This window comes from Gastrolobium bilobum, unplaced genomic scaffold (genome assembly GCF_033153095.1).
Source record: "Gastrolobium bilobum isolate Gb01-03AN ecotype WA unplaced genomic scaffold, APGP_CSIRO_Gbil_v1 utg3870, whole genome shotgun sequence".
Taxonomy (NCBI): domain Eukaryota; kingdom Viridiplantae; phylum Streptophyta; class Magnoliopsida; order Fabales; family Fabaceae; genus Gastrolobium; species Gastrolobium bilobum.
Genome location: NW_026895180.1, coordinates 1,339,457 through 1,411,545, shown reverse-complemented (window position 1 = coordinate 1,411,545; position 72,089 = coordinate 1,339,457). Strand labels below are relative to the sequence as shown.

The 72,089-nt window shown below is 34.0% G+C and overlaps 4 protein-coding genes and 1 long non-coding RNA gene across 6 annotated transcripts in view; 4 read left to right on the top strand and 1 right to left on the bottom strand.

Moving 5' to 3' along the window:
* The first annotated feature begins 17,137 nt into the window (after positions 1-17,137).
* Positions 17,138-21,099, top strand: LOC133298281 (leucine-rich repeat receptor-like protein kinase TDR). Of its 2 annotated transcripts, XM_061497556.1 has the most exons (3): positions 17,138-19,577; positions 19,857-20,004; positions 20,572-21,099. In XM_061497556.1, exons 1-3 carry the CDS (start codon positions 17,358-17,360, stop codon positions 20,997-20,999), a joined length of 2,796 nt encoding a protein of 931 aa, XP_061353540.1. In that variant the 5' UTR covers positions 17,138-17,357; the 3' UTR covers positions 21,000-21,099. The 2 variants fall into 2 exon arrangements, with proteins under 2 accessions (XP_061353540.1, XP_061353536.1); XM_061497552.1 differs by having other exon boundaries at positions 17,138-20,004.
* A 4,626-nt stretch (positions 21,100-25,725) lies between these two features.
* On the top strand, positions 25,726-27,206 carry LOC133298539 (uncharacterized). Its single transcript, XR_009749818.1, has 3 exons — positions 25,726-25,904; positions 26,001-26,074; positions 27,091-27,206. It is a non-coding gene; the product is annotated as an uncharacterized LOC133298539 (long non-coding RNA).
* Positions 27,207-28,532: 1,326 nt separating this feature from the next.
* Positions 28,533-29,465, bottom strand: LOC133297836 (zinc finger protein ZAT9-like). Its single transcript, XM_061497046.1, has one exon. It carries the CDS (start codon positions 29,463-29,465, stop codon positions 28,533-28,535), a length of 933 nt encoding a protein of 310 aa, XP_061353030.1.
* Positions 29,466-38,549: 9,084 nt separating this feature from the next.
* On the top strand, positions 38,550-67,840 carry LOC133297829 (structural maintenance of chromosomes protein 6A). The gene is made up of 28 exons (XM_061497039.1): positions 38,550-38,703; positions 39,077-39,182; positions 40,246-40,379; positions 41,060-41,115; positions 41,536-41,622; positions 41,696-42,016; positions 44,640-44,759; positions 45,063-45,197; positions 46,669-46,745; positions 46,834-46,909; positions 47,056-47,130; positions 47,278-47,382; positions 48,119-48,288; positions 48,408-48,510; positions 48,851-48,963; positions 50,430-50,634; positions 52,134-52,265; positions 61,140-61,254; positions 61,367-61,452; positions 61,542-61,637; positions 64,481-64,617; positions 64,726-64,828; positions 65,115-65,194; positions 65,294-65,372; positions 65,600-65,657; positions 65,946-66,043; positions 66,237-66,331; positions 67,614-67,840. Exons 1-28 carry the CDS (start codon positions 38,550-38,552, stop codon positions 67,669-67,671), a joined length of 3,174 nt encoding a protein of 1,057 aa, XP_061353023.1. The 3' UTR covers positions 67,672-67,840.
* Positions 67,841-71,101: 3,261 nt separating this feature from the next.
* The window catches only part of LOC133298319 (F-box protein At5g07670), a 2,332-nt gene continuing 1,344 nt past the window's right edge, over positions 71,102-72,089 (top strand). Inside the window, exon 1 of the mRNA XM_061497584.1 lies at positions 71,102-72,089. This exon is cut by the window's right edge and continues 275 nt beyond it. Coding sequence (XP_061353568.1) covers positions 71,175-72,089 — 915 coding nt within the window. The 5' untranslated portion in view covers positions 71,102-71,174.

Here is a 72,089-nt window from a genome sequence, read left to right as displayed (position 1 = left end):
AGGACACTTTTAGCAATCAAAACTTTCATATATATTTTTCATAATTCATGCCGTTCCGTTTTGGATGACTTCTCTAGTCTATCTCCATAGAAGTCGCTGTTTAAAGAAAGCTGATTTGGGAGAATTCGACTTCCGTATGGTGTTAAAAAAAATGTATTGGGAAGCCGGTTTGTTTCTCATTTCTCAATACTAAGAAAAAGCATTTTCAGAAATAATCTCACTATTAATATTTTGAGAATTGAAAAATAATAAATATTTCCGTAAAAATGCTGTGTTTTGGATTGTTCATTTAATTCTTACGCAGGAAATGTTAGTATATAACATTTTATTTTATTTTAAATCCGCACTTATTTTTATGCTTCGTGCTTTTTTGATCATACTGTTTAAAGGTGAAAAAATGGTTGTAAAACTTTTAGGTTGTAAGAATAACACTACTCTATTCTTTATAATTTAATTTTTTTAATCTATAATTTTTAATTTCTATTTATATTAATTATTAATATATCTCTTATAATTTAAAATAATTTTTTAATTTATATATTTAAAATTTAAAATTACCGTGCTGTGTGATTGTGATTAGTTGTTAGTCAAATTTAAAGAGAAGGGATATTCTTACTACCAAAATTTTCTACTACCAACTCACTACCTATCTAATCACTATTGGATCAACATTTTCTTTTTTAAAATTTTTTTTTAACATTCTCTCTCCTTGATTCAATGGTGATTAGATAGGTAATACGTTAGTAGTAGAAAATTTTGGTAGTAAGAATATTCTCTCTCAAATTTAGAAAGTAATGCCTTAAATCACAATTCTAAAGATAAAACATGTAAAAGATGGTAGCAAAGGTGGCTTTATATTCCCTAAAATGAAATTTCTGGACAAAATACTTTAAAAATTAAAAATTTACTGATTCTTCATATCATAATCGAAAAAATTGAAAGAAAAAAAAAATCATTGTAGACAACGTTTTAAGATTTATGAGGAGCATACATATCAGCATTGTGTCTGTCATATGGGGGAGGCACAAATGTCAAAAGTCAATTCCACAAAAAGCAAATCTGTGAGGAAGGAAATGGCAAGAAAGAAACAAAGGTGATGATTCATAGGACGCCCACTGCCACAGGGTATGTTGGTTGGCCTCCAATGTCACTAGAAATGACCAACAATTGTAATTATAAGCTTTGAAAGCTTAAAAAAAAAGCTGAGAGGGAGAAAAATATGAAGCTTATGATTAAAATGTAGACTAGGATTTTAGATGAGTGTTCAACTAAGAAAATGAGTATAAAGTGAGTTCCATCTTCTAAAACAAAATGATGTCATTTTTTGAGTTTTGCTTAAGAGGTTGGATTCTTTGATGGACTTCACTACATTTTGGTCTTTTGCTTTATATTGCAGCATGCATGGCTGCCTCACACATGTTCAGGTAAGAGACAAACATAAAGATTGCAATCAAACAGAGAAAAAGATAAATAAACTTTTGGTGCCAATTGTTCAATTTTATTATCATATATGTTTTAGAAAATGTGCTTAAACATATATTTTTTTGCCATTGATTAAGCAAGTGTGACAAGAGTTGTGAACATTTTAGCGGCAGAAGGGTATAATGGTAAATGGCATCCTTGTTTTAGTAATTATTGAATAAGGAAAAACAAAAGGAGGAAAGAAGAATGGCACTCCTTTGGTCAATGATGTCAAGCCTTCTCAATTCCGAAAGATAAGATAACCAACCAACAAGTATATGCATCAACTTGTAAGACCTTGTTCCAGCATAACTAGTGGTCTCAAATTTTGAATATTTGGAATGTAATTATGTTAAAAATTTGATAGATAAAGATTTGTCGCTCATGTAATTTTATTTGGTTCAAATTGAACAAATCAAATAATCCATATACCAATAGATAATATCTAAAAATAAAATAAAATAACCAGACGAACCCAATTATAAAAATTTGGTGTCACTTGAACTTCGGCTTAGTGCCAATATGAATGTCCATGAGGAGGAGATCCATTTTCCCTTCTCCCTCACAACAATTTTGCTTTTTAGTATCTATTATTATCTATCCAAATTTTGTGCACAGATGCATTACTATATTTATTAAAAAAAAAAAGGAGTCAAAAAGGAAATGAAAGTGAAATTGTTCATATCTGAAATGCTTGTATTACATAATTAGAAGGAAAGAATCATTCTGTGTTATATATATAAAAAAAGGAAAAGCATATATAACCAATGGCCTGAAAACACTGCCCTGGCTTAGACATTATTGACCAAATATACCAACATGAAAAGGAAAGTTGAACAGATGGCATTTTTTTTTTTACTTCATTGAGCGATTGAGGGCAAATTCCCAAAACTACATCTCCAAATTCCGATTCCATTACCATTATATCCTTTGTCCTATTACTTTAGAAGGTCTAAATCATTTGCTTGTCTATTCATCTCTTCACATACTCGCAAATAACTAGTGGTGCTTTCCCATTATCTCGTGTTAAAGCATCTTTTTTTTGCAACAAACACCGTATGAATATGATAAAATTAACATGACATGTAATGATTATTATATGGGTCCCTATAATCTTGAGTTCTCTTGTTATCTTGCTTTAGTTAAATTCACCTAAGGCCTCATAAAGATTCACCAACAACCTAAGCAAAGTTTTCAAATTACTCATCACCATCACCATGAGTTCTTGATCACATGCATATCTATCTTCTATCTCTCCTAATTATCCTCTCTAACTTTTTTCCAATGTGCCAATAAAAGGAATAAATCTTTGGTGCTACTGCCGCACCAAGATTCAGTGCATCCCATCATGAAAGTATCACACATCATAGGAGAGAAAAAAAATTTGACAAAGAAAAAAAACTTTAGCTGACATGTAATAATTTTATTGGTGGGATGTACTGAATCTTTGGTGCAACAGTAGCACCAAAGATTTATTCCAATAAAAGGTTGGTTTTCTATTATTAGTTAAGTAGGATGTTGTTAACTTCCGTCCTTTTCAATGTGACCCTTCTTTTTGTTTCTGTTTGTTTTATTTTTTATCCTATTTTGAGTTGATTTCGGGGTGGGTCGGTGGTGGCTAAGGAAAGTTCATAGGCAAGGCTGTATTAAGTCTTTCATTCATTTTTTTAGACTAATCTAAATTTATTTCTCATTAAATAATAATAATTTCACGAATGTTTTATTTAAATTATCTTCTATAAGTCACTAAATAGTAATAACATCTGCCAAAAAAAAAACATTCTGAATTCAATTTAAGCTTGTTTGAATAATATGTATTCAATTCACCGCTAGTACTGTTGAAGCTATTAGTGGTTCTTCATTTTTATTTTTATTTTATTTATTAGGCCATCTATATAGGTTCTGAATTACCTTTCAAAACAGATTAAATCAAACACTGATCACTCTGAGGTGAAAAGACTAGAACTCTTCAAGAGTGCATCCTAATAGTTGAGCTACTGATATTCAAAAATCAAATTCATGTTTAAAAGGGTTGCAGCTTAGGAGGAAACAGTGTGAGCAGGGCTCCAATTTGAGTTCGTACCAAAAAAAATTATATGTGTGTTTATTTTTTTAATTGTAATTAATTTATATTATAATATATTTAAATTATATTAAATATAGAGCATCTGAGCAGGTAACATAAAAAAGAGTTATAATTTTATTAAATATTTTTTAATTTTACTACAAAATATTTTCTTTTCTTTTATATAAGTAAAAATTGAACACATAACCTAATATAACTTATCCAAATCTTTCACCAAAATTATTTTAAGTTTTAAATAGAGTCAAATTATAAATTCTAGCTCGGAAAAATTATAATTTTAACTTAGACCAAATTATAATTAATTATATAATTATATATAATAAGTACAATTTATTAAAATTTAGTCCGGGACGAGGCCCCACCCAACTTATACATGCTCCACCCACTGGGAGGAAAACCGCTTCTCTACTCTACGTAGATAGCCACATTTCTAATAAAAAAATTTTCTTAGATAACACAAGTGATTGGATTTGCTGAGGATTTAAGATAAATGATATATTAGTTATAATAACCCCTAAATCGTATATAAGAAGAAATATTTTTTTTAGAGATAAGATATTCAACTTTTTTTTTATTACCCACTTTACTTATTCATCTTCAATACTATTGCATCAGAATCGTGAAAGAAAAGAGAAAGAGTGAGATTTTAATACAATAATATTGAAGATGAGCAAGTAAAGTAGGTAAAAAAAAAATATAGGTAGAAAAACTTATTTTTTAATTTTTAATTTTTTTTTTACCTATTCGCTAGTTAAGAATCCGAGTAAAATTCATTAGATATATTGCAATAGTTAAGAATCCGAGAAACTAAACCTTGACGTAATTAATAATATGATCGTAGTGATTAAGTTGTGCATGATTGAATTTGACAAGTGTAACGCACTTTTCCAAAGGGGTATAACAGTATACACTTAATTACTTGGGGTTAAATTAAGTCTGATCAATCTTGACTTAAGAGGAAAGGTGTCACATGCTCTCACTTCAGTCTTCTTCAAACCCTCATTATTCTGTTCTCCACTTTCATTAGAAATTATTGTAATTAGAATTATAATGCAAACTCAAAACGGACAAGCACAAGAGAGAAAGAGAAGGGTGAAAAACTAGTTTAAGTCAAAGACTAATATTAAGGAGGTGAAATGCAAAGGACACTGTTATTCTCTGCAAAAAGAATGTGAGTGGGACTGTGGATGGACCCCAATACCATCCATTCTCCACTTTCCTTTCGAGTATAGGTTTCAAACTTTTTCATCATTCCCTTGTGGACCTCTCACATTATTCATTTATTAATGTATCTATTCCCATGACACACTCCGTTTTGTATATATATCTCTCTCTCTTTGCATGCTGTCTTGTCCTTTTACAGCTTTGGACCTTATTTGTTGGCTCTGATAGCCTTCGCTTTTTTTTACCCTCTGCCTATAGAGGAGAGGAGAGGAGAGTGAAAAAAAGAAAAAGAAGAAAAAAGTCTCATTTATAAGGACATAACTGTTAATAACATCGAGATGTCTGTGGTTCTTAGGTCTCTATTTTTTCCGAGGACACATACTGTCCCATGCCACATTCTAGACATTCACTGGCAAAACAGCATATATTGTACCTTTTTTTCTTCTCTTCTTTTTTACGCATAGGATCGTGCATGATTCCCTTTGCATTCAATGCTCTTATTAGATTATTGGTTTTGTTATTGTGAATATCTCATTTTGAATTGTGCCACAGGGAGGGAGTGAGTGAGAAGAGAAAAAATAAAGACTAGTTTGGTTGATTATAGGTTGCATTTATGTCAAAAAAAATGGATTTAACATTGGTTCCCCGTAAGAGCCATAAAATTAATCAGAACCATGGTTGACCACTTAACCCAAAACATAAGGAATTTTCTTTTTCTTTTTTACAATTAATGGTGGCATCTAAGTTTTAGCTTTTAAGATAGGGTTTCTCTTTTCTCATGTTACAGGAGTTAGTATCTTTCACGCCGTAGACACACTAAATTGTTAAAAAAAACAAGGATAGCACGAATTTTGATGTCTTACAACATGAGAAAACAATCTTCTATTGCATGAGAAAATGATTTCCCTTTAACATATGGGAAAAATATGTGTCATTTTAAATGACATATCTTATATCCTTTCACTCTCATAAATAGATAGGACTCACATTTTTAAAAAAATTTCCCCCACTCTCTCTTCCATGATTTATCTCTTTCTCTCACTTAAAATGACACAAATTTATGTCCTTTAAAATGATACACATTTTTCCCTTAACATATTACCTCACTTCTAACGGAAACCAAACATAAGGATATTCAAAAATGATAGAATAAGTAACCATAAAGAGACTTGGCTAAATATAGACAATTGTCGCCATGATAATTGTAAAGAATCATTTCAACCCAAAAAATTTAAGTTGTTGGGTGGGGTTATCTTAATGATTTTTATACTTCTCTAACATGCTCTCTCACACGATAGCGGCCCACTGGGCTTGAAGGATTAATGCACAGACTCATCCAGTGTTTTAAAACCTCACTCCGCCCCCCGGGTTGACCCGGGTCAACCCTGACCCCTCCCCTCTGAGGGTTAAGGTCACAAGTTGGACCCTATATGCACATCGACCCCTCCGACCCCCAAAATCCAGTCTTGTTTCAGTGACTCCCGGGTCAGAGGAGTCAAATGGGGTCACTGCATGTTTTTTTATACATGAAACAACGTCTTTTTATTAAAAAAAATAAAATAAAAGTGCTTGCAAACCTAAATCTAATCGTTCTCTTCTCTCCCAGCGACCTAAACCTTCAATCTTCACCTCGCTGTCGTGAATCTTCTAGAAAAGATAAGAATTTTACCCATTCAAATGAAATCCTTATGGTTGCCGATGGAAAATAAAAACTCATTCTTACTTCCTTTAAATTTTTCTTTGTCAGGGACCTTCTCAAAAGAGGTAGAACCGAGTTAGAGTAGTGACTCCATTAGAATATGAGTTTTGTACTTTGGTATAATGATACTTTAATTAGGTTGTGTAATATTGACTTGTGATTGTAATTGGTGAATTATGTTAAGTATATTTTGAATCTTTGATGATTGGTAGTTTGTTTTTTAATATTTTCATATAGGATATATATATTTATATTTTTTTAATATATAAAACTGGGTCAGTGTAGAGATCCCGTGACTCCTGACCTCGGCCGGGCCGGGTTTTTAAACACTGAACTCATCTACATGTGCTAAGAATCTCCACAATACTGAATTAATTATTAATTAAATAGGGAGCAGTGAAGATCAAACCCGTGATACCGAGGCTCTGATACTATATAAAGAACCAATTCAACCTGAAAGTATTTTACCTACACAACGGAGATTCTATTATATAACTGAAAGAAGAGAAATTACAAAGAGACCTACATGATGTGGGACTTCTAAACTATTATTTACAACACTCCCCCTCAAGCTGAAGCATATAGATTATATGCACCATGCTTGTTAAATATGTAATCTATCCTAGGTCCTCTCAAAGACTTAGTGAATACATCAGCTAATTAGTCATTGAATTAACAAAATTAGTGACTATATCTCCTAAAAGGACTTTTTCCCTAACAAAATGACAGTCTATCTCAATGTGTTTGGTCCTTTCGTGAAACATTGGATTGGAAGCAATATGCAAAGCAGCTTGATTATCGCAAATGAAAAATGTTAGGCCAATGTCTCCAAACTTGAGTTCCTTCTATAGTTGTTTTAACCAAATGAGTTCAGAGGTGGCTATGGCCATAGAGCGATATTCTCCTTCAACGCTTGATCTGACAACTACATTCTGTTTCTTGCTTTTTCAGGAAACCAAATTACCTCCAATGAAATACACAATACCCAGAGTGGATCTTCTATCAATGGGGGAGCCTACCCAATCAGCATCTGAGTATCCCACAACTTTGGTGTGACCTTTGTTTTTATAGAGGAGATCTTTATCCCGAGCGGTCTTGATGTACATGAGAATACGAATCACTGCATTACAGTGATCTTCACAAGGAGAATTCAAGAACTGACTTACTACACTGACTACAAATGAGATGTCTGGTCGAGTAATTGTGTGATAGTTCAACTTCCCAACAGACCTTCTATACTGATGAGTCTCCAATTTACTATGTATTAAGGGTCAATATGAGCATGAAATTGATTTAAAAGTAATTAAAAGTTATGAGAATTATAATTAAATTGTTATTTTATTTTCAATAAATATTCTCATAAGATTTCTTATATTTTGCAGTAATTTCAGCTCAATAAAGAGATAAATTGGAGATATCAAATAGAGTTGCTTTGGATTTCAGAATCATTGAATATTTTATCAAATCTTCCTTTGAATATTTTTAAGGAAATTTTTCCTTTAAATTAAAAAAAGGAAGATTTGAAGGACTGGATCAAAGATATGATTAGGGATTCTAGTGAAGATTCCATTGAAGATGTGATGGAAAATTAAAAGATATGGTTTATAAAAAGGCATCTCTTGGAAACCCAAAGACAATTGGACAGAGGCAACAATATTTAGAGGAAGAGACTCACGCTGGAGATCAGGATTTCGGAGAACTTGAAGATTGAAGACCATTGATCTTTCTTCTTCATCTTTTTTCTTTTCTTTCTTTGTTTTGAATTCTTTTTACTATTTTAATTTGTTAAAGCCAGATATGTCTGGCTAGTTTTCTTTTTGTAGTTGGAATCACGGACTCGATGTGAATCCTTTATATTTTCTAAATTATTTTTATAATTTAATTAGTCAGTTAGTTTTATTCTGTCTGTGTTAATTTTTCCATATCCTTATTAGAACTGATCACTCTAATTATAGGATTTTGAGGGTTAGAGCTCACAATAGACATATTGGAGTTTTAGTCTGGACAAGGGTGGAATAACAATTTGTGCATGACCTAGACATAGGCTTACATAGATTGCAAACTTTTAATTCATTTGCTTAATGCTTAATACAAGAATGATTACTAGGATAGTAGGATTCTAATTGGGTTAAAGGGTTGAAATCACTAAGATATTAGGGTTCAACTATTTTATAGGAAAATAATGAATTGTCTGAGCAAATAAATTAGTTAATTATAAAATACAATATAGGAATATAAGGGAGGATCGGAGGTGAAGTGCATCCTGACTACAGTCTTTTTATAATTTTTAATCAATTTCATAATTTCTTGACGTTCTTGATAATTTTTTGCATGCTTTTAAATATTATAGTTTTTAAAATTCTGTTTTTAAAATTGCAACAATCAATCACTTTCACAATCAAACCAATCTTCTTTTCCAACTTAAGGGAAATAGTTAAATTAATACTTGGTGCATTAATCATCGAGGGAACGATCTTTACTTATAACTTTTATTATTTGAAACGAACGGTATACTTGTCGATTTCGCAACATATACCTTTATGGATTTGAAAATAGCTTTCATTGATTTGGCAGAAGCTTGACTTTCGGATCTATAGGGGTATCGACGGACTTAGCATTTAATATAGTTGTATCCTGAAGAATGTCCATAGTATATTTCCTCTGAGATATCACAATAGCATACTTAGATTAGAAAACTTCAATTCCTAAGAAATATCGGGATGATTGTGGGAAGGTGGCGGTCAAAACGGTTGTGATATCACAATAGCATATTTCCTTAATTGATTTAAAGTGGTCGAAGGTGGCGGTCAAAATGGTTGTCTATCGGTGTGTGCAACCTCTGATGATTGTGGGTCTTGCGGTGTTGAGTAGATCGAATCCTTCTGATTCCATTGGCGTACCTTTTGATCGAAACGGTTGCCAGAATTTTTTTTCTGGTGGCAGACAGTGGTGGTTGAAGGTGACAGTAATGCGGGAAACTGACGAACATCATAGTTTCCAGTGAAGAATTTTACTCGGCGAACAATGGGTTCCCCGAAAAGACATGGATTATGATTCCTCTCGTTAGGCTCTGATACCATAGTAAATATCAGTATACAAGAGATTTGTGAGTAATTTGTGTGTTTTAGCTATACAATGGAGATTCTATTACATAAATGAAAAAAAAGAGAAATTACAAAAAGACCTATGTGATATGAGACTTCTAAACTACTATTTACAATAATAATTAAGGTCTAGTTTTCGAAAGGTGACTTTAATTTCTTGAGAAATAAAACACTAACTTTTGTAAACATCACACACATTAATACAAAGTAGAATAATTAAGTTTCCAATTAACTGTTATTAATTTTTTAACTTGAACACCTAAAACCCATGAGCTTTTTGACTACTATAGTCCTTAATTAATAATTAATTATCAAATTGACCTTTATTTTAAACTATTTCAAAAATTTAACCTCCTCAAAAAATATAACATCAATCTACTCATGTTTGACCGTTGACCCCCAAGCCTACTCAGGTATTTTTTGAAATTTTTTACCTACCCGGGTAGGGAGAGTGATACTCGGATATATTTCTTGAATCTGGGAAATGCTTGAATTATTTACCCAGGTAAATGATTGAATCTGGGAGGATGCACCTGCAGGTGATGTGTTTTGGGTTTAGGGTTTATGCATTATTGTTGTTTTTTTTACGGTTCTTAATTACAATATGTGTCAGATTCAAGCATTTTTCTGGGTAAATAATTCAAGCATTTTTTCAGATTCAAGAAATATATACGGGTATCATCCTCTCTATCCGGGTAGGTAAAATTTTTTAAAAAATACTCGGGTAGGGAGGGTGATACCTGAGTAGGCTTGGTAGTCAACGGTCAAACAGGGACAGATTGGTGTTATATTTTTTTAGGAGGTTAAATTTTTAAAATAGTTTAAAACAAAGTTCAATTTGATAATTAATTATTAATTAAGGATTATAGTGATCAAAAAATCAAAACCCCTGCCACAATCAAGTTCATGCGTTATATTTAGTTGTAAGTACTGTTATGTAAAATTATCTTACTGTTGAACTTGAACCGGTTCAACATCAAATGAAAATTATCAGTATGTTATATATGGATTTGATCCAATGCGCGGGTCTATTAGTTGTAATCTTTCATTATCAACAAAAATATATTAATATAAAGTATCTTTAAAAGGGAGTTTGATAGACTGCAGTATTTTCACACATGTCACTCAATTGAAATAGACTATTGGAATAATCTGCATTTCTATGTTTTGGGAAAGCAACATTTTCGACATTCTTATATATTCTCGTGTATGCTTTGAATTGTCAATTAAATTTTAAATATCACAACTATTTGATATTAAATTATCTTATTAAAATGAAATATATTATGGGAAGCAAACGTCATCCATTTCAATATTAATCATATAGAGCAACACGTAAATAGGGAAGTCACGTCATAAAGTGTCCTGCACCAGAAAGAGACCCACAATCAAAATAAACTTTGATTTGTGTTAAGTGTGCCTTTAAAATATAATCTTACATCTTTGTAAGGGGTTTAAAATTTTAATTTTAAATTTGTTTCGAATTAGACAAGTCGGGAAGTGATGAAAAATAAAATAAAAATTGGAGTGATGTCAGGGCTGTAAATAATGCTGCAGTTCCGCTCATAAGTGGCTCTAACCAACTGCAGATATGTGGTTGGAAGGAGTAGAGACAAAATATAAATAGGTAGTGAACTGAAGAGGAAACCTGTGAGAGTGTATGAGGTTAAAGAATTGAAGAAATTGAGAGGAAATCACGCGTGGGGTGGGGAAGGGTTAGCTATCAGAACCATGATGGCACATGAGACATTCCAAATGGTAGGGCCATGCACATTTACTAGTCATGCGAACAAGACTCATTGATGGATCATGCTCACTCTTGTACTCATAAAGCCTTTGCTTCTGCCTCAGCTTAGCAGTAATCAGCATATAGCATTATAAATATCATAGCCTTAGCCTCATACCCATTGGCTTTGGGTAATTGGCATTGAGTGCGTTACCAGACACGCGCCTCTCTGTCCCCTCCCCTCTCATTGATGCTATGCCAATTTCAAACCATGCCTATACAATGCATTTCATATCACTCATTCTTGATTTCAAATTGCTTAATGATTACTTATTTACACTTGAATTGTAGCATAAAGTGTCCAAATTTTTAAAGTTTTCATGAGACAACAAAAAATTGTAAAATTAATTTACAAAAATAAAATAAAATAAAAATTGTAAAATTATGATTCATATGAGGCTTTTGTGTTCCGTAGGTGTAAAATTAATCACAACTTGTCGTACCAAATGATGGTAGTTTAGTTGGCATCAGAGAACTGAGCAATTGTGGGTAAGAGTATGTATTCGATCATTTTCACTATCGTCTTTAGGAGAGATTTAAAGTCTCAATCTCGGGACCAACCCCGAGTCAGACTAGTTGCGAAAAGATAAATCAATTAAAATATTTCCAAAAAAATACCATTTGCCAACTTTTTTTATATATATATTATCTATCGATTCATCAATTACTCGATTAGCTCCAATTTGAACTGGGCAATGACCATATGGATGACAAATTCTCTCATTACCAAGTTTTTAAGACAATTATGTTCCCAAGGACTCTCGAATTCACTGATTAAGTTGGAACAACTATTTACTAATTGATTCACGTGTTTGATGGTACCACTTTCTTATTTTTTTCATCTGCTGTGTATGCATTTTGGCAAGATAAAATATAATAATTGCCTAACTAATTATAACGTATGTTATGATTTAAAAAATCAGAATACTAAGATGAATTACACAAGTTTTGACATGCAACGCATTAAATATGTTGCTCCTGATAATAAAGAGAAAAAAAATACATGGATGAAATTTTGATTTTATAACATCTTAGGTAGAAAGTGTGAAGGGTATAAGGGAGACATAACAAAGACGATGTGGTGCCCACAGAGCACTCACCACGAAACCAATGCCCCAATTGGGTCCCAACTACTGCTGTGGGCTGTGGCGTGGCCTGTCAATACTGTTAGCCAGCCCCACTCTTCAGGGTCATGTGCCTATCTGAACCTGTTTTTTATAATGCCTGTTTTTGTCATTTCACCAAATCTCTAAATTCAAAATGTACTCCTAAATTAAATAATGAGGTTTGTATTTATCATTTAATATAACACAATAAATTTTTCTACACACATAATATTTTATGGGGCTCACACTTTTTGAAGAAAAAAAAAACTACGGCACGTAAAACAAATCTCTATAACATTACAGAATCACTTTTACTACAACATAACTCTTATAAAACCCTCAGAGCCTGTTTGGAGCACCTGATAAAGAAGATAAAATATGATAACTTATCATATCTTACTTTTATCTCTTGTTTGGTGGGTCAATAGGATATGATTAGTTTATCATATTGTCTCATTTTATTCTATCCAATACATGATTTCTTATCATATGGGAGGAGCTGAGTTATGATTCAATAGGATATGATACCAATATTGGATACCCAATATATCCTCACACTACCCAATATATCCTCACGCTACCTAATATATTTTTATTTATTGTATTATATTTTATTTTTTTCTTTCTCCTTCTACATAATCTTATCAAATTGCTAATCAGGTGTTAATCAAACACAAGACATGATATAGGCTTATCAGCCTCATATCATATCCTACTCTTATCAACTCCATATCATATCCTACCTTTATCATCCACCAAACGAGCCCTTAAATAATATATGTTTGATTTCGTTTACGTAAAATCTTTGGTTCAAGTTTTTATAAATGTAAAAAATTCTCATTAGAAAAATTAGCACAATCACAGTGTTGAATATTTTCGGATTCAACATAATTGCATCTATACCCGCACTCTCACTGCCGATAATATGATTTTATCGAATTTTCAACGTTCATGGACTGATTGGAAGTATTGCATCACTGATTTAATCCGAGTTAAATGATTTGAACTAGATATATATAAAATTATAATAATAGAATATTAGAACAAGTATATAAATATGACTTATAAGTGATTAATATTATATGTATATTTTTTTGGGTAGTTCACATTGATTCTTCCTTTGTGAAACAAATTTAAATTCTATGTATGGAATTGTCTTTAAAACTTGGGGAAAATGTTTCTACACTTAATGCAGATAAGTTATCTGCATTTATTTTCAGAATGACATTGTTTTGATATTGAAATCTTAAAAAATTATAAATATAAAGACTATTGTAACTCTGAAATAAATTAAAATTATAAAAATACCATGATTTTCGTCTCAAAACAACGTCGTATTAGGCTTACTGCAGATAACTTACTGCAGAAAAGTGAACCCTTAAAACTTTTACATAAAAAATTTAAAACTGATTCAACCTAAAAAATTCAGTGCGGATCTAATACCAAACAATTTAAAATTAGTTCACCGATTTATTGTTTGACATGTGAATTTACTGATTAACGGGTCTTATTTCCAAATGAACCGGTCCGGCCCACGATTCGGTTCAGTGAGGCTCGTTTGTTTTAATATGTAGGAAATCAAATATATAAAAATATTAAAAATTCAACAGGATTGGTCTAATCGAAAGAAAAAAAAAATTCTCTAGAGGTGTTTGGTAGAGGAGAAATTTTTTTTTATCCGAGAATCTCAATTTTCAAAAATATAATTTTTACATTCAGTTTACAATAATATCTAAAAATTAAAAATTTAAAAAAATTCAATTTCTCAAAATCTCGAAAATATCGTACCAAACGGGTTCTTAGCATTCAGCACTCAAAAACGTACTATACGCATACGTCCGTACGTTTCTATATTGCATGACGTGAAACGTCCCTTTCTGTTTTTTCTTCCAATTTGTCCCTATTCTAATTTTTAATTTTATTCTCCATTATCGTTTTCATTATTCATCACTTAGGAAAAGACACACATATACACGTTCTCTGCTCAGGCTAAGAGCAGTAAATGACGAAAGCTCTTTCATGTAGGCTTCTTGAAACATTGAAGTGTCCCTTTCACTCTACGAGTTGAACCCGGTGCTAAATGAAAGAAAAATCCGAGTCTGAGATGTAATAAGCATGGCGTTTAATCCAAAGTAGTGCTTTCTATCATTTTATGACTCAATAATTATTAGCAGATTGCCAACAGAACGTGTGTACCTATTGAAGATATAAAATCGGGTATATAAAGTGGCCATCCTCGTTTATTCAATTTGGATATAGGTGAAAATTTCTTCTTTAGATAAAAATGTGTATCATTTTAAAGAACACAAGATTGTGTCATTTTAATTAAGAAAAAGATAAAATATGAGTCTCACCTCTTCGTAAGAAGTGAAAGAATGTAAGGTGTGACACATTTTTCTCTTAAGAATGTGCGTGGACTGTGGCCTTTGGAGCTTTTATATATGTTACAATTTTATTAATATCTTTGTATATTTTTATTTTCTCTGTTCATTTAAAATATTCAGTTTCTCTATATCGTAATACATGCTATCTTCATGAGTTGTATAATAAATAAAAGTCTTGCGCAATCTCAAACATGGTTTATTATTATATATAATTCAGATTGGAAAAATGTAAGTGTCAAGTAAACATGATTGTACCATATAATCGATAAATTATGCATTACTAGTTTTGTACAATTCTTTTGCTGAAAGCATTCATGTTCTGATCGCAACACTCTGGTGATAGTCTCATTCTCATAGGCATACAATTAATTAGTACGGAACAATTAGCCTTTATGGCTTTCTTACTCTTATAATCAGCATTTCCTTGTCGCTTCTGCAACACATACCAGATTAATGCGCATGTCGCCTAGGCCTAGCCATTCTGGTTGTTATCTCCGTACATCTCAGTCTTAATGCCTGTTTGAGTGTAAAGTATTTTTCTTTTAAAAAAAATGTCAAAAATACTATTAACTAAAAGAAATAAAATGTGTAAGTGCATATATCGCCTCATAGTATAATCTTTGACAAATAACGTATACAATAGTATAATACTAGCAGTGACAATGACGATAAAGATAATGAGACATGCATTTTAGGGGAAGAAAAAGATGTTGGATGGCAGTATGCACAAGTCTGTAAAAAATTGGGATGAGGATGATTGTGTTTGAAGCTTTATTCTTATCTTAATATATACTTTAATAACATTAATGATACAAAGTAGTAATTGCCCATCATAGTATTGCTTTAGCGAAGTCAAACTGTGCTGAAAAAGTGACAAAATTTAAGCATATTCGGTGTTTAATATAGTGTTGGTTAAGCACCCATCATTGTATAATATTCTTTTCACCAATGCTTTGAAATTAACAAAACCATTTTCTTGAATTTCAAATACCCGCGCAAATTCAGATGGGAGTATATCCTTGCATTTTCTTTTCTCTTTCTTCTTTTATTTTCTTTTAGAGCAATGACATTTCTTACCAAAAAAATTTGTACAAAATCTGTCGCGAATTGCTAATAACCAATCATTTTTAATTCTTTTATTTTCTTTTAGAGCAATTGCATTTTCTTCTCTTAGCAATTTTCTTTCTGTTATATATATTTCAAACATTTTCGAGGTATATATAATTTCACCGCTTTTCTCATTAAAATATCGAACAAAATTAAGTCATGTCATCATTCCATGATCGGTGCATAAATTATGGGGAAAAAGGGGTGCTATTCTTTCTTCTTCATTCACAAAGTGGCATTGCTATACCGTATAAAATAAGTGCACATCACTTTAATATGTACCATTACCAATACCTAGATTGCATTCCGGGGATAAAATATGACTGCATATGTATGAAAGCAAAATATTCTAGAATCTATTTGATGTATTTTCCCGTGGGAAATGCGTCGCTTGCACATTTGTGCAAGTTTGTTGGAACCAATTATAAGGACAAAAAAGAGATTGGGCAATAGGATCATTTTGTTGCTTGTCATTGTTTGGCTGGTTTGAGATTTTCATTTGTTTAAAGAGAAAAAGTTACGCAAGATTGTTCTCTGTATATATATCTAATACGTCCAAATAAGGGTTTAATGATCACACGAATTTGGTCCGAAAATATTGTCATTATAAATGTATGGATGGATGGTTTACATAGATTTGGATATGTGGACACTGCATTCCTTGATTGGGATTATGCAGACATACTGATACTAACAAATTTAGAATATTTGTGGTCCATACTTCTGTTTTGGAACAAGGTTGGCACCTGAATCTACATGCTGGAGCCAAGGAATGAAACATAGAGCCAAAACCCTAAAATACCACCAGAAAGGAAAAGAAGGAAGGGGAAAAAAATAAAGCACAAAAATAAAGCCTCCATATATATATATATGCATAAAGAAGAGAAACTAGAGAAAAATTAAAGGAAAAGAAAATGGGTGGTTTATTTAAATAATGGTTTGGGGGAATATGGTGGGAAATTCAGATGGCTTTCTTGGATCCTGCGAGAGACATTGTCACTATTACACATATTTATAAATTTGTTAGCCAAAGATAAAGGAAGCAAGGGAATGATGAAAAGTGGGAGCAAAAAAGAAAAGGGGAAATTAAAAGTATGAATGGATATCGGACAAAGGTAGAATACTGAGGTAAGAGAAAGAAAATTAGATAGAGAAAGTGAGATGATGTAGGAGCTTCAAATAAAGGGACCGTAGAGAGGGGTGTGTGTAGACGATGGATGGAGAGATATAGACGATGAAGTGAAGAAGTAGCGGTTACTCTCTCTCTCTCTCTCTCTCTCTCTCTCTCTCATGTCCACCACCAACAAAACCCACTGAAGCAAATTTATCATCATGAAACTCCCTCTGCACCCTGCACTCCAAAAAAGTGATTGCCTTCCTCATCAAAACCCTCCTTCCCTTAAATTTACCTCTCCAAACACCACCCTCTTCTCATCCACAACCCGCACCATCCCAAAACAATGAAACCTTTTCTTCTCTTTCTCACATTCTCCTTCTTTTGCCAGACAAACTTAGTTTTCTCTGCTACAGCTCTGCCCCTCCAACTCATCACCTTGCTTTCAATAAAATCCTCACTCATAGACCCTCTCAAGAACCTCCATGACTGGGACCCCTCCTCCACCTTCTCCAAGCCTAGTTACCAAGACCCAGTATGGTGTACCTGGAGAGCCATCACATGCCACCCAAAAACAGCACAAATCACCAACCTTGACCTCTCTCGCCTCAACCTTTCAGGCACAGTCTCACGTCAAATCCGCTACCTATCCAGCTTAAACCACTTGAACCTCAGTGGAAATGACTTCAGTGGAACCTTCCAAACAGCAATTTTTGAACTCACAGAGCTGAGGACTCTAGATATCAGCCACAACTCCTTCAATTCAACATTCCCACCCGGAATATCAAAGCTCAAGTTTTTAAGGGTCTTCAATGCTTACAGCAACAGCTTCACTGGCCCTCTCCCTCAAGAGTTAAGCAGGCTTCGCTTTCTTGAGCAACTCAACCTCGGTGGAAGCTACTTCCGAGACAGTATCCCACCAGGTTATGGCAGTTTCCCGAGACTCAAGTTCCTAGATTTAGCCGGTAATGCCTTGGAAGGTTCACTACCACCTCAGCTAGGCTCGTTACCACAACTACAACACTTGGAAATCGGGTACAACCCATTCTCGGGAACATTACCAGTGGAATTGGCATTGCTATCTAATCTCAAATACTTGGATATCTCCTTTGCCAACATTTCAGGGCAAGTGATCCCAGAACTGGGAAACTTAACCTCGCTGGAGACCTTGTTGCTCTTCAAGAACCGTTTAAGCGGCGAAATCCCATCAAGCCTAGGCAAATTGAAATCCCTGAAAGCTCTTGACTTGTCAGATAACGAACTGACAGGGCCAATTCCAAGAGAAGTTTCAATGCTAGAGGAACTAACCATATTGAGCCTAATGGACAACAAGCTAACAGGTGAAATACCACAAGGAATTGGAGACCTTCCAAACTTGGACACTCTTCTTCTGTTCAACAATTCATTCACTGGAACCCTCCCACAACAACTTGGCTCCAACGGGTTACTCCAAAGACTAGATGTTTCCACCAACTCACTCCAAGGTCCAATCCCACCAAATGTTTGCAATGGCAACAAACTGGTCAAGCTCATACTCTTCTACAACAATTTCAACAATCCTCTCCCACCATCATTATCCTACTGCACCTCACTCGCAAGGGTTCGAATCCAAAACAACCACCTCAACGGTTCCATTCCAAAAGAGCTCACGCTCCTCCCAAACCTAACATTCCTTGACATGAGCAACAACAATTTCAACGGTCAAATTCCTCAAGACTTGGGCAACCTACAATACCTTAACATCTCCGGAAACTCCTTCGGAGAACCCTTACCAACTAACATATGGAACGCCACCAACCTTCAGATTTTCTCAGCATTTTCTTCAAACATCACAGGTCAGATCCCCGATTTCATTGGTTGCCAAACCATATACAAGATCGAATTGCAGGGAAACTCCATCAACGGTACCATCCCTTGGGACATTGGTCACTGCCAGAAACTCATTCTTCTCAATCTCAGTAGAAACTCCCTCACCGGAATCATCCCTTGGGAAATCTCAGCTCTTCCCTCCATAACCGACGTCGACCTCTCTCACAATTCCCTCACCGGAACCATTCCTTCTAATTTCAACAACTGCACAACACTTGAGAACTTCAACGTCAGCTTCAATTCCCTCACCGGACCCATCCCTTCCTACGGTATCTTCTCCAACCTTCATCCTTCTTCCTACTCCGGCAACCAGGGCCTCTGCGGCGGAATTCTCGCCAAGCCCTGCGCCGCCGACGCACTCTCCGCCGGGGAGAACGAGGTCGAGGTTCGCCGCCAGCAACCGAAGCGAACCGCCGGTGCAATTGTTTGGATCGTGGCGGCGGCGTTCGGGATCGGTCTGTTCGTGCTCGTCGCCGGGACCCGATGCTTCCACGCGAATTATAACCGTGGATTTGGCAACGACGGGAACGAGATCGGACCGTGGAAATTAACGGCTTTTCAGCGGTTGAATTTCACGGCGGAGGATGTGCTCGAGTGCTTGTCGATGTCTGATAAGATATTAGGGATGGGGTCCACTGGGACTGTTTACAGGGCGGAGATGCCAGGTGGCGAGATCATAGCGATTAAAAAGCTCTGGGGGAAGCACAAGGAGAACATCAGACGGAGGAGAGGGGTTTTGGCTGAGGTGGATGTGTTGGGAAACGTGAGGCATAGGAATATTGTGAGGTTGTTAGGGTGTTGCAGCAACAGGGAGAGCACCATGCTGCTTTATGAGTACATGCCTAACGGGAACTTGGATGATTTGTTGCATGGCAAGAATAAAGGGGATAATCTCATTGCTGATTGGTTCACTAGGTATAAGATTGCATTGGGTGTGGCTCAGGGGATTTGCTATCTTCACCACGACTGTGATCCTGTCATCGTGCATCGTGATCTCAAACCCAGTAACATATTATTGGACGGTGAGATGGAGGCCAGAGTGGCTGATTTTGGGGTCGCCAAGTTGATTCAGACAGATGAATCCATGTCTGTCATTGCTGGATCCTACGGCTACATTGCTCCAGGTGAGCTTATTCTTTTTCATAATTTTTTTATTTTATTCAATAATATCATCTTCATTATGTGCATTATCTTTGGGATTAAAAAAAAAAAAAAAGTACATATAGTATTTCATAAGTTACATACTTATGAAATAGTGAGTTATGATGAGTGCAATGTGAACGCTGAACGCACAACTTTGAAGGCAATGTGATTGGGACTTGGGAGTGTATGTGTATCTAAGAGGGAGGCGCTTGAGACTTTTTTTTTTTTTTTTTCCTGACCAATTTCGGTGCATGGGTAGCGTGCACTATTGCGCATGAAGAGGCTTTTCCTTTATTTTCACTTTCACGAGCTGCTTTTCTCAATGATCTTCAAATATTTAACGGGGCCCACTAAGAATAATGTCAATTCTCATAATTCCTTTGAATCATTAGGATGTTGACTTTAGTCTTAGTAATTAATCTCATTAAAGTAAAAGGGTTGGTATAATTTTAATGCTAGTTTTTCTTGTCTCTTATTACCGTATTAATATATTGTACTTAACTGATTATTATGGGTCTTGTTTTTTTTGTGTGTGTGTGTGTGTGCAGAATATGCTTATACACTTCAAGTTGATGAGAAGAGTGATATTTACAGCTATGGGGTTGTGTTAATGGAGATATTAAGCGGAAAACGTTCGGTGGATGCAGAATTTGGCGATGGGAATAGCATTGTGGACTGGGTTAGGTCAAAGATCAAGAGTAAAGATGGCATTGATGGTATATTGGACAAGAATGCAGGGGCAGGGTGCAACTCAGTGAAGGAGGAGATGATACAAATGCTTAGAATTTCATTGCTTTGTACAAGCAGGAACCCAGCAGATAGGCCTTCCATGAGAGATGTTGTGTTGATGCTGCAAGAGGCCAAGCCAAAAAGGAAATTGCTTGATAGTGTTGTAGGTCGAGGTGGTGCTGGTGACAATGTGGTTGGTGGTGGTGGTGATATTCCTTTGGCACAAAAGCCAACTCCGGAAAGCTAATATGTTTATATGATTGAAATGTTTTTTTTTTCTTTTTCTTTTTTTTGGATATTTTTCTTATTGTGGGGGGATTGGTATAGGAGAAAGTGATTTTCTATTTTTTTTATTTTTTTTTACTTTCAATGGAATTTCAAGTGTTACTTGTCTTAGTTTTCGTCCCGTGTTATATATTGTTATGACTCTTGCTTGGTTTTGATGCTTATATATGATAAAGTGTGCGGCTCACATGGATGACTTGGTTGCCCTGGGCTAGTAACCAGGAAGAAGCAAATATGTTAAAAATTAAGGCATGAAAGGAATTAATAAGTAAAAACATTTGATGGGGCTTTCACACTGAGAACTTTTTAGTGGTATTTAAAGACAAAAAAGAACTGTTTAGTGGCACCGAATTTCAAATTGATATCAAGCAGTGAAAGAGACGAAAATTGGTTACAGTGTGTGATTTTGATTATTTTACTCTCTTAAGATTTTTCAGTTTATTTCTTAAACATTCTGATTTGAAACATCATGATTATGATTTTGAATTCTGAAGCGCTTACTACTATTTCTCTCTACAATTTATGTGTTTGATTCATTGGGGGATAATAAAGACATTGACTCGGTGAATAGTACAATAGCATTTAGCAACAGCCCGGCCTTATATCTATTTCATTTTACATGAAGAAATAATTCAAGACAAAAAGGATGGAGTATATATATATATTTTTAATGGATCCTTTTATACAATATGAGATCATTTAAAAGAATTTTAATCATCCAGATATAAATTAATAATAAATTTTTTCTCATTATTTATCTGAATGTATTCTCTTATCACTGTTGTTGATTTGTATCCAAACAATTGAAAATTATTATATGATTTCATATCAAATTGAGAACATAATTTTAATTTTTTTTCTTTCTGTTTATTGAGAAAATAATGCCATATATCACAAATTTTTTTGACAAATAGTGACATGTCCACGGAAGCATTACTTTTATGGCAAATGTTAATGAATGTCTTAAGTAGGGGTGTAAATGGGTCAACCGACCTAACAGAGGTTTATGACTTGGCCTATATCAGACTAGACACGACCTAGTATCTATAGTCAAATAGAATATGTTTAGACTTCACAAAAAATTATTTAGAAAGCAGATCATAATTTTTTTTTACATGTCGGGCATATAAGCCTACAAATTGACCTATATTATATTATTATTTTAAAATAAATAAATAAAATATTATTTTAATAATTTTGAATAACAAAGTAATATTATTTTATTTTATTTTTAATTATTAAATGTCTAATAGACTTAAACAAGGTAATAGTCTTAGGCCAATACTTTAATTTTTATTAAATACAGGTAAGAACACATTTATAACTTAAAGGCTAAGGAAAGGCTTCACAACAAGTTGAGCCTAAACGGGTACGAAGTGTTGGTCGGTATCTTGGCTCTTGGATGCATCATCGGAGAGTTACTAAGCATGATTATGCTAGTGTGGTAGAGAGGGTTTTGGCGAGACTTAATGGGTGGAATGGTATATGGCTCTCTTAAGCAGGTCGTGTTACACTCTCTCAGTCGGTAATTTCTTCTATTCCAGTTTTCCATATGCAGAACAATAAATTGCCGATAGCCATTTGTAACCAGATTGAGAAGATTCAACGAGATTTTATTTGGGGTGATAAGCCTGGTCAGCGTAGATTGCACTTAGTTGGTTGGGATGCTATTATGAGGCCCAAGAAATGTGGTGGTTTGGGTATAAAGAATCTTTCACAGATGAATGATGCCTTTCTTGCAAAGTTGGCATCGAAGATATCTTTTGATGGTGAGGCTTTATGGGTTCAAGTCATTAGAGGAAAATACTGTGGCCCTAATAGACATAATGAGTCTTTTATTCATAAAAAAAGGAGATTATCGTCTTTGGGCTAATTTGTGTAGGTTATGGCATTCTCTTGATCATCAGAGCATTTGGGAAATTGGAAATGGGAAGCTGATTAAATTCTGGCAGGATTCTTGGTTGGCTGGGGATTGTAAATTAATTGATAAAATTATTTCCCCAATCCCAGTGGAGGACATTGATAAAATAGTTGTAGATTATGTCAATGATGATGGTTATTGGGATGTGCGGGGCCTGAATTGTTTGCTTCCTTCTGTGGTGGTGCAACAAATCCAAAGTTTACTCCCGCCTCATCCTCAAGATGGATTAGATAAGAAGAGATGGTGTTTTCAGGGATCTCAGAAAGTGACTACAAGAGCTATTTATGATAATTTGACAGAAGATTTTAGCTATTTAGATCAACCGAGTTTGATTGATTGGCAAAAAGTGTGGAAGTGGAAAGGTCCTCAAAGTATTAAATTGTTTATGTGGAAGGTTCTGCATCAAAGACTTCCAACTAAAATGTTATTGGCTGGCTGGGGTACGATTGATCCACTTTGTCCTATCTGTCTCCAAGAGAATGAGACCATAATCCATGTCATAAGGGATTGTGAGCAGGTTAAACGCTTCTGGTTGGAGCTTGTCCCTTATTATAAAGTGTTTGAATTTTTTCAGGGAGATTTAAGCAGTTGGCTTCAGGTTAATCTACAGAATGCGGATGTGTTAGTCAATAATATTTCTTGGATTACTATGTTTTTTATAGCATGTTCACAGATTTGGCAGTGGAGAAATGCTCTGGTTCATGGTCAACGCTCGAATGGTGATTTTTATAAAGGATTTGTTGTTAGTAGGTTGGCTGTTTATGTTACGGAGGCTTATAGCCAAAATAACGTCATGCTAACAGTCACAGGCAGTTCAATGTGTTTCATTTCATGGAGTCCTCCTGCTGTGGATTGGATTAAAATCAACTCGGATGGTGCTTCAAGAGGTAATCTTGGTTTGGCTGCTTGTGGTGGTATTTTTCGTGCCTATGCTGGTAATTGGTTAGGTGGGTTCACATATAATATTGGCAATTGTTCTGCGTTGGTTGCTGAATACTGGGGTATCTTGAAAGGTTTAGAAACAGCTTGGAAGAGGGGTTGGCGAAATGTGATAGTAGAAAGTGATTCCAGAAATGCTATTGCGGTGCTCACCAAATATGGTGAAGATGCTCGTGAGTCCCATCTGGCTATGTAGCACCGATACGACACGCGACACGTGACACGACACGCGACACGACACGACACGATACTCCGACACGTCAATCTTAAAAAATTATGGATTTCGACACGTTGGGACACATTTTAATATTAAATAATATTTTTAATATATATAGTGTATATTTCATTTAATATTTAACAATTTAACAAAAAAATTAAACTAAATTAATAATACCCATTAACACGTTATAAAGATGGAAGCTTTAATAAAAAAAATAAGAACTGAGATGAGAGAGAGATATAATATCAGATAGAGAGATCAAATCATATTAGAGAGAGATCAGAGAGAAGAAGATACAACAAGAGCGTAATAGGAATTGACAACAATGATGCTGAGATGATCTCTTATCTACTTAAGGGGAAAAAAGAAAAAAAATAAAATTGATATGATCAAGTGGAAACTTTATTAATATATTTTAACTTTTAAAAAAAAAAAAATTTAAAAAAATAAAAAAAATTACGAAAATGCCATTTGACCGTGTCGGACACGGTCAAATTCGCGTGTCGGAATGGTCAACGTGTCGGAAAAAGTCAACCGCGTGTCCGACACCGTGTCGGAGCGTGTCAGAGCGTGTCGCCGTGTCGGAGCGTGTCGGACCCGACTCTTCCTGTTTTTACAAGTGTCCGTGCTTCCTTGCCATCTGGTGACTCGGATACGAGCATGGTTATCTAGGAACTGGTCTGTTCGTTTGCAACATGTTTACAGGAAGGGAATCATTGTGCTGATTGGCTGGCAAACTTCTCATTGGATCATCATTCAGTAGGCACTTTTAGTTATCTTCAAGGTCCTCCCCCTAAGTTTTATAATGTAGTTTTGGCTGATAAGGCTTCTATGAGCTACCTTCGTAGCTTTGTAACTTGATACTTGTTTTGTTAGTTTTTATTTTTTTGGCTGGGTGCTTCCTTAGCCACACAAAAAAAAAGGAAAGAAATGTGTGTCATTCTAAAGTTGTGTCATTTTAAGAGAGAGAAAGAGATAGATAAAGAAGGAGAGAGAGAGAGTTGACAAAAAAATAAAGGTGTGGGTCCTATCTCTTTGTGAGAGTGAAATAACATAACTTGTGTCATTTAAAAGGATAAAAACTTTTTCCATAATTCAAACACTACTACTATTATTGAAGTATTAGGATAGTTAAAAAAAATAAAAAAATAGAAGTGATTATATAGTATATTTAGGTTATGCATTGTTATTTTAACTTTGTTGTTTAAATAAAAAATCTCCAAAACAAATAAAAAATAAAGCTAAAACTTAAAAGGAGAAAAACTAGCACAATAAAAATTTGTTGTGTTCAAATACAGTTAGGTGTTTATGTCCTTATAGATAAAAATTATTTAAAAGTTGCATTAATTTTTAAGAAACAAACAAAAAATTTTCTCGTGCAACGCACACGGGTATTGCACTAATAATTTATATTTTGGGTTGTCCTTGCTTGCAATAAAAAAGATGGCGAAATATAATATTTGTTTTGAGATTTCTTATAAAATAACATCTTTTATTTTTAATTTTGTTTTTATCGAACGAACGGGCCTAAGATGGAAATTTACAAAGAGAGTTATATTTGAGCCCATTCTGATTTCATCACCCACTTCACTCACTGCATCAAAACAATTTCTACAATCAAACAAAAAAGTTTGGATTCGGTGTTGAGAATTAAAAGCGAAGTTGTCAAATCAAGTTTCGTAAGCTAGGGGTTTGAGGCTAACATGAATCTGCACACAACATCGATTTGAACCAAAACTCTTTCAAGGGAAAAGAATTCGATGTCTATGAGTACCTTCAGACTTTCAGTTTCTCTGTAGTCGTTCCCATTTCTTTGGGTTTTCGTTTCGTTGTAGTTGCATGTGTGAAATTTTATCTAGTTCTAAGATAATTGTGTATTTCAGATCCAGTACAAAGCGCCATCGTCCCTTGGATGCTGCTTCCGCTGTGTGTGGAGTCTCATTTTGTGAATTGTGAGGTACTCAATCATTCTTACTTTCTAATCTAATACTGTATATTTAGAGTAACCTATCTTCTTTCTCATATCATAAGTAATTGAATGAGGTCAAGTTTTTTGGTAAGATTCACAATAATAGTCATGGAGATGACATAATTTCTAACACTTTCTTTTAAACCATGGAATGGAATTATCTCTGCTTTTATGACAACATAAAAAAAAGACAAATAGTTCTATACGAAGGGTCAGATCTATTACGTGGGTCTATTTTAGACAGCTTTGTATTTGTTATAGGCTGATTACATGTGCATGTTGGCAACGCCAACAGTTGTGTCGATGTTCTCTTGTTAAGGCATGAGCTAATTTAATTCATTCAATAAAATCTAGGAACATAATAATATCATATGGGTAGAGAGTAGTAATTATATAAGTTAATGTATGATTAGGAATGAGCTGAGTTTTACTAAAGTTGTTCGTTTATAAGTTATACAAGAAAGCAAGTTTGGTCGTTCCTTTCCTAATATTGTTTTGTAGGGATAATTCTCCAGATACATTCATGTTTCTGTTTTGATTGGTTAATGGTCTATATAGATGAATTGCAAGCAAAGGATTTGTTCTACTAAGTTGTTTATGCTTACAAGTTTCCTGATCCAATCTTAGATATATTAAGCAAAAGTGACTCTAGGTACAAATAGAAAACTAAGAAGTGTTTTCTTAGGACTCATATGTCTTGTTATTCCTTTTGGCCCTATTAATTTCGGACTCTTTCCCTATGATCCAATTGGCCTTGTTTCCCTACTCATTTTGGGTCTATAGCCACTGTTCTTTGTTTTGATATATGAGGACTATTGCCTGATTTCTTGGGCTATGAATGTAAGAATGGGCAAATATTCTGATTTGAAATTGTGTTAGTTTTTTTTTTTTTTTTTTTCAGTCAAGCTTTAGCTGTATGTGTTAAATAGGCCATAGGTACCTTATTCTAGAAGTTTAATTGACTATTGTTTTTGGAGCCATGCTAATTTGTATATCCTTCCTAGGTTACTATACGGAAGTCTTATACTTCTACATTTGTCAGATGTTGAGATTGTTCATGATGCAGAAGTCCTTTTCTTGGGGGAGGGCTTTCTTTTGTTCGGATATAATTGTTTTCTGGTGTGTATAAATTTTTTTAGTGTATTTAAATGACTTGTTTACATGCATTTTAGCTCATGAAGTATTGATGCTATTCAAAATATTTGGAAGCAAACAAGAGTGTAAATGAAACCATAGTTTCTATATTCATAAATTTAGATAGAACATCTAAGAACCCAAGATTTATGCATCTTTCGTATAATAACATGACTTGAGTTTCGTATCTCTTAAGGTTTAAACATGTGACGCCTCACACCATTCAACCTTCTTTACCGCTCCAGTTGTGCTTTTTTCCCCATTTTGTTACTTAAATTTGACAACTTTTGTACAGTTTTGTCTGTTTCTCCTTTTTTTAAGTCACCTGGGCCCCATAGAGGGTGCCACACTTTGCACAAGCCTGAATCCCCTGTTTTGTTATCTTTGAATTCATTGCAGCATATCTAAACTTTTGGTAATAGATATGATGCTTCTTTTATGAGATTTGTGGTTTCTTAGGTGTTTCTCTTAGATCTAACATTTTTTCCAGCAATGGATTCAAGCAAACTATCAGAATTCACAGGAGCTATAAAATTTTAAAAAAGTGATTAATTCATCCAGTTTGAATTTCTCTCCAAAGAAAGCCACAAAGAATCTAAAAAACACTTATCAGAGCATCAGCATAGGTAGCTTGGCTCTGTACTTTTCCTATAGTTAAATTCATAGTTCAAAATTTTCTTCTCAAATTCAAAGAAACTTCGACTTGACTTTGTATCAAATCCTCTATAAGGAGACAAACAACTTTTGTATTTGTGTCAAGACATCTATGAATATATAATGGCAAAGAATTTTTGTGTATGGTTGTTGTCCAGTAAGTTACATATGATATGTGTTTTACACCATTTTATAAAACCTTTTAAGTCCATTAGTCTAATACAAAGCTTGAGGAGTCACATTTGCATGTAAAAGTACAAGCCTTTTAAAAATTATAAATTTCCAGTCTCCCATTCCTGTCCTGGTCGCATACTCTAGAGAAGCCATCCATCCCAGGTTTTCTACTTTCTTGAACGAAGCCCCACATACACAAACAAATAAAGTAGGAATATTTTGGTCTTTATGGAGATGAGGGGAAATAGTTAGGCTAAACAACAAGAACTAACAAATAAGATAAAAATTTCTAGCAAGAACACTTAAATGGTAATCAAAATAAAATTCTTTCTTACAACCCACAATGTCAAATTGTTAAAACGATTTAAAGCATACATAATTCTTAACATTCAGAACTAAACACACAGTGTATAACTGTGTACAGAATTACAGATTAAGTCTGTAAATTTTTACCTCCTTAATTGCTTAGTGAAACTAGAAGCAGTCATTCTTCGCTGCACATGGATGAAAATTTGATAAGACTAACCTTTTCATCTTCTTTGGGAGCTGGGAAATTAAGATCTACTACCAGTTTGCCACCAAATTCATTAGCAGTGGCATGAGCATTGGTAACCATAGTATGGGAGAAGTGTACCTTCTTGTGACCACCAAGTGCTTGAGCAGACTTAAACACTTTGGAGCAGTATGTGCACTCAAACACTTTTTCATCCACAACATCACTATTGTTGCCACCTTTTTCATCTTCAATGTCACCACCTTCTTGGCATAGATTCTTAATTTTCTTATGGCTTGCTTTGTGCCCACCTAGTGCTTGATAAGTTCGAAACATTTTTCCACACCACTCGCACTTGAACCTAGATCGAGAGCGAGTTTGAACGAGCAAGTCATCTCTACCGTTTTCACCATCTTTTGCCTCTATTATGTTGGTTTCCTTCATTTTTTGAGACTTGATTTCTTCGCTTTCTGGCCATTTATCCTTGGAAAGCATTAATAGAGATCTAGCGGCTTCTACTGCACGAAGAGTTTCAGGTATTGAAATCGTTTTCTTTTGTTCATCTTCTGCCGCAGCCGCTGTAGTAAATTTGCGGTGACATTTGGATCTTTTGCGGGTTGGGTTTTTTAGGTAAGACCCGGATTCATTTTCTTTGTCTGAGTTTACCAAGGAGGGTAAGGAGTCGCGTTTCAAAGATCGGGAATTCTGTGTTGGTTTCTTTTTGGGATGGGAAGTCAGTGCAGAAGCAGATTGAATTGGATAGTGGGCTAACTCGGCCGCGTTATCCAGTGCTTGATTCTCTGTTTCGAGCTTTGGAGGAATTGGGTATATGGCTAAGTGAGATCTCATATGGCCTCCTATGGCTTTTCCGCTGGAGAAGCTCTTATTACAGATCTCGCAGACAATACCGTTCTTCTTCTCCATAGTTGCAGAAAACTGACAAAATCCAAATGATTTCTCTCTACTTTGTTCTGGACGAGTGATTGTTGAATTCAGGAACTTAAAAAGGAGTAGGTGACAAGCCTTCCTTATACAAAAAGAACACAATTAGATAAGGTAATGATAAATGTAAGAAATGCTAGCCTGCTCTCACCGTATCTGCATTCGAGATTATTTGCTTTACTCTCAAACATTTAATTTACCTATTAATGAGGTTTATATGAGGAAAAATATAATTAAATTATTTAAGAGTGAGATCTTGCGTTTGGATTTCATTTGATCTTTTCCTAAAAGTGTAATCAATAAAGTACAAAGAGTTGGATATTGATATCACAATCTTTTTTTTTTTTGGGTACAAAACGACCCCAATTATCTCTTTGAGACGAGTTGACCCTCTGGATATCCCCACAAGCTTCAACTCTTTGAGCCGGCTATGAGACTATCCCGAGTCGAGGTTTAGTCACAGTTAAAACTCATTGTCCCTCTCCAAAGATGTATTTGGTTGGAATCAAATCCAGGTTCTCTCCCTGCTCTTAATTGATAGTTTACGAGTTAATAAAGAAAGAGTAATAAATTTGAATTAGTGATTTGGGGAAAATTTTGGTAATTTCATGTCTATCTATTTATTTTATGTACTTTTTTTCTTCTTATTCCTGCTTAAATTGATATTACTATCCATTATTTTAATTGATAAGAAGTTTTATTTATGAGTTGCAAGCATCTATACTATACATTAATTTACTTGACGAGGAGTTTTATTTTGCAAGGACAAGATGAAAGATTAATAGTATTTGTATAGTAAATTAGAAATTTGTCATTCTAATGTATTCTGTTTAATAGTATTATGTGCATAGATTATGCATAATGTTTTCTATTTGATAAACTTACCTGAAGAAATCTCCTTGATTATGTGGCCTCTCCATTTGTATCCATGTAAAATTGTATGTGTTTTATTCTCTTTTGCATTTCATATTGTATGAATGTATTTTCTCTCTCTAATTCTGGCTTCGTGATTGCATGTTTATTTGTATATTGCACATCAAGCCCTTTCTTTTTTCTCCCCTCTTATGTTCTTTTTCACATGTTATGAATAGCTAGCATCCGGATTGCTATATTTTGATGAATGTTTTTGCTTTTTATTTCCCTTCTTTGAATAAATGGTGTGACAATATAGTGGAGGCTTATTATCTCTGTGTTATTATTTGAAGAAAATTGTGTGGCAATAGATTTAAGTAATTGTAGTACCATTACAGGTATATTATGAGGGCTAAGTTATTAAAGGAAACTCTTATATCAAGAACTATCAGTGTTAGTGAATTAATGAACAAAAATATGTGTTAAAGCTAGTTCCAATGAAGGTGATGAGCAATTAGGTAGTAGTGTGAGAATATCAAATATAATTAATAGTACTATTTGGATATTTGACCGAGACTAATCAATAATAATGAAATGAAGCTCGGAGACAATGGTCCTGTTGTTAGGCTATACGATTCACTCAATCTAGAAGTTAAATTCTTTTTCTTTGTTTTGTTTTTTGCAGGATAAGTTTCTAATATTCAACAATAGTAAAAGTGATGGTTATAAGTTTAGAACACCTAGTCTTGCATATTGCAATTCATCGTTTTTGTAAGAATTGGTTATAAGTAACAAAATTTATTATTTTTCACGGTAACTTTCATTCAAATTGTTTCCTCACATTTAGTTCATGTAATAGAGTTTGAGAGTTTCTATGAATGTTACTTGAGTCTTAGGATTATTACTTACTATATTTAGTGACTTTCTAACTCTTTAATCCCATGCTAGTAATGAAGTTTAGTATGAGTCAACACAATATTTGAAGAAAAAAAAATGACCAATTTATTTTTATTTGAAAAATTATTTATGTATTTATCTTATTTTCAAATAATTTAGTGTTTATACGAGATAAAATTATTTCCGGCAATCCCGAAATGACATTATTTTTGGGTTTTGGAAAAATACAAAGCATTTAGAGAAAATCCATATTGAAAGAGAAAAACAAATTCCCAAAATATTTATTATTGTATCCTACTATTATTTTTCTCTATATGAGTTATATGATGATGACACATGTTATATTTGTGGGATCCATGTGATTGAAAGTGATCTACTTTAGTCAAAGGTAGAATGATTTGGTAAATAAATTTAAAAGTAGGATAAATTGGTAAATAATATTTAAAATAAGAATAATGTGATAATTTTAAAAAAAGTGTATAAAAAATAATTTTTTTCTACAATTGTAAATATTTTTTTATTTTTAATAAAATAATTGATTAATGAGCTTTAATATGATCTGCACATTTATGACAAATTTTTTTATGTCTTGAAGCCTTTATTATTAATTATTTTTTTTTTTTAGAAATAGTCCAATCGGTTCATTCATTCGCAACTAATCCGATTCGAGGCGGGTCCAGGATTAAGGCTTTAAACCTCTCTCAAAGTTGGTACTGGAGAGATTCGAACACATGCTCTCACCCCCTCCTTTATTATTAATTCAGGTGTATGTTTGATAACTTTGAAAATCTTGATAACTTTGAAAATCTTGTATTACAATAAAAAAGATCATTGCTAAAACTTTTAGGGTGTGCATGACAACCATTCTGTTTTTTAGCACTGTTTCTGAAAAGAAACAATTCTTTTTTGTTTATGTGCTTTGGAACATTTTTTGAGAAAAAAAAATGTTTGATAACATGTTCTTTTTTTATTCCGAGAATGAGAATTGCATTTGATAACACAGCAAATAATATAATAAAAAAATAATTCCTATTAAGCATAAATTTTTTTTGGATCATCACTTTCCTTTTCATATGGTGTGGTGGTGGTGGCAGCGGCGACGACAATGGTAGCGTGGTGGTGATAATAATAATGGTAGCGGTGGTGGTGGTGACAACGACATTAATGGTGGCGAAGGTGGTAGTGGTGGCAATGATGGTGGTATGGTAGTGGCGGCAATGGTGGTGTTATGGTAGTGGCGATAGTGGTGGCGATGATGATGACATGGCAGTAGTGGTAGTGGTAGTGGTAGTGGTGGTGATGGTGGTTGATGACGGTGGTGGCAACAACAGTGGCTGCGATGATGGTGGTAGCGGTGGTGGTGATGGTAGTGGTAGAGAGTGATTGAGAGAGACAAGTGAACCTGTTAATACCGGCAACAAAAAAATAAATCGGTTTTACCAAACAAGTTTTCTATCCATTTTTTTTTTTAAACTAATGGAAGTACAACAACAAACTACATATTACTACAAAATTTTGGGCTAGAATCGCCCATCCGATCCCTAATCAACAGGGCATTGCACTCAGGCATGGGTTCATGGGTTCATGCATAACATGCAAATCCCAATCTAAAAACCATAACCCATGGCTGCAAGTTTATCAGCAACCATATTCCCTTCCCTGTACATATGAGTGACCTTAGTTACCCATTGCCTACTTAGAAGCTCATGAATCCTGGTGACCAGAGGGGCCAAAGGATGCTGCACATCGCAACCCTTGTTGATAAGCATAACAGCCACTTGCAAGTCTCCTTCCACCCGATGCTTTGTAACTCCCCTATCCTAAGCAAGCTCAATGCCATGGAGAAAGCCCCAAAGCTCAGCTCTAATAGATGAGCCTGCACCAAGATTTCGACAAAAACCAGCAATCCAATTACCAGAATCGTCTCTCAGCAGTCCTCATTGTTGTCACTGCTGGAGCCATCAACATTAACTTTGTACCACCCCACGTCAGGATACTTCTAGCAAATATATTGTTCCTCCTTGGTGGGCTTCTATATCCCTTCAAAGCCGAGGGTCCTATGCTATGAAGCACCGACACTTCAAAAATCCTGACGTTTCGTGTCCGACACTCCCCGACACTTCAACACGCGTTATAGAAATTCAGAAAAAGGTTCAAAGATTGCGTTGCGTTGAGTTTTTAGTTCCAACTATTAGATTCGTTGGATTACGATTACCATTTTATTGAGTTTAATATAAATATTTGGGAGATTTTATGTTTCTTTGCAAAATTTATGAATATTATAAGTTTAGATTCATTTTTTTGTTAAATTATTGAATATTAAATATAATATACACTACATAAATTAAATATATTATTTAATATCAAAACGTGTTTTAACGTGTCGAAATCTAACATTTTTTAGAATTAACGTGTCGGAGTGTCGTGTTGTATCGTGTCACGTGTCGAAACGTGTTCTAACGTGTCGAAATCTAACATTTTTTAGAATTAACGTGTCGGAGTGTCGTGTTGTATCGTGTCACGTGTTCCGTGTCGGTATCGGTGCTACATAGGTCTTATGAGCCTCATTGATTTGAGCAACAAAAATATTTGCCCCTCTAAGCACGGATTGCTGGGAAGACACTTTGTTATTAAAGACCAGTTTGTTGCGCGCCTTCCAAATAGACCAGCAAAGCACTCCAAACAGTTCCCTCCAAACAAATTAAAAAAACTGATTCCGGGAATGTTGTTATGCACACCCTTAGTGTTAAAAAACTAGACTCTTATTTCCAAAAAAAATAAAAATTGGACTTTAAATTTTTGGTTGAGACGATTAATGCCAAAACTTTTAGGTCCTGTTTGGAGCATCTAATAGAAAGGATAGGATAGGATATCTCTATCCTATCCTCCTTTTATCCTTTGTTTGGTGGGTCAATAAGATATGATTATCTTATCCTATTGCTTTATCTTATCCTACCCAACACCTAATAACTTATTCGAAGGGGGAGTTGGGTCTATGTAGCATCGATACGGGACACGAGACACGACACGACATTTTGACACGTTAATTCTAAAAAATGTTAGATTTCGACACGTTAGGTCACGTTTTGATATTAAATAATATTTAATTTATGTAGTGTATATTATATTTAATATTCAATAATTTAACAAAAAAATGAAGTTAAACTTATAAGTTATAATAGCATCAATTTTGCAAAGAAACTTAAGATATCCCAAATGTTTATATTAAACTCAATAAAATGGTAATCGTAATCCAACGAAAAACACAACGCAACGCATCCTTTGAACCTTTTTTTGAGTCTCTATAACGCGTGTTGGAGTGTCGGAGAGTGTCGGGAAGTGTCGAACACGAAATGTCAGAGTTTTTGAAGTGTCGGTGCTTCATAGAGTTGGATTAGGATTGAATATGATATGATAACAAATTTTATTCCATAATTAACCCTCTCATCATTTTCCTTGGAACTGCTGCCACTTGTGAGCCAAAGCTATGGGCCAGCCCCTACCACCGGCGAAGGTTGAAATCGAGGTGGTGACTGCGAAAGAGTGAGGAGAGATGCGAAACAGTTCGCTGTTGTTCTCCTGTCTTGGCTATGTTTTTAGCATCATTGCTTGGGTTTGATTTATGGATATGTTTTTTTCTCTTTTGACTCCAAAATGAAACTGAGAAGGTATTGACTCTGGATTTTTCATTTAATTTTCTGGAAATTGGGGGATGGTATCTGTTTCTGTGTTATTGATTGATTTCTTATTGAAAAGGTTGATTATTTGATGAAAGTACGAAATTTTATGTGATTCTCAGCTTCAATGCCATGGGTTTTGTTTTAGTGTTTGAATGGATACCCAACTCTTATTTGTTTCTGTCGATAGGCATCCTCTATTTCCCCTACATTTCTGTCTCTCTGAATATATTTGACTGATCATTCACTTGTTGAAAAATTAATTAAAATGTTACATTATTTTGACAAAAATTTCTAGCACTTATAGGTGGTCTGTGATAGCATGACATTCACCATGATGAACATATAATGAGATAAAGAACTATTGGAAGTCTCATTTGAAGAGAAAGATTTATTGTTTCATGAGATCTTTGAATGAGTCTTTGTCATCCAATGACATGGCTGCTGTAAACTTAGCTGCTACATCCAATAGAATGAAGATGTTGAGAGCTTGGGACCTTATCAGTTATCAGTGACGAGATGATGAAATTATGAAACGAAGTTACATGTTTGATGGTGGGGTCGAAATGTCACCCTTAAGGAAGAGCCTAATGGAAATTATTGTGGCAGATGCATATGGAAATAGTTAGAGCAAGCTCGGAGAGCAAGAGTAGAGTTTGGAACTCATAAAATGCAGAGAATAGAGAATGGTACATTAGTTGTTCATAAGGGAAATCTGCAATTGTTTAAAATTATAATTATATGAATAATTTAAAAATTTAAAATTATTTTTTAATAAATTATATGATATTTTGTTAATAAATGTATTTTAGTTTATTCATATCATATTCTGATGATATTTAGATCACCTCAAACATACGATAGGATGATATAATCTTATCAGATTATTAATATAATATACATCTAACACGGAAAATGATATAAGCTTATTTGCCTCGTATCTTTTTCTATATATATATCCAACTCTTTTATTCTATCCCCTTATTATTGAATTTACGGGGTATATGAAATAGGGACATATGAGGATTGAATGTTCTGCCCCATGTAAATGACAGTGGAGATGTATTTGGGTTATAATTCCCTAATTGAATATTAATTTTATTTTAAAGTTTTGAATGTATTTGAAATAAAATTATGTGTATTTAATTCAATAAATTGTGCACTACTAAAGAGTATCATAATGCAAAAAAAATTATAATGTGATAATATAAATAAGAAAATATTTATTTACAGAATAAGAAATGTTTTTTTTTTTCAACGAAAATGTAATAGGAAACATTTAATATAATAATAATGTCTCTTATTTTTTTTCACTTTTTCTAGGAAATAAATAAATATTATTTAAACCATCTTTAATGCTGAATCTTTTTATTTTAAGCATTAAATTAGGTTCTCAAACAACGTTTAATATTAATGATATATTAGATAATTTACTATTTAATTTATTGTGTAATTACTTTTTTTGTCCTGTTTACCTTTATTAATTATTCAACTCCCTAAATTGTTTAGATCAAGTTATTTTTTGTTTAATATTTAAATAATTAAAACTTAACAGTTAAGTAATTTTTATTAAAGTAAAACAAAGAAATCAATTGCATTAAATTATATTCCAACAATGTCAGTTATTATCAATAAGTTTTTAGGCTCAAATATTTATAATGATAATAATTTTTAATACTGAAATAAAAATTCTAATTTTTTTAATATTTTAAAAATATAATTTTTTCAATAGTTAATTAATCTAATAAAATGGTCAAAATATTCACTACAATTTTCATGTTACTGTCTAGGATTTATTTCCACATTTAACCTTATTTTATAGCCTTTTTAGGAAGAGAATTTTCTCTTGTGGTGCTTATAATGATTAAAATGGAAATATATTATCTTCAAATCTTTGTACTTTAAGGAATGAACTCGATTTATTAGGCATAATATCATCAACATCTTTCATATATGATTTTTAATATGGATTTTCTTAAATGTTATTCTTTTGACTATGATTGCGTTACCTTTGCAAGTAAAGCGTGAATATTTTAGGATACCAAAAAAAAAAAGCGTGAATATTTTTTTTAGAATTTTCTTAAACATATTCCGTTACCTTCAGATAAATTATAAAATGTTTGCCATGAAAATAAAGAGGATGAGAATTCAGTAGAAAATAAAGATTACATTATCTTTTGGGGAATGTTGTAGTTAGTACCTCTTTTTCTTACTACTTGTTACTACTAAATTGTAATCGTTGATTTCTGTCAATCTATTGATTATAATTTATTGAAAATTAATAATTAATTAATAAGTATGACTCAATAAATTATAACCGTTAGATTGACGAAAATCAACGGTTACGATTTAGTAGTAACAAATAGTAAGAAAAAGAAGTAGTAACTATAACCTCTCCCCTTATTTTTTATCTACGATTGCATTATCTTTTTCATGTAAAGCATAAATATTTATTTTCAAAATTTTCTTAAACATAGTCCTTGCCCTTCATATAATGTACTTCACATAGTAGAAAATAAAGAGGTTAGGTTTGCTAATACAAATTAGTATTTGTTTTCTTCTTCGAAGGATAAAATTTGGATATCATCTTTGAATTAATGAATAATACTCCATTATCACCCCCTAAATTTTTTTTTGGATACATAATCACCCCTAAACTTGATTTCAAAACAATGGAGAGATTGTGGGAATAAAAAAAGTTTTTAAAGAAAGTGATTATTTTGTTAGTTGTGTAACCAAATGCTTATTGAAATATATTTTGAAAAAAAAACAAAAAAAACACAATTATATGTATAAATTTAAAGGGTTCGCTTTTTCTGCAGCAAATGTAAATAAATTATTTATATTGAGCCTAAAATGATGTCATTTTGAAACGAAAAATCAAGATATTTTTGTAATTATAATATATTTCAGGATTATAATAGTTTTTCTCATTATAATTTTTTTATTTTTCAACCCAAAACGACATGGATTGAATGTAGATCACTATAGGAACATTAAAGCCAAATTTAAATAGCTTATATATTTTTTAATATATTATTAATTTCAATATGTTCAACCCAAAATGACGTGTTTTTTTAATATATTATTAATTTTTACATTGTAAAATTATTTTTAGAACTTGACAGAACTTATATATGTTAAGATTTATTACATATGATAAGAAACTAAAACAATATTTCTTTTAAAAATTATTGATATTAAATTTTGTTATATTTAATTTGGGATTTTTGTGTATTGTATAAGTAACTTTTTTAATAAAAAATATATATTAAATTTTTGAATTTGATTTGAAACTAAGTTATTTATAAAAGAATTAATTGAATCCAAATTCAATTTGGATTAACCAATGGGCTTATTGAATCCAAGGCCCAAGCCCAAGTTTTGTAAGTTTTGTAGTTTCACTCAATGAGTGGCAAAATAGTAAATAATTGTTCCCGCCATTGAGACCTTGCAAGCGCCGTGTTTCTTTTATTGGCTTCATAAAAAAGTCGCATCAGTTCATAATATTCTGTATTGTTTTCAGTTTCCCAATCACAGAACTCCTTGTTCTGTGGGTGCGTGTTCTTCTGAGTTGATGCATCGTAGCTTGAAGAGAAGAGAATATTCTAGAAGGAAGGAAGGAAGGAAGCAGTGAGGAATGGGGGAACCTAGTTCTTCTAGGGTTTACCGTACGATTCAGCAGCCCAATGCAGGCATCATCAAGAGACTTCGATTGGAGAATTTCATGTGCCATTCCAGCCACGAGACTGAGTTCGGAAACCACGTCAATTTCATCACTGGTCAAAATGGAAGTAAGTCACTCTTCACAATCTATTTTAATGTTTTTTTTTTTTTTTTTTTTTTTTAATAATTATTTTAATCGCTTATTGCTTGAGGGAATTATAATTTGTTATATTTGATGCTCGTGCTAATTTTAAAATGAATTGTGTTTTGTGAAGTTTATGTGCTCAGTAATGTATATGTGAAAAAGAAATTCCCTATTATTATTATTTTTTTGGTTCGTTGGAACAAGTGTTTTACAATGGGTTTTTGTTCGTTTTGGTGCTAGTTATCAACTTTTTCGTTTCATTCAGGACTTGTTGTTTAGGAAATTTGTGTCATGGATAAGGGAAAAATAATTTGTGTAATGAATCCTTCTTGTTTGATTGGCTCTGGTATTTACAGGTGGTAAGAGTGCAATCCTAACAGCGTTGTGTGTTGCATTTGGTTGTCGAGCCAAAGGGACTCAAAGGGCTTCCACTATGAAGGATTTCATTAAAACTGGTGCCAGGTAAATCTGCCACTCGGGGTTTCATTACCCATCATAGGGGATTCAAATGAATGTGGGGATTCAAATGAATAATAAGCTAGAGAATGGGTAGGGAAAAAATTCACAGCCGTTTAGATGGAAAGGATCTAGAAAAATCAAGGGTGTGTACTTCTTTTTTTTTTTTTAAATTCTTTTGAATATAAACTTTGAAAACTGATTTTGAGAGCAGAAGAACAATAAAACTTGTTTGAATATGGTTAGATTTAAAGTTATAAAGAAGTTGTATTTATTTGCAAAAACCCTATTAATTAAGTTTCATAAGTTTTTAAAGAAGTTGTAATGAAGAAGTTAGATTAATGGAGTAGAGAGAATATAAAAAATCACTAAATAAGTATAAAAAAACAGTAGTTTCACTTAAAATGACACAAACTTGATTTAAAATTAAAAAGAAATTTAATTTATTTACAAAAATGCCATTAATGAATTCTCATAATTACACAATGGTCACCACTAACACAAGAAAACTAAAAAACAATTATTGTTTTAGGAGTCATTTTTACAAGCCCCTAGTTTGCAGGCCCTCATATCCAAACTAGAAGATAAGTGAAGGAAATAGATCCTCTCATTTTATATTTAACATGATCATATCATGTGAGAGGAATGAACAAATCAACGTGATGATTTTGTAACTTCCCATTCCAATATTTTTTCTCTCTCTTTGCTTATCACCATTGATTTACCCTTGTATAATTAGGATTCTCTCATATGACATGATCATGTTAAATAACACATAAGAGTATCCAACTTTGGAAAACGGGTTTGAGTCTACTGATAATCAACATTTTTGTATTTATAGTTGATTTGTAACTTAAGATTATAATTTTTTGAAAGTGATTATATTATGGGTGAATTAGGATATCTTGTTTTCTTATGTTTTTACCCAAGACTATTTATTACTTTCTTATTTTATTAAAAGAATGAACCTAAACACTTGATTCAAATTTCCGTCAGAATTGTTATCTTTTAACAAAAATGGCCAACATAATTTTTTTACACAGTTCTTTATTCTATTGTCTCTCTGTAGCAATGCTGTCATTCATGTTGAAATTCAAAATGAAGGAGAGGATGCTTTTAAGCCTGAAATATATGGTGATGTTATCGTTGTAGAACGTAGGATATCTGAATCCACAAGCTCTACTATATTAAAAGACCAGCAAGGTGCGTTTTCTTATGTTTTGAATTGTTTTCAGTACTAAGTTGTTTGTCACCATAGGCTTATGTTGACAACAGATTATTTTTCTTGAGATATGCTTGATTGGTCGACCTATTGGAAGGAAGTCAGTGTTAATCTTTTAGATTTTAGCACTTTTCTTTCTTATGATTTTGATGGTTCATCTCATGACACAAAGTTATAGATGTAAACAAAACGACTTAAACTGCAGAACTTTGCTTTATGGTGAATGCTCAATTGAGTTGGTTTTAAAGTGGTTTCAAAGATATATTTAACAGACTCTTGTAATTCAGTTTAACTTTGATAGGTTGATTTCCTTGCAGTCACAAATTCCATCTTAAGTTAATTATTTCATTTTGCTGTCATTTGAATTAAAGAATTTCAAATGATTTAACTTCTCCCTAAGCCATTCTTTTTATTTTGAAATATTTTTTCCTCTCTTCGAATTTTTTTTATCAAACTTTGTATTTTTCTTTGTTGATAATGAATTTGTACTTTTTTGGGCTTATGACTATTTCAAGAAGACTATATTGATATATTCAACATACTTTTGGTATTTTGTTAATTAAATGTTACAGTAATTTAGCAGCCCTTTGAAGTAGACTTTCTGCAAATTGTCAAGGATGTTTTATTCACCATTATGTTCTATATCTGGGTTTGTTGACAGGAAAGAAAGTCGGCAGTCGGAAAGCAGATCTCCAAGAAATTGTCGAACATTTTAATGTAGGCATTCTCTCCAACAACATGGCTTTTTAAAATATACTATCTTCAGTATCTTGTATTACTAGGTGACATCTTCTGAACTTGTCGCTCTGTTTTGCTGCATTGTAACTTCTAAAATAATTTTTTTTGTAAGCATTAATGCGCGCATACTCAGCTGCTAAGTTTTCTCTTGGAAGGTGGATGGCTGGAAGAACTAATGTACTTGTGACTAGGTCATGATTAATGATCTATTTTATTAACAAGTTGCCTTAATTGAATTTATTGAGAGAAGGTCTGTGTTGTGTATGTATGATTAAAAGGTTTCGTATCACTTTGTTCACCTAACAACCAAAAAATCTTTAGCAATGCCTTTTATTTCCTTTTTCATTGGTTTTATTTTCTTGCTACTTTAAAGTTTTCTTTAATCTTCTCATTTTGCAGATTGATGTGGAGAATCCATGTGTAATTATGAGTCAAGACAAAAGCAGAGAATTTTTGCATTCTGGGAATAACAAAGATAAATTTAAGGTTATCTCTTCATGTCAATGTTATTCTTTTGATGAAGCTTATTCAGAAGCTATGCTGACTATTTATTAAAAAGTTTTTTTACAAGGCCACACTTCTTCAGCAAGTCAGTGATCTTCTGGAAAGCATTTGCAATGAAATAATGATTGCATATGGAATAGTTGAAGAATTAGAGGTTGCAATAAGGCCTATAGAAAAGGAGCTTAATGAGCTGCAAGTTAAAATTAAAGCTATGGAACATGTTGAACAAATATCCATACAGGTTCAGCAGTTAAAAAAGAAACTTGCATGGTCATGGGTTTATGATGTGGACAAGCAACTTGTAGAACAAAATGTAAAGATTGAAAAGCTGAAGAACCGGATACCTACCTGCCAAGCTAAGATTGAACAACAACTGGTATGTAAGCCTATGTGCTTGTCTCTTAGTGAAGATTTTCATTGTAAATACAGTGTGAAATGGTCTTTGTGGTTTGAAAATTTCACATTCCATAATGTACTCTTGGCATATGAAGCAAGGACTTGTGTATGGTAGACAATGAAAGCTAGGAATTTCATTGGGTGGCTGTTTATTGTGCCTATTTTGGCAAGAATTGGTAGTGCCTGCTAAATCATAAAATTAACTCCAGATGGGTTTACAATTGCAAGTCTTATTGCTAACGCATTTCATGGGGGATAAATTTGAAAGTTTGTTTTGGCCTTGCTAAATTAATGATCGGTCATAGAATTGTGTTGGCATCAAGCCCTAACTAGGAAAATATCCGTTAGAAAAAATAAGGATGGGCATAAAGAGTGAAGTGGGCAAGCCTCTGTTAGTTAGGCCTTGTTAGTCAAAATTGTTAGAGTAGTTACTTAGCCCTTTGAGTGCATGATGGGGAGATTTAACTTGAGGAGGGGTGTTAGAATATCCAAAGGATATCGTATAATATTAAGATTATATCTTAATATAATTTAGTATCCTAGAGGATCTCTTAGGATTAGTTTCCCTATTTCTTTATATTTCATAATATGTTAAAGCATAGTCTATGGGTCTTCTTGTACTGACTTAGTCCATTACCAACTAATGTGGGTGTGGGACTCCATCATAATTGAATCTCCAGTAATCTCCCTCTCAAGTGTGAGACCAGACATTAGTAGTATCCTTCCCCTTAGTGGAAGCCTCACTGGGTACCCAAGTACATAACCTACCTTGTGGACCTTAACCTAGCTCTGATACCGGTGTTACGTGGCTTGGGGGAGCCCATGGTAGGAGAGAATTTTCACTAATGGACTAAGCGACAATCCACCACAAGAAGTGGGATTGACACTACGTCTTAATCCAAAATCTTATGGCATTGAGTTTACTAGTCCTTCCACTTATATGGTCTTTATTTAATCCATTCCTTCCCAATGTGGGACTTCCCCACTTCCATTTGAATATCCATTATTCTCGCTCTCAAGTGTGAGCATCAAGTCCAAGAGCTACTCCCCCTCAAGTAGAAGTTTCTTCAAGCATTTATAGGGTTACCAACCCAGAATCCACACTTGGCTTTGCAACATGGGTTTGGGTCGTTTTAACCCAAACTGCACCAACTACCATCTTCAATTACTCACCACACCTGAACAGATAGCCGGCCTAGCTGAACCTAACTTTGATACCACTATTAGGTGGGCCAGGGGGAGTCCATGGGAGGGAGACCACCATCGATGGGTTATTTGACAATCCAACACAACAAGTGAATCTGACATCATGTTTCGACCTGAAACCTTAAGGCATTGAGTTCATAGGTCCTTCCATTTATATGGTTCTCACCTAGTCTATTCTTAATCAATGTGAGATTTCACCACTCATTTAAATTCCCAACATACAAATTACAGTTTTACCTTATTTTCTGGTTCAATTCTATCATATTGTAATGTGTTTGGTCCATTTTCATTAATAAAAGTATTGTAACTAAGCATTTCCAGCAAAAATGTATTTCACTAATATAATTTAAAGTAGGTCTAGCTTATGCCACAATCATGATAAATCAATGTTTTGTTAATTCTGTTGATAAAGCATTGTATGTGGGATCATGCTTGATGAACATTGGGTGTGCCCCTTTACTTTGTAGCAATTCTCATGGTTCGATAAAATTTTGTTTTGAAGGAGGTCAAAATTTTTATGCAATATGCAGCTTTTTGAAGTTCTTTGGTGTTCATGGTTGGTACTGAATGCCCACATCTTTAACGATTTGACATTTACGCTTGATCTACTTTTGGGATAGGACTATGTTTATTGCTTTCCTATGGTGCTCTGCTCATGATCATTTAAAGGAGTTTGTTTGCATTTCTTCCTTTCTCTATTAAAAAATCTTTGGTTTCTATTTTTCTTATAAAATTTCTTTTTCTATGGAAGTAGTTGACATGGGCTAGTTCTCATTGCTGTAATCACAAGTTAATACTTAATAATATCGATATGCAGTTTTGGTAAAACTTGATTGTAATGAGGCCGGAAGTATTCGTTGCTCATCAAAGAAACCACAGTATAATGGTATATTTGCCTGCACTAACATTTTGAGCTTTGATCCAAACTTTCAGTGTTGGCTCTTTGTGCGATATTTTCTACCTCCTTGAGTGTGTTCCTGGCATACTTTATTATAATTTTTAAAGTAGCACCGGGGGTTGTGAGAAACTTCTTGTTTTTACTCCAAGTATGGTCAATTTTTGTGGACTAATTATTTGCTTTTATACTGCATTACCTTTAATATTGGCACAAGGTTTGTGGATGGAAAAGCTCCATATCCAACCTTCCTTGCTTAATGCTTTCAATTTCAACCAATATGTTACATTATTCTGTTACTAAATTATAGTATTGTAGAGCTTTCCGCATATGTTTTGATTGCATGTCTTTAGCTTGGAAGATGTTGTCTTTGTTCAATTTTGCAGAGGCTTGCCCTATGATATGGAAATTTGTTGTCATGATCTTTTGTTTCGATTTTCACTCTTTCTTGTGTGTATTTTTTATTACCTAGAGTTATATTGGATTCTAATTTCTTTTGAAGCATCGGGTTGGAAAATTGAGGGAAAGCTGCTCCCAGAAGAAAGTTGAAATTGCAAGTATGTTGGAAACGACATCCCAAGTCAAGCAAGTGAAGGAAAATTTAAGCCAGTCCGTGTCCATGGTATGTTAGTGGGATGTCGTACTCCTACTCCCACTTTTTCCAACTGCTTTTGAACAATGTGTAGATGAAAAATTTCATCCTGCAACAGGGCAAATTTTTTCCGTTCTGTGCACTACCATTTCTGGTTTATGCTTTTACCCCCTTTACTTCAGCCTTATGCTTGTCATTTTAATTGAACTACTGGGTCAGGGTTACTTTCCTTTTTACTATGGCTATTTTATGTTGTAATCATTATCATGCTCTTGATTTTCATTACTCATAATTGTTGTTTTGTCTGTTGGTAATGTATTGTCCACCATGAAGGCAACGAAAGAAGCATTCAAACTTGAGCGAGAATGCAAAGGTAAAATTAGCAACATACAGAAGATGGTACTTCAACTTAAAAAGCTTGAACAACAAGTGCAGGATATTCATGAGCAGTATACCAAAAATACTCAGGTTCTCCAAGTCCCTGGATATGGATAATATTTTTAGTTAATGGTTTTCTTATTCCTTACTCTGTCTGCTACTACGTTAAATTTTTTTTTTTGGTGCTTTTGCTTAGTTTTTCAATTTTATTTTCTCCACTGCTCAAGATGTGTGATTCGTTTGGATAAACTATTTGATATTTTTGTGTGCATTGAGTTCATCCTGGTTTGCTGGATCAGTTTCTGCAGATTTATTTTCAGGGATTTGGTAAGTAGGAAAAAAAAAATTCTTGTGGCGATGTGTGGTTTATGGGATTTTGTGGCTTTTTTGGCTGGAAAGGAATGCCTGCATCTTCAACGTTGTTTCCTCACATCTGAATTTGTAATGGGATAGAATCGTCTTCATGGTTTCTCTTTGGTGTTTAGCACATGGTCTGTTTAAGGGAATTGGTATTTTCAATATGCAAAGAGATTGGGTTGCTCTCCACACTGACTGATTGTTTTTTGGAGTTCCTTTTCTTTGTCTCTGTTCCCCCCCTCCCTTTTTGTTTTGTCTATGTTGAGTGTTTCTTATCCTCCAACTTTTTGTACTCCTATCTCTTTCTTTCTCTAATAAAAAATTTCCTCTTTTTAAAAAAGAATGATATTCAAAATGTGATATGCCATTTTAGATTTAGGGTTTCAATACAGGGTGTGAATTCTGGTTTACCAAATAGAGTTCAAAAGTAGGAGGATCACTCTGTAATAAACCTAAAGCAAGTTTGATACGTTGGAATGATGATTCCACTCCTGCCTCTATTTTGCAAGAAGATTCCTTAGTTTGGTTTGTAAAAAGACATGGAATGACAATTTCATTCCAAATATTGGTTAGGAGAGGTTTAGGCATACCTTCCTAGAGAGGTGGGAATGGCCGTTTATTGCAGGCCAGAGTGATTTGATGCTTGTTTTTTATTACTTATATATCATCATCAGTTATTGTTAAGATTTGCAGCACATGTTTTCCATTTCCTTTAATTGCTCCGATTATTACTCTCTCTAATAAATTCCTTGATTGCTTCCTGTAATTACTCTGATCCTGCATCTTCTATGGTGTTTGTTTGGGCTTTTTTGTGTCCCTAAGAAGTTGCTTACTCTAATGGTTCTTATAATGAAATTCAGTGTGCTTGCAGAAAGTGATCAGTCTGTGAGTGAGTTAACTTAGAGGAAAAATTTGATGTGTTTTTGGTTGATACATCGTTGAAGGAATTGTGATGGATGACTTAAAGTATAATGTAGTAATATATGCCATTTTCAACTTAAACTAGATATTTGTGATTGTTTCAGTTGCTTTTGTTTCTTTTCACTGCCATATTCTATAATGGTTACTCACTCTTCCTTTTTGGTGTATCCTGGTTTTTACGTTTGATCTGCTTGGTCATCAATTTGAAATGGCTAATGTATGATTACAGTTGCATTAACTTTTTATGTGAATTTTAATTCTATTATTTTTCATAATAATGCAGGCTGAAGAATCTGACAATAAGGAGAAACTAAATGGGCTCCAAGATGCGGTTCTTGCAGCTGAGTTAGACCTGCAAAGGTTATGCTTTTCTTATGTGGTTTTTCATATTTGTGTTTTACTTGGATTTGAAGAAGTTCCACTTCCTAATAGTTCCTTCTTGTTCCAGTTTGAAAGAAGAGGAGGTTATGTTAACCAACAGCATACATAGGCAAAATGATGAAATCAAAAAGATTGCTGATAAGGTGTGTTGATTTTTATTGCTTTTAATTTGTGTTTGAAAATTGATGGTAATTGGTGTTGATTTTCAGAAAGATTGCTGAAAGTGCTTCTGTTCTTTAAAATTTGTTTATTACAGCATTTCACTTTATTACTTTTGTGCTTTTCATAGATGCAAGATCATGAAAATAAATATCGTGGTATCTCGAATCATATCCGTGATCTTCAACAACACCAAAGCAATAAGGTATGACAAATCGTGCAGTTTTTAAGAGGCTCAAAATATCGGTTTTCTTTTCCATGTTTATGCATTTAGTTTATTTACATGATAGATCTAACAGACTAAAGCAATCCTCATGGAAATCTCTAACAGACTATCTTATTTTGGAAGCAGATTGCGGTTTTTGGAGGAGATAAAGTGATGAATCTTTTACAAAAAATTGAGAGATATCGTCTAAGGTTTAAGATGCCACCGATTGGTCCAATTGGTGCCCATCTGGTAATACAGTTTATGATGCCTGCTTGTCATGTCTTACCCATTGCTTTCTTGGTGTATTTGTACTCTTATGCATTCTGATGGTTGAGGAGTTAAATCAAATGAAGTATCTGTTTATGGAGCCGTTGTCTTCTCCTCAGAAGAAGTAATAAATGGATATGCGGATATAGTAATATTGGTTTAATTTCATTGGTAGGCAGTATTATCCAGTGAATCTTATTGGGGATAAGATTGTTTACCTTGCATCTTTTTAGTTTATGCACATGGCTGTTTCCAAGGGCTTTATTTGTTAGATATACAGAGGCATTAGAGATCTCTATTGAGAAGATTTTTTTTTGTATTTTTTTCTTTTCTTTGGTTTTTCTGCTGTTAGCTGTTAGGACTTCCGAGGATTCCTGCTTTATAATTCTCTTTTTTTCTAATATATTGTCACTTCCTGGGCGGCATTAGTTAAACTGTCCAAGGGGGTGGACTCCTCCTTGTTTAACACTTTCTATCCCCATTTTTTTCTCTTCGATCAAATGCCATTTTCAAATTTAGTTACTAGCTTCATTAGTTAATTAAACTTTCTAAGGAGGTTAGTTACTTAATTCAATTGACATACTAAGTTGTTATTATTTGGTATTGCTTTTTATGGTTCAAATTAGTTGCTTAATGTTGATACATGGAGGGTTGGATGTTAATTACTTAATTTCCATACTTAGTTATTATTTGTGATTGCTTTTTTATGGTTCGACAGAAGTTGCTCAATGGTGATAAATGGGCGCTCGCCGTTGAACATGCCGTTGGGAGATTGCTCAATTCTTTTATAGTGACTGATCACCAGGATTTTCAACTTCTGAAACAATGTGCTAAGGAAGCAAACTATGGTCACCTTCAAATTATTATTTATGATTTTTCAATCCCAAGGTAAGTTGTTAGCATAGTCTGTCTGCCTGTCTCCATGCTCATTTTGTGTTTGTTATTTCTGGCTTCTTTTTTCAGTCTTATCTCTAGTTGCGATCATGTTCTTTTACTTTCTGTTGTAGGTTGATAATACCACATCACATGCTTCCTGATACAAAACATCCATCAACTCTTTCCATCTTACAATCCGAGAATCAAACTGTGATTAATGTCTTAGTGGATCAGGTAATTGACAAAACTTTGCTTATACTTAATATTCTATTTTAAGGGTTTTTTATTGCTTTATCGAGAGGATGTGGGGGCACTTTTGAGATTATGTTTTCTTTATTTTTGTTTTATTTTTCTTTTCCATTCTTTACAAAATGCTATTCTAGGATATTATCTTATCCCCCTTCCAGTAAACCTCTTTTGTTATTAAACTCTTTAATCTAAAACTGAAGTTGAAGGGGAACTTTGGCACAATGAATGGTGTATTCACCATGGGACTTAAGAGGTCACAGGCTTGATTCATGTAATCAGCCTGGTCTTTTTTTTAATGTTTCTAATATTTTAGTTGCTTTTCTAGGGAAATGTTGAAAGACAAGTGCTTGTTAACGATTATGATGCTGGGAAAGTGGTTGCCTTTGAACAAAGGATCCGAAATCTGAAGGAGATATATACAGCAGATGGATATAGAATGTAAGCCAGTGCTAATTGACATTGCCATCCATGTGTCCTACATCCACATCTTGTTGTGTAAATATATAATTTTTCATTACTAGGGATCCATATTTATGCCACACCCAAGATAGTCAAAATCAACATCCTATCTAAGATCAGGAGAAATAGAAAATCACGTAAATCGTGTGATCGGAGACGGATCTTAAGGTCCTACTTAGGATAATAATATATATATATATATATATATATATATATATATATATATATAGAATCCTTTAACACTTTAGTTTGACACCAAATCTTAACCGTTGATTTCCGTGAATCTGACGGTTATAATTTATTGGGTCACACTTTTAATTAATTATTAATTTTCAATAATTTATAACTGTTAGATTGGTGGAAATCAGCAGTGGTTAAGATTTGGTGTCAAACTTTTTAGTTTGTCACCGATGTCAAATGATCCTTAGGGTTATATATATATATATATATATATATATATATATATATATATATATGCATGTGTGTATGCGTGCTCATATGAAATAACATAAATAAGAAAATAAACCTTTAAGTTACTACTAACATTTAATTAAACTTAAATTGAAGATGCATAACCTAGCCAAACCAGCACCCGAGGCTGGTGTGTCCATCGGAAGAGCTGGTGCCTTCCTTCGATTTATTTCTGTATTTAACTTTCCCTAAACAACTGAATTACAATTCAGGTTGTCTGTAATTCTTTTGCAGTTGTTAATGGAAATTCCGACTTATTTCCTGTTGTTTTCTTGAGTATTTCGTACAGTTGTTTTGTTTGGTTACTTTTTGATTGTCGAATGCTGTTTGGAACTGAGTGGTGCCTCGTCATGATTCCTTAGCAGGAGAGTTCCTTCAAGTTCCCTTGCAAAAAAATAGGGTTCTTACGTTGTATTTACCCTTGTTATTATGTAGCTGCTGTCTTTCTTGCAATGTGTGGACAGTGAGTGTTCCTTGACATTGTATTAGAGCCCAAGTGTTGCTTGTCGCATCCATTCTTCCTAATTAAAAATTTCTGAACAAGTTAAAGTACTAAAGTGACCGTGTGCATTGTTGACGTTTCAAGCCCATAGTGTTGTTAGGTGAGATGTTATGGTTAAAGATATAGAACTATGTCTAAACCTCCATCGGTCAACGTAGAAATGCAATACTTGTTTGTCAGCTTATGTACCATTTTCATTTCAAAGTCAAACACATCAGCATGCATCCAAATTCCAATCCCTTTTGTTGATTCATTACGTAAGTTTTGCTATGGAGTAGTATAGCTCAAAACCTTAAACTGTTGGAAATTTCCTGTGTATGCATGTATCTTCAATCCGTAAGTTAGGAACTGTACTTTCTAATCTAGGTTCTTTCTAGGTTTTCTCGAGGTTCAGTACAGACTATTCCCGTGTATGCATGTATCTTCAATTCATAAGTTAAGAACTGTGCTTTCTAATCTAGGTTCTTTCCAGGTTTTCTCGAGGTTCAGTGCAGACTATTCTTCCCCGAAATAAGAAGCTAAGATCTGGCCGTCTCTGTAGTTCTTTTGAAGATCAGATTGAGAATCTTCGTAATGAAGCATCCGATGAGCAAAAGGCTGCCATTGACTGTAAAAGGAATAAAAGAGAGGCAGAGATCAAGATTGAAGATCTTGACAGGAATCTGAAATCTGTAAAGGTAAAAACTGCTTAGATTTTAGACTATTATTATGTTTTTTTTGCTTTTTCAATTTTTTTCTTAAGAAATTTAGCAACTACATGCTTAATTTTATGTGTCATCTTTGTCTAGTCAATGTAAATTGATTAGTCCATTATTAACAACCATTAGGATGAAATTTAACATTTCTATCTACAATATTTAAAGTATGTTTTCACAAAATGAAGTGGCAAATCATACCTAATTACTTTCAGTCCTTCTAAAATATTTTCTAAGAAATAAGACATCTCTGAGAAATTATTTATTGAACCCAGTTAGTTTTTAGAATGAATTATCTGTGGTCACATCCCTATAACAATTCTTACAAAACAAGGGGATAGCATACCACTATACATTAATTTTTTTTATTTAATATTTATATTTTATTGAACACTTACTTAAAAAAGATGAATTTACTAAGAAAATAAGGGGATGAAGTAGCATAGGTAATACTTTTAAAACAAACAAAACAGCCAAACAAAGGAATGAAAAATAAAGATACATTAGCAATAGTTCTAGTATAATGTTTTGACGATAGCATATATTAGGATATAATAAAATTGATTAGACCCGTTGTTAGTCCTATGTTCCAGATGGTCCCTTTTTAGTCCTTTTCCCCTTCATTTCCCCCTCTTCTTCTTTTCCCTTTCTTTTTTACTTTTATATATATATTATTACTATTCTATTCTTTTTATTTTTATTTTTCCTTTTATGTTTCTTTTTTTCAACCTTTTTGTATCTTTCATTTGGGTTCATCTACCACCGACCCAATTAATTTGGGATAAAGGTGTTGTTGATGTTGATGTTGATAAGTCTCATTTGCCAATTTAGAGGTTTTGGGTGGAGTAAAGAAGGCGAATTTCTTTTGTGGTCTGTTAAATGTGCAGTAATTGGTAGAGTTTTCTTTGTAAAATACTACAGTAAGATTTGCAAGCACTGCGTACTTGATATTTACATTTTTTTTTCTCTTGTTTGTCCCCCTTTTTTGTGGTTTCTTTTTGGAGGATATATTATCTTCTGATCTACTTCTCTATCTTTTTTTTCTTCGGTAAATTCATATGATTGATGAAACATTAACTTCCTATAGCTCTTAAATCCCTTTTCTAAATAATAAATAGAAAAGCCCCCATGAATAAACCTCATGCAAATATCTAGAAAGAAGCCATGAGAACAACTTGATCTCATAAGTGATGTAAGAAGAAATCCCTGATAAACAAATATAGGAATAAGCTACAACCATGATTGCCGCAAGCCCGCAAAGAAAACAAATCTTGAGAGGACCTTAAAATCTTACTTATCTAAATCCTCTAAAATGTAAATAATGTTAAAAAATATTCTAAAATGCATAAGATAAAAGTATTTTTCATGCTTGAAGAAAAGAATCATCAACTTATATTTATTGCTTTTCAATATATCCCTATTCACTGATGTGTTATTAATCTGCCACTTTTTTTTGTTTTGCTTTGTTTTTTTCCTTTTAGAGGCTTTGTGTAAATGCAGGAAGAAATTTTACTTCTAAGAAGCTAGCTTTGGAGGAGGCAATGCATCAGCATGCAGCAGAAAATACCTCAGCACCTTTGTCCTCTGTCGATGAGCTTGTTGAAGAAATTTCAGTTTGTTCCCTATTATCCATTCTTTAACAACACATTCTATTTTTTTGCTCGGGGTGGGGGGATTAAGGGATACAACCAAGTTTATCAAATCACAATACAAATTGTGAATTGCCAAGCTAACTTTTGATAACAGAGACATGATGAAAAATAGCTTGAAATATATCAAATAAATAGTATATAATACTTAAAGTAATAATTTTAAGCTAGGAACTTGAATTGACAAAGCAACTTAGCCATAAGTCTCACAAAACAAAATTATAAATCATAAGTCATAACTAATTCATATAAAGTGAATAATTAATTCATATAAAGTGAATATATAAACATATGTTTCAAAACATCGAAAGTAGAACAATAATATAGCCAAATAAAGTTCATATAGAGTGAGTGACGGTGCGAAACTTCTATTTTAGAATAATTAAAATATAGCAGTAGAACAGTCAAATAGGATGTATAGAGTAAGTGAGTAGCTATTTAAGGCCTTCTTTTAGAAGAGTGAAAACAAGGCAATGGAATATTAAGTAAAGGTGCATTCAATAGCGTTCCTTTTGTTTTTCTTTTCCCTTGACAATTTAAACTTACTTTATTTTTTATGAGAAATAAGGAAAAAAATTAATGAAATGTTGAATTGTGCAATTCGTATAGGTGATATGGAATTGCATCGGTTCATGCATGTATTGCACAATTCAACGCTATCTCCTATTCATCACATGATAAGAACCTCTAGCTTACCAAATGGTATCAAATTGTGCGATTTGAATCACAAATCGTGCAATTCTAACAGCCAGGATACAACTTTGAGGAGGATCGTGCCATTGGCCCTATACCTCTCTTAACATGAGAATGAAAGAGCATAAAGAGAAGAAAGACAACCTCACATCAAGACCTTTTTGATATTAGCAAAATAGCCTATTTTGTTATATACGAAAAGAAACTCTTAATTAGATTTTATGAACCAACTCTCTCAAAAATTTAAGCTCTTAGGTGAAGATACATGAATTGTTTTATATTACATCTCTAACATGTCCCTTCATGCAAGAGCTCGTTGTCCACTGGCCTACATACCTTGCACTGAAATTCAACTTTTTATTTGAAGAATAGAGGCGGGGGAGTTCGAACTCTAAAAACCACTTGATCATAGAGGCTCTAATAGCATTGTTAGGTCACTTGGGGGGGGGGGGGTCCAAAATAAGGTAGACCTCCATCAGTGACCTAAGTAAGAAACCCAAACCATAATAAGTGGATTTGACACCACATCTTAACTTAAAACCTTAAGGTTTTGAGTTTATGAGTCCTCTTGCTTATTTGCTCCTTATAAGTAGGTAGAGGTGGCAATACGAGCAACCTACCCTGACCAGTCTCCAACTCGCCCAAAAAGGGGTCAGCCCGCCTTGCCCCATTTATTAAAATGGGTTAAAAATCTCAATACACCCTGTTCTATGGAGGGTTGGTGAGTCAACTCGCCTATATAGTAAAATCACAAATTATTTAAATATTTACACCAGAAAAATTATCTCTTCCTTGCAATCTATTTTTGATAAATTCAAAATATAATAATTTTTTAAACAAAAGTCTTTACATTTAGACATAAGCAATTATTTAGTCCGAGCATCTAGTAATGGGCGTTGCAACATATTGCAGATGCAGAGGTACCTGCTTAGACAAAATTAACTATCAGGTTAGAAGATCATAATTTTCATGGAACAGCAAACAACAATATGACAAAAGGTTATATACAAAAAAAGAAGGGAAGAGCTGCAGTGCTTGGACAAAGATTTAGGGGATCCAAGGATGAGATTTTGAACACGAAAGGGGGAAGGATATAGAATATTGCTTTAACATGAACAATCTGAAGAAATATTTTTTCAATGAGAAACAATAAATCTTTTACTCTTTTAACACGGAAGGATATTGGTAGATGTCATAGAACTCTGCCTTTACCCCAGCCAATTAAGCATTTAAACTGGATCCATCAACAAAAACTTCACTTTGTCACAATAACCTGTTACAGAAAGGAAAATGAAACTGAAATTACATTTACAAGAAAAAATAATTAAATTCACATATTAAAGTGATTGAGTAAGAAGTCACTGCGGCTTTAGATATTGGTTAAAATTGAAAAGCTAAGTTTTGCGGGTACGCAGAAAGATAGATAAACAAATAGAGTAGGGTGGAGAAAAAACTGTAATATTTCTATAGCAATAATATATGGTCAAACAATAGGGAATATATGAACATTGCAATAAACCAAAAGTCAAAAGGAAAGAGGCAGAGGACTGGAATGATGTCACAAAACCAATAAAATTTCTACGAGACTTGGAATGAAATTTTACCTTCTAAACCAATATAAACATGACATATTGGAATGGAAATGCTTTTACATGCTTGGTCAAAGAGAAAGAATCAGAGAGAAAGTGAGAGCAAACTAAGCATTATTCAGAGAAAAACTAAAACTGAATTCATTGATTACAGATCTGAGTAGAGACCTCACTTTTATAGATGATACAATAAGCATATATTCTAGAAGCTTCTAAAAGAGATCTGAAATGAACAAAATGTAACTATCTAACTGACTGAACCTGAGCTTCTAAGATTCAATTATAACAAACTTAAACACTACTAACACGAGTCCAAATACAATGAACCATATAGTCCAGATACCATGGAGTAGCAGGTGTTGATGCATACCATACCAGGAGAGATAATAACCTGCAAAATGTAGGCATTGGAGACTTGGAGAATGAATCGAACAACTGGTGGTTGTTCTTTAGAAGGTTCTTGAAAAATATGTATGGAGGGGAACCTATTCCTCACTAATGAATAGCACGTGGTGAAAAAGGAGGTAGCATTTGAAGGTATCAAGCTCATTCAAACAAATGATGAAAGCATAAAAAAATTAAAATTAAGTAGAAAGGAATATTGACACTGCAAGAGGTAGGAGGATCCATTGCTTTGTGTGCGTTGTGACTGACAGCTATATTAGGGTAAACAACTCGTTGGGTCTACTTGTGCCTGACCGCTTTAACCCGTCCATAAATAGGATAGGTAGCATTGGGTTGGTGGGTTAAGATTTATAACCTGACTCGTCAATTTAGGCGGGTTAGGCGAGCTGACCCGACATGTCAGACCTAGTTTGTTAGTTCTACTAGTAGGTGAGAGCACTATCAATGTACTAAGCGACAATCCACCCCAATAAGTGGGCTTGACACCACATCTACTTGAAAAAGGGTATTCTAATATATTATAGAATTGTGTATTAATATGATACAAAGAGGTCTCTATTTATAGAGACCAAAAACCCTAATTCTTGACCTAATGGGCTTGGCCCAATACAACAAATAATAATAATAATAAAAGGCCTAATATTTACAACACTCCCCCTCAAGCTGAGGAATAGATATTTATCATTCCCAGCTTGCTAGTAAGTTCTTGAAATCTATCTGAAGGAAGTCCCTTTGTCAATAGATCAGCTAATTGACGCCCAGTGGGAATGTATGGAGTGGTAATCAACCCGCTATCAAGTTTCTCTTTGATGAAATGGCGGTCGACCTCAATATGTTTAGTCCGATCATGTTGAACTGGATTATGAGCTATACAAATAGCGGACTTATTATCACATAGCAGCTTCATAGGTCCCTCACATTTTATTTTGAGATCATCAAGTACAATTTTCAGCCACAGTAACTCACAAATGCCTTGAGCCATAGCTCGAAATTCAGCTTCTGCACTTGATCTGGCAACCACATCTTGTTTCTTACTTCTCCATGTCACCAAGTTACCGCAAAGAAACATGCAATAACCAGTGGTAGAACGACGGTCAGTCACGGATCCAGCATAATCAGCATCAGTGTAGACTTCTAAAGAGAGATTACCATCACGTCGGAATAACAATCCTTTACCAGGAGTAGCTTTAAGATACTGAAGAATTCTCTCTACTGCCTGCATGTGTTTCTCCTTTGGATCGTGCATAAACTGACTAACAACACTAACAGCATAAGCTAGGTCTGGCCTAGTATGGGCCAGATATATCAATTTTCCAACTAGCCGTTGATATTGTCCTTTATCAACTGGAGGACTCTCCTCTTCAAAGCCTATCTTGTGATTCTGCTCAATAGGAGTATTAGAGGGCTTACACCCGAGCTTCCCTGCTTCTTTGAGAAGATCCAAAACATATTTCCTCTGACTGATAAAAATTCCTTTGCTTGAATGAGCTACTTCTATCCCTAGGAAATATCTTAGTTTCCCAAGGTCTTTGACTTCGAACTCAGAGGCAAGTCGTGTCTGCATAATCTGTCTCTCCACAAAATCATCACCTGTGATAATAATATCATCAACATATACAAGGAGCACAGTAAGCTTCCCATTTTGGGAGTGCTTGAAGAAAAGAGTGTGATCTCCTTGACTCTGTCTATATCCTAAGGTCATCATAACCTTAGTAAACCTTCCAAACCAAGCACGAGGTGACTGTTTCAATCCATACAAGGCCTTTTTTAATCGACAAACTTTATTTTCCCCCTTCACAGAATCAAAACCAGGCGGGATTTCCATGTAGACTTCTTCTTCTAACTCACCATTGAGGAAAGCATTTTTCACATCAAATTGATTTATATCCCAATTGTAATGGGCAGCAAGGGACAACAAGATTCTCACTGTATTCATCTTTGCAACTGGAGCGAAGGTTTCTTCATAATCAATGCCATAGGTTTGAGTGTAACCTTTGGCGACTAATCGAGCCTTGTATCTCTCAAGAGTGCCATCAGAATTATATTTCAGGGCATAAACCCATCTGCACCCTACTGCTTTCTTTCCGTTGGGTCTATCAATAACCTCCCATGTTTTATTTTTCTCCAACGCATTCATCTCCTCTTGCATGGCTTGAGCCCAATTCCCATCTTTCAAAGCTTCATGTACTGATTTTGGGATTGAAGTAGAATCTAGTGCTGAAACCAAGCTTTTGTGCTGCACAGAAAGATTAGCAGAGGAAACAAAATGGGAGATAGGGTATTGAGTACAAGAGGGACAGGAAGAACAAGTTTTCTTGGAACAAGATCTTTTTCCTTTTCTTAAAGCAATGGGTAAATCATCTGAAGCAGTAGTAATGGGTAAGTCATCAGAAACAGTAGTAATGGGTAAGTCATCAGACGTATTAACATCATGATCAGAAATATGAGATTCAGGACTTACCAGTGGTTCAGACGATTGAGGTTGCTGTTGAGGCAATGTGGGCTGTTTCCTTCTTTGATATACCAATTCAGGTGTTACAATCTTCCGTATCTCTGGTGTATTTGATGTATCAGTCATAGGAGGATTAGTCACAGGAGGATCAGACATAGACACATTAGGAACATGAACAAGAGGAAGAGACACTGACACAGGTGAAGAAGTAGACACTGAAGATTCAAAGAAGGAAGGTGATGAGTCTTCTGGTGAATTATTCTCCCCCTGAAGATGAGGACCTTGGAAAAAGTACTCAGATTCCTGAAATGTAACATCCATAGAAACAAAAAATTTCCGACTTCCAGGGTGATAGCACTTGTAGCCCTTCTTATCAGGAGCATAACCAAGGAAGACACATTTAAGAGCCCTAGGATCCAACTTACTGCGATGCTGTTTATGAATATGAACAAAGACAACACACCCAAACACTCGAGGAGGAAGACTTTGCAAAGTTGGAACAGAAGGAAAAAAAGAAGTCATGGAGTGAATAGGACTTACATGATCGAGAACCCGAGTGGGTAGACGATTGATTAAGAACGCTGCAGTAAGAATGGCATCTCCCCAATAGCATTTGGGTACATGTGTTTGAAACAGTAAGGCACGAGCAACTTCAAGAAGGTGACGATTTTTCCTTTCAGCAACCCCATTTTGTTGAGGGGTGTCTACACAAGTAAGTTCATGAATCATACCGTGATTTTGTATAAATTGGGAAAAAGAGTGATTGACATATTCAGTACCATTATCTGTCCTTAGTCTTTTGATATTTTTACAAAATTGAGTCTCAATCATTTTATAAAATTGAAAGAACAGTTGTGGTACCTCAGACTTTTCACGCATTAAGTAAACCCAAGTGACACGAGTGTAATCATCAATAAAAGAAACAAACCATTTATTTTCAGAAGAATGAGGGACCTTAGAAGGACCCCAAACATCAGAATGAATAAGATCAAAAGGTTCAACACTCTTAGTAATACTAGAAGGAAAAGACACACGATGATGCTTAGCAAATTCACAAACATCACAATGAAAAGACTCAACAGACTTAGACAAAAACAATGACGGGAATAAAGATTTGAGTAAACTAAATGGAGGATGACCCAAACGCTTATGATGCAGCCAAATTAAAGAATCAGCAGTTGATTGACCATGAGACATGAATGTGTGATCTATTACTTTATTTGCGGGAGATTGTGACACCAGATAGTACAGCCCACCTTGCTCTTTAGCACTACCAATCGTCTTCCCTGTGGCGAGATCCTGAAAAACACAATGGGTAAGGAAGAAGGTTACAGTACAATTCAAATCTTTTGTAATTTTGTGAATAGAAAGAAGATTTGTGGAGAGTTTAGGAACATGAAGAACATCCTTAAGATGTAAGGACTGCTGTAAGTTTATGTCACCAGAACCCGCAACTAATGTATGTGAGCCATCAGCTATGGATATTGTATGAGTTCCAATGGTAGGATGATAAGAAATAAAGGAGTCAGCACAACAAGCCATATGATCAGTAGCACCAGAATCAACAACCCAAGAATGTTTAAAATCATTACATGAAGAAATGAAAGAATGAGTTTTGGAGCTCATACCAGTCATAGCCAAAGCACTAGTATCAGATGGCTTACTCAGATAATCAAGAATGGTTCGGAGTCGTTCCAACTCATCTGGACGAAATGCAGATTGGGTCTCATTAGGTGCAGGGGTTATTTCAGAAGAAGTAAAATGCGCTTGACCACGCATCCTTGCCATCTTTTCTAAGACAGTTTGCTTTCCATAAAGGCGAAAGCATAAATCCTTGATATGACCTGTTCTTTTACAATAAGAACACCATCGATCATTTCTCTTAGGTCTAGAAGAGGTACCATCATAAAATTTTGAAAAAGAACTCCTTTGAGAAGAGGCCATACTGCACAGCAAATAGTCAAAGAAAAGCTCCAAGAAGCCACAAAATCACAAACAAATACTAAACAACGTCAGATCTGACCGGAACAGTAACACAGCGGCCGAAACAGTAACACAGTGACCGGAACAAATACCAAACAACGTCAGATCTGGTCGGAGGCAAGAAATTGGTGAAAGAACAAACTCCAAGAAGCCAAGAAATTCTGAAAAAAATACCGAACGATGTCCGATCAAAGTAGAGAGCACAGATCCAGAACCGGCTTGGAGAGACGATCAGAACCGTGGTGGTCCGCGGCCGAGAATCACCGTCACGCGCTGTCACGCGCCGGTGAAGCTGGCGGCGCGTGGGATTCACGCGCAGAGACAAGGGCGGCGCGTGGAGGCGCGTCTGACCTCCGATGGTGCTGGGTTTTTCAGGCGAAGGTCGTCCGGCGAGCGCGATGGTTTCTGTGGCTGTTCGGAGTGAAGAATCCACCGGAAAAAGGTTCCAATCACGATGAACAGGTTCTGTATGGTGGTTCTGTACGTTGATTCTGTGAACGTTTGTTTCTGGTTGACAAAAGAAAGAGGAACAGTGAAGCAATGGTCTTCTCGGTCCAAGAGGTCCCCGGAAAAAAAAAATCCGGTGGCGGCTGATGGCAGCGAGAGACGTAAAAAAGAATAGAAAGGTTTCGTAGGCGCGGAAGCAGAGCCCTCTGGATCGAGAGCTCTGATACCAACTTGAAAAAGGGTATTCTAATATATTATAGAATTGTGTATTAATATGATATAAAGAGGTCTCTATTTATAGAGACCAAAAACCCTAATTCTTGACCTAATGGGCTTGGCCCAATACAACAAATAATAATAATAATAAAAGGCCTAATATTTACAACACATCTTAATCGAAAATCGTAAGCCAATGAATTCATGCATCCTTCTATTTACATGGTTCTCACTAAATCCCCAGTCAAGCCATTCGTTTCGATACCACTGTTAGGTCATCTGGGGGAGCCCAAAATTGGGTAACATCCATCATTGGGACAATAAGTGGACTTGAAGCCACATCCTAATCAATGTTGGACTTCCACCCCCTTAAAGTTTGAGTTTCAACATCAGCTTGACAATTTCCAATAATTGACATGGCCAAACCAGGCTTTAATATCAATATTAGGTGGTTAGGGGATGCTCATAGTCAAGGAGATCACCTTCAATGAGTTAAGTGACAATCCACTACAATAAGTGGTTCGACATCACCTTAACCCTAAACCTTAAGGCAATGAGTTAATAGATCCTTTCACTTATATGTTCCTTACTTGGTCTCTAATCACACTATTTACCATGTCATGCACAAACTCTTCGAAAATCTTTAGTCGTAAAGGAAGACTCATGAATCATTTTATATTACATCTCTATCAGGGCCAATCAAATATAGAAACAAATGAGTTGTAGAGTAAATTTGTGAAACTGCATTTGAGGTTTGCTCTAATTGTAGAAACATGAAAATCTTAGAGAATTTGTAAATTAGGAAGGATATTGGCATAAAGGATTAGCAGTAGTAATAAAGTTAACTTATAAAGCTGGTAAATATGGACATCAAAACCAAACTATTAGATACACTAAACTAGAACTCAAGAGTTGTCTTAGACGTAAATCTTTCTTCCCCCGGGTTTATTCTTGTGCCTTGTGCCTAAACTTTTTAAAATATGGTAGCCGAATGCATAATATGATCTTTTCGTTTCGAAGTTTAAACAATGTTTTATTCCAATTGAACTATAGGAAGTCCAGAAAAAAATAAAAGAAGAGCAAGTCTTATTGGAAGGCCTTCAGCAAAGGAGGGATGAAGCAGCAGGAGAAGCAAATGATCTTAAAGTAAAATTTGACAAACTGTGTGGTATGTAGTACTAGTTATTTCTTTTATGTGAGTGTGATCATATGCAGTTATGTTGATTTAATTGTAGAAATAATATATGGTTCATAATCTATTGAATGTCATAAAAATGCAGAATCAGCGAATGGGGAAATTGCCGCCCTTGAGAACACTGAGAATGAACTTGTGGAAATTGAAAGAGAAATGGATTTGGCAAAAAAGGTTTCCTTTCTTTACTCTCTTGTGCTTTATTAGTGCTTGAGCATATGATAATATCTTATTGTCCTTTATTTTATTTTTTAAATTTATAGGCGAAGGATCATTATGATGGTGTCATGAAAAACAAGGTCCTTCTTGATATTAAGGTGGCAGAGGAACAATATCTGGAGCTTACGAAGAGGCGTGAGGTGCATTTTGATTTAGATTATTGATGTAAATCTGGAGGTTGGATTATCATTTTATCTACATGCCTCTCACTTTTTCCTTTAAGGGCGAAAGCAAGTATATGGTCAATGAACTGGACCATAAGCTTTTAGCTTGCCATTCCTAAACTTATTCAAAGAATTCTTAGTACTTACTATTTTCCCATAATATAGATGACATTTTGTAGTTGTAATCGTTAGGCTAGATCATGTCTCTCTTAATTTTTGTTTCCTTCTTGTTTGGTTGGCTTCTTCTTTGGGAAAGATTTTGACATCAGAAAATATGATGATCCATATGTTTTTGTGGTGACTTGGTTTTGTGTGAGATGGAATCTGACTCTGAGGCCATTGACTTGTTAACGCAGATTCTTAGGCATGTAATCCTAAATTACAAAATTATTAAAAAAGTCCTAATGACACCAAATTACCATTAAATACGTAAATAACAATAAAATACCAATTAATATTAGTATCCCATTATTCCTAATGCATGCGGTATTTTTATTACTATGGCATATTCCATCCAAAGAACAAAAATCCTCATAGAGCAACATAGTACATGACAAACTGAAGAAAGAAAAGTGACATATTTTAGCTCCGGCTGGAAGCTAAGAAAACAATTCTGTGACTTATATGTTGTGTAGGGAGAAATGGGGCTATATATTCCAGAGTTTTGCTCCAAGTGGATACTCCACACTGCCACAAGAGCACAATTCTAAAGGACCTATTGTCCTTTTAAAACCTTTGAAGCGGATCCAGAAGAAAGGTATCCATCTTAGGCATACATCCTACCCTAGAGCTTGTTTATGGTAATATCATTTGGATCTACTTTTTCGGTTTAGTATCTCTAGACCCTGAATTTCAGGCAATGGTTGTTATGGGATCAATCCATGAAAGTCATTTTCTTGGTGCGACAATTAATGGAAAAATATCGAGAAAAGAAGGACTCACATATGCTGTTCATAGATCTTGAAAAAGCATACGACAAGGTCCTAAGAAAAGTTTTATGGTGGGTTCTTGAGAAGAAAAAAGTATCATCAAAGTATGCAAAGGCAGCCATGGATATGTATGATGGAGCTACTACATATATGAAAGCTTGTAATGGAACATCAAGTTATTTTCTTATCACAGAAGGTGTACACCAAGGTTCGGCTATAAGTACTTATCTCTTTGCCGTAGTTATGGATGAACTAACAAAAGATATCCATGAGGAAGTGCCATGGTGTATGCTTTTTGCAGATGATATTGTGCTTATTGATGAGACCAAAGACGGTGTTAATAAAAAACTTGAATTGTGGAGAAGCACATTGGAGTCTAAAAGATTCACGTTAAGTCAGAGCAAGATTGAGTCTATGAAATGTGAGTTTTCTCTGGTAAGAGATGTAGACCAAGATTCGATGCATCTACTTGTTCAAGAGGTACCCAAGAAAGATGCTTTTGGATACCTGAGATCCATTCTGCAAAAGGCGGAGAGATTGATGAAGATGTAAATCATAGAATCAGAGCAGGGTGGATGAAATGGCGTAATGCTTCTGGATTTTTATGTGACCGCAAAATTTCCCTTAAGTTAAAAAGAAAATTCTATAGAACAACAGTAAGACCTGCAATGTAATATAGAGCTGAATGTTGGCCAGCACATAGGTAACATGAACATAAAATGGGAGTAGCAGAGATGAGGATGTTAAGGTGAATGTGTGGTTGTACCGGGATGGATAAAATAAGAAATGAAGATATTCGACGTAAAGTAGGAGTACTACCGGTGGCTGAAAAGATGAGAGAACATAGATTGAGGTGGTTTTGGCATGTAATGAGAAGGGCCCTAGATGCTCCCGTAAAAACAAAATTTTGTTACCAAGAGTTTGACACAAAGAAAGATAGAGGTAGACTGAAACTTACTTGGGGAAAGGTAATAAAACAAGACTTAATGGAATGAGATATAGATTGCCGGATGGTGTGCCTTAGAACGGAATGAAGAAAAGTTATTAACATGGTGGAGGGTTAGACCTGTTGTTATTCCTATGTTTCGTATGGTTTTTTTTTAGTCTTTTTTCTTTTCATCTCCCCCCTCTTCTTTTCCCTTTCTTTTCCTTTATCTCTTTTCCCCTTTGCCATCTTCTTTTTCTTCTTCTTCTTCTTTATTTTTTTACACCCCTTTTATTTTTACTTTTATATATATATATATATATATATGTAAAGAACCAATTCAACCCAAAAGCTTAAGTTATTGGGTGAGGCTACATTAATGGTTTTATATATCTCAACACGCTCTGATACCATGTAAAGAACCAATTCAATCTAAAAGCTTAAGCTATTGGGTGATGCTACATTAATGGTTTTATATATCTCAACAATATATAGTGTTATTATTATTATTATTTTATTTATTTTTATTTTTATCCCTTTGTCCTTTTATTTTGGTTTATCTACCACCGACCCCAATTAGTTTGAGATAAAGATGCTGTTGATGTTGGTGTTGGTTGTATTTTCTGTCTAACTGGTGTGACTTTCTGAGTAGTTTAACTTTTTGAAGTTCACATTTTGCTTGTATATCCTCTTTAGTTGGTGCCTTCAAAATCATTATTACTTGTCAAAAAAAAAGATTATGTTATGAATTTGAAGTTCATCTTGCTTTTTATTACTCTTACGTAGGAGTGTATTGTGCATGTGCGTGTGAAGAAATCTTCTGTGAGCTTCACTTGGTCCCTATGCATTATGGGATTTTTATAGATAAATTTATGCCTTATGGGATAATTCTATAAGCATTATAAGTCATAAAAGATATAGTTCCATGTACATGTTGCTGATGTTAACCTTGGTTGAAACTGCAGGAGAACATTAAAAAGGCTTCCATAATTTGCTGTCAGGATGAACTCGATTCATTAGGAGGTTGTGATGGGAACACCCCAGAGCAAATCAGTGTCCAATTAGAAAGACTAAACCAGACACTTAGGCGTGAGAGCCAAAGGTATGGCATTATAATATTGATTCACGCTATCATGTCTCTACAGCCAAGCAGAAGCGTCTGTCAATTTATATGTAATGTTTTTCTTTCTTTTTTGGTTTCCCTCTGTAGGTACTCTGAATCAATTGATGATCTTAGGATGCTATATGAGAAAAAAAAACGTAAGATTATAAAAAGACAGGAGGTTTACAAAGCACTTCGACAGAAATTGGATGTATGTGTGCTTTGGTTTTATTTATTCTTACCATTCAATCCAATTTTTATGGATATATTAAGTCTATTTCGCTCTTTGCTTCTATACACTATGCCTTTTAGCCTATTATAATCCTTGTAGAATAAAAGCTAATGCAAATTACTATCTTCATCCAAATTTTAGCCTATTATAATTTAGTTCTAAAAGATGTTCTTTTCTGGAGTTGGATATCTGATTGAAACTTAATTATCACCAATTTTTGCAAGGTTAAGGCTCCTTCTATGCTCAAGAGTTCTGTTTGTTGCAGGCTTGCCACAGAGCCTTAGAGATACGAAGGAACAAGTTTAAGAGAAATGCAACTTACCTGAAGCATCAGCTTTCTTGGAAGTATGAATTCTTTCACCGTACATCATCTTTTTGTTATGGTTTTCTACGGTCACAAGTCAAGGAGTTTTTTCTTTTCTTTTAACTCATCCTCATGATCAGATTTAATGGCCATTTGAGAAAGAAGGGGATCAGTGGACTTATCAGAGTTAATTATGAGGAAAAAACCTTATTGGTTGAGGTAAAGCTGGTTTTCTTTTGCTATGTCCTTTTCATGCCTTTTCTTCGATGCAAATTATTTTTATTTATTTACTTTTTCTTTTTTTTTTGTATTGAAGTAAATCCAAATTAGTTTTAGAAGGTGTTATATTATTCATTTTGGTTGTACCTGTTGAAACAATATTTTTGGATTTCAGTGTGTGTGGCCTAAATTGTTTGTTTGCTTTAATTTGTTTCTTTTGTTTATAGGTACAGATGCCCCAAGATGCATCAAACAGAGCTGTGCGAGACACGAGGGGGCTTTCAGGTTCGTTTGTAGGATAATAATGAAAACGCTACCATTGTAGGATGAAAAATGAAGATGCTTTCCATTGTAGGATATAGAATATCAGTTCAGTTGTCTTCTTTAATTTTAAAGCAGTGGGACATTGGAAAAAAATTATTTATATCATCTTTTCATATGTGTGTAAAATCTTATATCTTTTATGCAAGGGTGAATTATATGGGTTTAATATCTGTCTATGTATGCAACTATGCATTGCTTTATGATATGTGTGTCACTGTGTGCTCATTCATTTTTCTTGCTGATAATTAGGTGGAGAGCGTTCTTTTTCAACATTGTGCTTTGCGTTAGCCCTTCATGAAATGACCGAAGCCCCTTTCAGAGCAATGGATGAATTTGATGTCTTTATGGTATAGCTGTTTACTGCTATTAATGCATCATTATTATTATTATTATTTTGCCTTTGTATACTGTAAGTTATAGTTCTATATTTTTTGTTGAAACTTAGCATCTAGTTTGTACTTTGTTGTGTTGGAATTTATAAAGTTTGGTAATCTGTTTGTGAATAAACTTCCTACTATGGAATTTGGATTTTATCTTCAGGATGCCGTAAGCCGGAAAATCAGCTTGGACACTCTGGTTGATTTTGCCGAGGCACAAGGATCCCAGTGGATATTCATCACACCGCATGATACTAGGTACTGTTTTCAAAATTAGACATGATTATTGTTGCGAAGACTGTTAGAATATTAGGATTCTTGTTAGGCTGGGCTTGTATTAGATGAACTATACTTGTACTGACATAAAATATTACTATAAGTAGAAGTATTTGGTTAGTGTTGTACACACCATATCATTAGAATATCAATTATTCAGACCATGCCCATATGCTTGAACGGGAATTAGTCCCGCACCTGAAGGGTGTATCAATTATTCTGACTGTCTTTCTTTCCTTTACCATGTTTCGTCAATAATTTCAACAAATACATACCCGGTATCCTGTCGTAAGCTATCATCTTTCTGCTTTGCATACTTGTTAGATAAATGCATGTGGGCTGATGGGGCTGGGCATGTGTTCCACCTTGTTATACACTCGTGCGTGTCCTATTCTTCTAGTATAAATGCATCTACCGGATCCTAAATAGAATTAGGTTAGTGTTTTCCATGTACGGTTTTCTCTCTCTCTCTCCATGCATGACTATAATGTTCTTTTTCTTTCTGAATTGGCTCTACTTTAGTATATTTGTTGTGTCTTCTAAATTGTCTCGCATCACTTGTGAATGCACCTATACGCTACATAGCTCAGATGAGTTGATTCTTGGTGTCTAGATTTGTCGTTCTGGATCATTCATTTGCTGGTAAGCCTCCCTCCATTTCTTTGGTCACAAACATGGGGTGGGGTGTGAAACCTCAGTTTAGGGGTGTACTGTGGAGGGAGTGACTGTATTGACCTGTTGGTGTAATAAGTCTGATGTGGTTGTTATCATTTAACCAATTTGATTGATGCATCTTCCATGCAGGTAAGTTTTATGTATCTTGTCAATTTGGGGATCCCTATTATTGTTCCTATGTTTGTGAGGGAAATTCCAGAAGAGTCAAGCCAAACCAAGATTTTGTTGGGTCTTGATGGAAACTGTTCGGTACTGATTGACAATTTACCGGTCGACTTTATTCCCGTCTGTCATTCCCTAGTTATTTAGGTCCACCATCTTGACTTTAAGCTTGCAGCTGAGGAGCTTAGTTCTCAGTTATTTACCACTGTGATGTCAAAAATTTAGCATTCCCTAGTTATTTACCACTGTGATGTCAAAAATTTAGACATAGGTCTCATGACTGTTGGGCATTTGAGGAGCTTAGTTCGCTGAAGTTCCAATTTAGTAGGATCATATATTATTATTGAAGTGACATGATAAATATCTGGAACGTGAGCTAAGTGGATGAACTCCCGAGTCTTGACCGTTGTGTTGTCTAAATGTGCAGCTCGGTGAAGGCGGGGGACAGGATAAAGAAGATGCAAATGGCAGCTCCACGTTCTTGATCGTTTGTAATTTGCTTTCTTCATGGCAAATGGAAACTCATTTATGAAAGTGTTTTTCTTCTTTCTTTTTATTCTAAATCCTTATCTTTCCTGGGCTTTATCATTTTGAATATCTGATGATTATTTATTTTAAATTTATTTTGTTGTGGTGTGTTTGTGAGCGCATGCTAAAGGCAGGCTTGACTCATTTTACATGAGATTTTTAATTATTGTAATGTAAATAGCTAAGTTATTTTCTAGTTATTCCTTCTCAGTATATTCCATAAAAGTGCTGTGCTTTGATTGGTGAACAAAAATATTTGCCTTGAAAATGAGAAATTCTTGTGAACTTAAAGCGGCACACGGAGAAAACTTCAACGTTACATAATTTTCGATCTTTTTCGGTAGACTCAAACCTTTTGTCTCCATCATATATTCAACTATTCTATAGAATTCAAGAGAGATAACAAGTCTGACACGAGAAAACAAACTGAGACTAGTTTAGTTCTTTAATTGATCTTTTAAAGATTAGTTTTTAAAGATTAGTTTGTTAATTACATTAGTTTTTTTTAAAAAAATTTCGTTAAATTAGTTTTTTTAAAAGATTCAAAATTTCATCAATTAACTTTTGGATTATATTTATCTTATATTGCATAAGATAAATAAGTTTCTTACACATGCAAAGTGGAGGTAAGTTTTACATCTATTTTTCTCTCTTTTTACAAGTAGATTTCACTTGTAATTTTATTTTTATAATATGAGATAATCGTTTTTCTACTACATAAGATAAATATAATCCTTAGTCTTTATGGAGAATTAAAGTAAGACATAAAACGGGATTTGGATAACTATTTTATATTTTTAAAAAATTGCAATGATATATTAGTGTATGAAGAATTTATTTGTTAGTTTATTGAATATATTTTTCTTAAAAAGAGAAATTTAACTTATGGCATGCAAATATATTGAAATTCATTACTAAGAAACTATTTTAATGTGTTGCTGTAGCTTTTATTTGTGGTATAGTTTAGATGATAAGGGGTGATAATTTTTAAGTTAAGAAATTCATACTCGGGTTGATTTTATTTTATTTTTTAAATTCGTGTTGTTTTTTGTATTTTTAAAAGCTAATGAGCAAAAAATCTGCGTAACTCGCAAATATAAAATTAATTTGTATTAATTTTCTTATTGGTTATAAGTGTCTTGTCATGTCTATTCATACGATATTGGTGAAAATAATCGGTATACTAATTATTTATATCTTATTGTGTCGTATGAATCCTTGTAATAAAAACTTGGCACGTAATTTATATTGTGTTGTGTGAATTTGTATAAAAAATAATACATTTGAGATTGACGGGTTATTCGAGTCGTGTGACGTCAACTCACAAAATAAACGAATTGTGTTCGTGTTGAAAGTTTTGATCCGTTTTCAAATTCACGTAGTGTTTGTATTGAATATATTTGGATGTTTTAAATTCATGTAGTATTGTATCATATTAACTGTGGTTGTCACCCTTAATAAGAACTATTATATGCTTTTATCTATTGTAAGTTTGGATTTTGAAATCACATTTTTTTTTAGCTTTTTGATTAAATAAATGCGTTTAACACAAAAGATACTTATTTAATTCATTTTTCAAAAGATATTACATACCAATGTAGTCAATTTTGCATGTTGAATGTATAAGATAAGTTGTGAACGTTGACCACACGAGACTTAATGTTAACGTGAAAGTCCCGCACATTGATCATATGAGAGTTAATGCCAACGTATAAGTCTTACACGTTTATTGTAAAGTCTCATATGTTTGCCATGTGGGACTGCCACGTTGGCATTAAATCTAGTATGGTCAGTTTGCAAGACTTGAAAGAGTCTTGCATGGTTAACAAATGAGACTTTCATGCTAGCATTAAGTTCTGTACGGTCGAAGTGTGAGATTGACTACATTAGTTTGAAATATTTTTTAAAAATAAATTAATTAAGTATGTTTTTAAAAAAATTGATTTGGTCATAAAGCCTTTTTCTTTTTTTAAACTTAATAAGGCAAAAAAAAAACTCTATTATCACTTAGCATTATTTTTAAAAGTTCATATTCTTAAATTGAAAGATTTATATCAACATGTAAGTACCATTTTTTAATTAATTAATCAAATGCATATTTCTCAGTATGTTCAAGAAAAATGTTAAATAATATAAATGTATTTATAAAAAGATTCATTGCAATTTGTCAATAAAATATTTATTTTTTAATTTGTTCTCTCAATCCATAGTTAATTATGTCAAAAAATATTACTTGTCCAAAGAATAACTTCTTCAAAGTAGAGTTAGTTAAGAAATTTAAGAAGCTTTATCTAATAAAATTAAAATCTAAGAAATTTATTCATTTTAAAGACTGAGTAATCATTTTATAAATATAGCTTTTGTTTAACCCTGCAGTTACTTTATTATTTTGCTGTTATTCACCAAACTATATTTATAACAAACTAGTTCCAATATTCTCACCTTAAAATAAATAAGAAAATGAACATAATTTAAAAAAAGTGTAAATACCATTTTCGGTTCTCAGCAAATTTTACGATGCTCGCTTTAGTCCCTAGCAAATAAAAAGGCTATTTGTGGTCCTAAGAAATTTAAAGTGGAGCCATTTTAATCTTTTTGAAGGACTAATATGAATTTTTTTTGAATTTGTGAGGGACCACGATTTTAACTAAATGGATCCATTTTAAATTTTTTAGGAATTACTTTGTTAGGAACTAAAGCGGGCATTGTAAAATTTGATGAGATCAAAAATAATATTTACTATTGAATAGATAAAAAATTGAAATTTTGAACGGTTCCCTCGTTAATTTAAGGACTTAATTACTCCATTTGCTGATTGGGAATATGAGCCTAAAATCACTGCACATCATCATAAATTCTTAATGAATGTTCCTTTACATATTAAGAAAAGTATTTTGTCTGTTGTGAGTTTAGAGATATGCCGTTAGCAGCGGCCATAAGAAAACAAAAAGCAGTACTCATTACTCAACACCTAAATTAATAAAGGGAATAAGATCTGTAATTTTAAAAGGATATAAACTTATATTATTTTATATCTTAATCGTTGATTTTCGTCCATGTTATAATTTATTAGATTAAAATTATTAATTAATTAATAATAAATTTGGCCCATTAAGTTTGGCCTAATAAATTATAACTGTTGATGGACAGAAATCAACGATTAAGATCTAAAAGGATATAAGTTTAAATCATTTAAAAAAATAGATGTTTTTCATTAATAAATCATTGCAACAAAATATTCAAAAATTTGAGTCTCATAAAGAGAGAGAAAAAGAAAGAGAGAGACAGAGACACTCAACAAACAATTCCGTTGGAGTTGGTCCCTAAAAAGGTTTACAAAACAAAACTACAATTCAATTTCAATATTACTATTCCACAACACAACAACACAACATAGAGAGAGATACACAGAAGAGAACACAACGCTCCAGAACAACAATATCAAAGCCAGTGACGAACGATGTCGTTTCCCTCTGAGAATCAGAACCCTAACCCTAATTCTCCATTGAAGAAGAGAACACTGAGGTGGTCGGATATCTGGCTCAAGCACACGAAATCGAAACCCCTGAACGATGTGGTTGTGGCGGCAATGAAGCTTCACTCGCTCTCTCCTCGGTCTCAGAAAGCGAACCCCTTAATCTCCAATTTGTCCATCATTGACCGAACTCTTCTATTGTCTGATGAGCTTCTTCTCAAAATCCTCACCAAGCTTCCAGATTCTCCTCAGAGGAACTCAAACTCCCTTGTTTGCAAGCGCTGGCTCAATCTCCAGGGTCGCCTCGTTCGCTCCATCAGGATCCTCGACTTTAACTTCCTCTTATCTGGTAGGTTGATTCATAGATTCCCCAATCTCAACCATGTTGATTTGGTTTCTGGGTCTTTGATTTCGCCCTCAAGTTCAGCAATTTTGTTGAGTAACCGCGTTTTGTCCATGAATATTGATTCTGGGTCTTCCCCAAATTGGTGTTTTTGTGAGGAAAATATGCTCCCTTTTGAGGTTATTGATAATGGGCTCAGTGCACTCGCTAGTGGGTGCCCCAATTTGCGTAGGCTCCAGGTTATTGGTGCCAGCGAGATGGGTTTGCTCAGTGTGGCTGAGGAATGTTCCACCTTGCAAGAATTGGAACTGCAGAGTTGCAGTGACAATGTGCTTCGCGGGATCGCGGCCTGTGGGAATTTGCAGATCTTGAAATTGGTTGGGAATGTTGATGGATTCTACAATTCTGTGGTTTCTGATATTGGGTTAACGATTTTGGCTCAGGGTTGTAAGAGGCTCGTGAAGCTGGAGCTTAGTGGGTGTGAAGGGAGCTTTGATGGGATTAAAGCAATTGGTAAGTGCTGTCAAATGTTGGAGGAGTTGACCTTTTGTGATCAT

Bases quoted from the DNA above. Each gene is read 5' to 3' on its own strand.
- LOC133297829 (XM_061497039.1), top strand. From the start codon at position 38,550: ATGGGGGAACCTAGTTCTTCTAGGGTTTACCGTACGATTCAGCAGCCC. The intron at 48,511-48,850 runs GTAATTGACAAA...TTGCTTTTCTAG, and splicing joins TTAATGTCTTAGTGGATCAG to GGAAATGTTGAAAGACAAGT. The intron at 61,453-61,541 runs GTTTCCTTTCTT...TTAAATTTATAG, and splicing joins AAATGGATTTGGCAAAAAAG to GCGAAGGATCATTATGATGG.
- LOC133297836 (XM_061497046.1), bottom strand. From the start codon at position 29,465: ATGGAGAAGAAGAACGGTATTGTCTGCGAGATCTGTAATAAGAGCTTC.
- LOC133298281 (XM_061497552.1), top strand. From the start codon at position 17,358: ATGAAACCTTTTCTTCTCTTTCTCACATTCTCCTTCTTTTGCCAGACA. The intron at 20,005-20,571 runs GTGAGCTTATTC...GTGTGTGTGCAG, and splicing joins CTACGGCTACATTGCTCCAG to AATATGCTTATACACTTCAA.